We start from the raw sequence: 72089 nt of genomic DNA, 5'->3' as shown, positions 1-72089 counted from the left end.
GTAATTAACTGCACAATACCACGTTACATGAGGAATTATTGGTTATGCTGGGGAAAACAGAGATTTGTAGCAGGCCAAGGACACAAAGAGGGAACAGGCCAAGTGTTAGTGCAACCACAAGGTCTAAGTTTGGAGTAGAAAGCATTTAACTGCATGGAGATTCCTGCTGTTAGTCCCAACCATAGTTTGTTGGAACTGTTTTTATGTGATGTGGTTTTAATGCCCTTGCTAAGCAAAGAGTCAGAGTGGTGCTGATATTTGCTGGTGATACCATGGTGGAGGGAACTTGACTCTGCAGGATGGCTGGGAAGAGGCACGCAGGAAGAACTGCATGACGTCATAGGCTAGAGTAATTGAAATTCAATACTACAAAATGCAAGGTCATGCAATTACAGGCTAATAACAAAAGCCTCTGCTACAGGCAAAAGGCTCATTTGTTAGAAATGACTGAGGAAGAGAAAAACCTGGGTATATTAGCAAGTCACAGGATAACTACTAACTATCAAAGTAATGTAATTTCTAAAAAGGACATTGTTAACACGAGCAATATTTTTAGCAGGGATATGGAGAAAAAAATCATGCCACTGAACAAATGGATAGAGGGTCAGATGGAATATTAATTATGTTATGTATACAGATATGGCCATTTGTGATATGAGAGACTGGGATATGATAGCTCAGCAAGACCTTCCCAGCCTCCAGTTCCTGAGACTTTCTTTTTCTGCAGTCCTCATGGGACCCATGCTAGCTGCCTTCCCTTCCCTGCAACAGGCACACTGAGAAGTGGTGCAGGTGTAACATGATGCAGACCGCCATGGCCCTGTGCCCATGAGTCATCTATAGTATCTGCAGCCAGGAGGCTCAGTGCCATGGAGGCACAGACTCTGCACCAATGGGGAGGAAGAGGTCCTAACATAGGAGGGATCCTCTGCCTGTGTGCTGCAGGTGGGGAGAGACCCTATAACTGACAAGAAATTGTCACTTCTGCAAAGTGCTTACAGACATGAATCAGGCCTCTTCACTGGCTGCTTTGCATATATATTTAGCTTACAAGTGACTCAGAACATCAAAGCAACTATAACTGTATATTAATATGATCGTGGTCCCTGGTCACAATATTTTCAGTGGGACACTTTAATTCTTCCATACCTCCCTCATATTTACTGCCAGATTTTTTATTTTATTTCTTCTACCACAAGCAGTTCAACTGAAAATTTGTTAGTATATAAGATTGAATACATAGCTGAAGATGTTTAATTTCTTGTAAAATAATAAGCATTTATTCTAGGTTTGGCTTGAGAATGCAGACCTAGCTCACTTGAATGAGTAAGTCACCATGAGTTTTCATGGGATTAAATGCTTAAAGAAGTACTGTTCAGGGCAGGTATAGGTTTTAGGCTTGAAGTCATGATGTGAAGTTTGACAAATATTAGCAAAACAAAAGTGATTCTTCTGATACTGGATAATGGTAGATGCCAGAAACGGTGAAACAGGAATATTCTGCCAAGGCATTTGGTGTGAGGCACCGTTTATATGCTTCCAAAGGCAGTTGGTTAGGAGTGACTGGAGAATTAGTTGAAGGATATGAAATCTTTTAGCTGTAAGTCTCTGGTTCAAATCCTCTCCTGGTCAGAAGTGAATGAGGACCTAAAGCACTGGAATAGATAGAACTACTCTTAAATTTATATATGCTCTAAACAGCTTTGTTGGATGGAGGCTGGAAAGTCAGTGTTATTTGTTGGCCCACATGAAATAAGTTGATGTCCCTGATGCAATCCTACTCAGTCAGCACCAAAGGATTTAAAAGCAATGAATTGCTTTTGCACATCTGGTGCTTCTCCCACCGGAGCACGACTGAGTGACAGGCAGGGAAAAGCCTTACCTGCCTTGGGTAGAGAGGACTGCAGTCTCTACTGCTGTAAATCTGGCACCTGTCACAAACACTAAAGCTCATGTTACATTGGACAAACCTGGAGCTTTTTTTTTTTTTTGCTTTTTTTTTTTTTTTTCTCCTTTAATGTTTTCACAGCTACATCTAATCAATATAGTCTTCTCTTTGTTGTAGGGGGAAGTAGTAATTAACTGCCTGTCCAACATAAACACACTCTCATGTTGGTATAAAAGTGAAGAGGAAGAGGAAAAACAATTTTGCCTAAACTAATTAGTGTCACTAACTCATGCAATTACTGAGATTACAGAAACAAAAACAACAACACCAACAAAACAATGTACCATATCTTCACTTTATTATGAAGAAATACCTAGGCTGTTACAGAAAGTCCAAAGAGACCCTGGTCAAGCATTCATCAAGGTAACAGTTTCAGGATTACATGGGTGGAAGTATGTACTCACTGTAGAATTAAACTGGAATGTCACAGCCTTGTGATTTGCCTCTGGAGAAAGAAAGGAGATCAAGAGCTTTTATCGTGTTCAGGTGCAAGCCACAGGAAATTAGGCTTGCTTTATAGACCATGATTTCCTGACTACACAAGCATAACAATAATTAGAAATCTTGTGGAGGAGATTATACACTGCAAATGTAGTTGTTTACCCCTACAATCCTATTGTGATATGAGTTTTCCAATAACATTAGTTACCCTGTATATTTTCCCTAGCTTATACAGAGAAGAGAAAATCCACTTGTTATAAGACTTCACACTTCTAAAACTATATGGCTCATGAAACAAAATAGATGTCATAAGGTAATAAAGGAAATTAAGTTCCATAGAAGATGTGGGAAAATCAGCCTATAACCTAATGAAAGTTCAGGAAATGGTATAATTTGTATGAATATGGCATTTATATATATATCACTTGTACCTCCATACCATTTTCTGTAGCTGTTTGACTGAAAAGTTGCTGCAGATCAGAGCCACCAGATCATTCCAAATTCATGCTGTCCTTGGAAGAGAAATACAGAGGCATTTAAAACAAACAAAAAAATAAACAAACAGCATCAAAAAAACAAGCAACAACAAAAAAAGCATATGTCATGGTTTAACCTGGCCTGCAGCTAAACACCACACAGCCATTCGCTCACCCTCCTGCCTCCCTCTCTGGGATGGGGGAGAGAAATGGGAAAGTGAAGCCCAAGAATAGAGATAAAGACAGTTTATTAAGACAGGAAAATAATAATAACAATAATAATAATAACAATAATAATAATAACAATAATAATAACAATAATTATGATGATAGTACTACTAATAATAGTGTGTACAAACAAGTTATGCACAATGCTCACCAACTGCTGAACGATGCCCAGCCTAACCCCGAGCAGTCCGGCCCCTCTCCCCCAGCTAGCCACCCCTATATATTGTTTAGCATGACGTCAGACAGTATGGAATACCCCTTTGGCTAGTTTGGGTCAGCTGTCCTGGGTCTGTCCCCTCCCAGCTCTTGCTGCACCCCCAGCCTGCCCATTGGTAGGACAGAGCAAGAAGCTGAGATGTCCTTGGCTTGGTGTAAGCACTGCTCTGCAACAATTAAAACATCAGAGTGTTATCAGCACTCTTCTCATCCTAAGCCAAAACATAGCATTCTACCAGCTACTAGGAAGAAAATTAACTCTGTCCTAACTGAAACCAAGACAGCATATCATAAAAGGCAAAGAATGTAAATATATGAAACTGTACTTAGGCTATACAAAGAAAAAGATCATGTGTGTAACGGATTCTGAGGTGACGTTATCTCGTTTTGAAGGATTTGAAAATCTTTTCACTGACAACCAAAAATATTATTTAGGGTGGAAGAGATAAGCAAAGTTTTGTAGAACCAAACTTGAAGAGATCATACAAATCATTCACAGATGAATGGTAGAAATGTCAAAGGCACGTTTCCTATTTGAGTAGTAGTTACCAGAAGTTTATTGATGACAATAATACTCATGTGTTGAATCTACCATACATGGATATTTTCAGATTTTAAACCACTGTGTTTCATTGTGTTTTGAAAATATGCAAATGTGAAATATCTTTGCCGCAATACATGGTGTCCAACAAATTAAACAGCCTGTAGGATTCCCATGTGTTACTTTGCAAGCTTGCTTTAATTCAGCTGAGCCATTAGACTGTTTTAGAAACACATTGTGCATATTGTTTAGACACATGTCAGCAGCAGCAAGACATCTAAGCACAATCAGTGTCTGCCTTATCACGCAATGGCAAGGTGTGTGTCAGAGAGAGACAGTCTTCCACAAACAGAAGTGGAACAGAGTAATGATAAGATTTCCACAGAATAAGGGGTATATTGAATTAAGATTCTAACTGATTAGATTAATTAGTGAGTCTGAATTGAGAAGGTAAGTTCTATTTCTTTTTCCTTATTTTGTAAGTATCAGCTGTTTGTCATGTATCATGTATCATCAGTTATTTATCAACCCCAGGTTTGATATTTCATAATACGTATCTCATTGCTCACCACATTTTTCTTGTTTTTAATATTAACTACGAACTAATTATTATACGTATAAAAGATAGGATTCATCTCATTTTCTTTAATGATCTAGTATCTAGGCATCCACTCTTGTAACTTAAGTGTTCATTATCACTCTCCAGAGGACAATTTAGCTTATACACTTTAGATATTTTTTTTCTCGCATGAAGCAACCTGAACGATGCACACTGTTAGACCCCTAACTTTAAAATGGTTAAAGGAAGATGGATGCTACCCAAAAGAACAACCTTTTCATCCTTTGAAGTTGAAGATGAGGTGACCTCTACAAAAAGAACTCATTAGTGTGGTTTAAAGAATAAGGATGAAATAAATACTGGTACCATGCAAAGCACTGGAAGTTTTATTACCATCCTCAGTGGAGACAGGTCACCCCGAGCCCATGTATAAAGTCAATGCAGTTTTTATGTGATGTTTTGTCAATTAGATGCGCATTTGTAGAAGGCCATCTCACATTCCTCATCTAGCCCAATAGAAGCATAACACATGAAGAGGAATATGACTGGCAAATCCATTACATTATCTTGGATTCAAGTTTTTGGTCTCTTTTTGGCAACAACAGTTTGTAATGACTGTGGAAGTTGTGCTGCATGCGGGAAATGACAACAATAAGGACTGGGACCTCCTTAGCAGATTTAATGTGCCCTTTATTCTTAAGCAAAGACACACACATAAAATGAAATATACAAAGAAAATATACTAAGGAGAAATACTAAGCATTACTGGGAGAAAAATGAGAGAAAAAAACATAAAAACTTATGGTGGATGTTATTAGATGACATAAAGCTTCATGCTGGACTTGATTTGGAATTTAACGGGGGAGTGAAAAAAAAACAAAACTCAAATGATGTTTGGTGTACTGATAAGGTTTTAGGATGAATAAATATGCTGTGCACATCAGGTATGCATTTTTTTTTTTTTTCATTAGATGGCTCCCAAAGCATTTTTGTGTGCTTTACAAGTAGCAACATTATTTTCATGTTGGTCAATACCACAACCTGAGAAGCTAAAAAATGCCAACCACTGTGATCTACTTGCCTATTACTGCTGGAATTAGATCTATTTCAGTGACAAATTAAATTAATTCAACTGATTTAGGACTGAATAAAACAAGAAATACTAAAAGGTTCTATAGAAATGTTGTTGTTTGTGAGTTTGTAGTCTTCAGGTGAGGGACAGTGATGGGCAGCCAGGTCAACCTTTTCACAGTTGCAAGTGGGTACACAAAAATATCTTGTCTTTTCCCTGAATTCCCAGGGAAAATTTCCAGCTTTTGTATGAGCAGGTCCTGGAAGTATTGCACATGCAGGACCTGTTTTCTTGAGAAGTCTTGAACAGAAGATTTTAAAGCAAGACCTAAAAGATAAGCAAAACCTAAAGATAAGCAAGACCTTGGTGTGACGGTTCTGCATAGTGTTCTATGGAACACTCAGCATGTATAAAAATTTACTTAGTTCTTATTGCTACAGAAATTGCTTCTGCTTAGAAGGAAATCCATACATCAGATTTGTTTCAGTGAAAAGCTGAAAGTTAGTATTTAAAAATTGTCTCTCTTGTCTAATTGTGAAAGGGTTGGAGATATCACAGGCAGTTTTTTGTTTCAGGCAAACCAGAAAGGACAGGAGTTGATACTTACACCCTTGACCTGAGATCTGAAACATACCTATAATTACCGCAACACACTTGTTTTCTGGATATCTATTTAAATTTCTGTTAACACTTTTTATTATGGTAAATTATGTTAAATTTGGAATAGATTAAGTCTGACTTAAGACAGGAAAGAGAGATTAAAAAGGAAGGAAGGGTTTTCATATTATCAACATTAGTAGTAGTTTTAGTCACTAAGGTAAATTTGGTGCCCTAGTGTTTGCTTTGAGAAAAAAAGAGAAATTAGTGATGAAGAAAGCATTACTTACTAAAAAGAAATACATAATTCTGTTTCCTCAAACAGTACAAACAGAAGACAAAATTCATCGTTCACGGTCATTGGAATTTTTAACCTATTTCATACTAAAAATCCTCACCCTGCATCCCTTTGGGACACAGAGCAATGGCTGTTCAAATTGCCTCAAGATCTCTTCCCTGCCTCTGGCTGTGCATTTCTCCTTGCTTTTCAAAATCCAAGCATATCTATTCAGAATAAAACAGATTCTTGAGCCACCTTGCATTTGTCTGTGACTTGGACAGAGTTTTGTCTATTTCTTCAGCTTCCTTCTTCTATAACAGAGGTTAATACCTTTTAGAGTTATCTTAAATGAAAGGCAGTGGTTAAACATAATAGTTCCACTGAATTTTAATCTGGGCTATAACAGTGTTTTAAGACTTTCTGAAAGTAAGTTTAAAGTTTTACAGGGCTATTAAATGTTAACCTGGCCTTTGACAGCAATAGTGTGGTTTCATCAGCTCACACTGAAGAACTAAGAAAGCTGGAGTGCAACATGAACTTCCCTTTCACACTCGCATCCACCAATATTACATTTAGGATTTAAATACTCCTTATACATTACTGGGAGATCACTGGAAACCACAGGAAATCCTACTATCAATCCTGTTGGCCCCTTGCACCTCTTCTTTTCCAATACAATTTGGTAACAAATGTGTTTTGTTTGTTTGTTTCTGAAATCTTTGACAGATTCATTACCCTCTTTAATTTGCTAAAACTCAGAATAAAAGAAATCATATAAAATTCCTAAGCAGACCAATTCCTTTCATACTATCACGCCGTACAATGTTAATACAGACATAATATTACACAAATATGTTATTTTTTTTTTTCAACTTGAACTGTTGAAGTAAAAGCAAAGAGAGATACATTTGGTCATGGTTCATGCCAGCAGAGAATGTTCTCCTAGAATAGTTCTCTGTCAAGTCCAGCTTTTAATAGAAGTGGTTGTGGAACTCCCTTCATCTACTCGGTTGACAGGTCCAGTTTTAAGTTTCATCCTGTCATGCTTACTTATAATCCTTGTGCCAAAATAAACCATTCCTTTCAGTCATGGTATTTCCATTTTGCAAGTAATTGTGGTCTGTTACCATACCCATCTTAGTTCTCATCTGATGAATTGAAATATATCTAAATTTCTTCATTTATTTCCTTGTAAAACATTTTTTTCCAGTTTTCTCTTTCTCTCTATTGTATTTTTCTAAATTCCTTCCAATTCATCAGCATTATTCTTGTATTAAACTTGAACAAGGGTGTACATGGCTTTTATTAATGACACACCTAGTAGAGAGATACACAAATTGTATATTGAGGAGGATTGTTTGTATGTAACATATATGAGAGAGGCATGTATAATACAAATGATTATGGGAAATAATTAAATATTATCCTAAGGCACATGGAAAATAAGGACGTGATTGGTGACAGCCAACATGGCTTCACTAAGGGTAGATGGTGCCTGACAAATCTGGTGACTTTCTACAATGGGATTACAGCATTGGTGGCTAGGGGAAGATCAACTGACATGGTCTATCTGGACTTGTGCAAAGCATTTGACACAGTCCCAATGATAACCTTGTCTCTAAATTGGAAAGACATGGATCTGGTGGATGGACCACTCAGCAGGTAAGGAATTGACTGGATGGTTGCACTCAAAGAGTTGCAGTCAACAGCTCAAAATCCAAGTGGAGATCAGTAATGAGTGGTGTTCCTCAGGGGTCAGTATTGGGACCTCCAGTGTTTAATATTTTTGTCAGTGATATGGACAGTAAGATTGAGTGCCCCCTCAAAAAGTTTGCCAATAGCAACCTGTGTGATATGGTCAACATGCAAGAGGGAAGGGATGCCATCCGGAGGGACCTGGACAGGCTTGAGAGGTGGACTTGTGCAAACCTCATGAAGTTCAACAAAGCCATGTGCAAGGTCCTGCATCTGGCCTGGGGCAATTACAAGAACAAATACAAGCAAGGTGGAGAATGGATTGAAAATAATCCTGATGAGAAGGACCTGGGAGTGTATGTTGATGAGAAGCTCAACATGAGCCCGCAATATGCACTTGCAGATCAGAAAACCAACTAAATCAAGGGGTGTATCAAAAGCAGCATTGCCAATAGGTTGAGGAACATAATTCTCCCCCTCTATTCTGCTCTCATAAAACCCTACCTAGAGTGCTATGTTCAGCTCTGAAGGACAACTAGGACATGGATCTGTTGGAGTGAGTCCAGAAGGGGTCCATGAAGATAATCATAGGACTGGAACACCTCTCCTGTGAAGACAGGCTAAGAGAGTTGGAGTTGTTCATCCTGAAGCAGAGAAAGCTCCAAGAAGGCATTATAGTGGCCTTCCAATACCCAAAGAAGGGCTACAGAAAAACTGGGGAGGGACTCTTTGTCAGGGAGTGTAGTGATAGCACAAGAAGTAATGGTTTTAAACTAAAAAAGTTTTAATCTAAAAAGGTTTAGATTAGATATTTGGAAGAAATTCTTTACTGAAGAACTGAAACAGATAGAGAAATTGTGTATGTCCCACCCCTGGAAGTGTTTAAGGCCAGGCTGGATCAGCCCTTGAGCAACCTGATCTAGCAAGAGGTGTCCCTGACCATGGCAGGGAGTTGGAATTAGATGATCTTTAAGGTGCCTTCCAACCCAAACCACTCTATCATTGTAATTCAATCATTTATTCCAGAATTTGTAGATAAACTCATTGTCTTGAGTACGATAGAAGAAAATGTTTATTTCTGTCCAAGTCACGGTTTCCCATATTATTGGTCATAGCTGTAAGCAATTAGGATTAGTACATTTTGAGCCACACAGAAATGTGATAGGTGGCTGATGGTGGGGAAAAAAGAAAAAAGAAAAAAGAAAAAGAAAAAGAAAAAAAAAAAAAAAGGAATCGCTGATTTAACAGATATGTACTATGACTTGAAAAACACAATAGAGTGCTGCCATGAACAGGGAGTGTTTCTTGTGGTTTTCTGTTCCCATCCAAACACCAACCTGAGCTAGAGCACTCAGAAGCTGGTCCAGCTCCTTCCTGGTGGAAGAAGCATCCTAGCATCCTTCTGAGCACAGCAAGAACATGAGGGGTGCATCAGTCTTTTTCCATATCTCATGTGCCCACATCCATTCATTTCAGCCCTTTTTCCTCAGTGTCCTGGTTTCAGTTAGAACATTTTCTTTCCACTGAAAACGATGATACTTTGTAAGAACCACCTATTTTTTGTAAGAACCTATTTTTGGTAAGAACCTATTTTTTCTAAGAACCACCTATTTTCATTTTGTGTCCACTTTGTACTCTGTTACAACAGAGCTCTGCATCAGCCAAGGGGACGAGACTGAAAATGTGTGCCATATGGGAATGACATCAAGTTTCAGAGGACTGTTTCATCCTAGCTGTTTCTTGGTACACAGGAAAATAATCTACAAGCCATGTATCACTTTTCACATCGTCCCCTGAGTAACAGGCTCCATTAGGTATGGTAAGTTTTTGCTTGTGAAATGGTTCTTTGAGTCCTGAGAAGTAAAGGTTAAGGTGCTTTCTCTTTTATTCTTCTATGCTTATGATTCATTTTATCCCTGAAATGTGTAAAAACCTAGTTTGTTTTAACTTTCCGTAATGTACTGGAGGTTCTGAGGAAGATATCTTTCCCTAGCATTCAGTTCCTTTTTCTTCGTACAGATGTTGTAGCCATACTTGAGTTCAGATAACCGTGATATCGCTGGAGACATCACACATCCTGCAAGCACACAAACTCCTTACCTTCATCCTTCTCCTGCTGCCAGACTCTCTCCAAATTTCCTGATTCCTAAATATGCATCAGTACAGAGTCTTGCTGTCCTTTGCACTCCTCTTCCTACTATCCTTGCCTATGTCTTTGATCTTCCCAAGCAGACTCCTGCAGTCTTGACCTTGTTGTCATTCATGTATCTCATCTTGTCTTTAAAAAATGTTATTCTTCAGATTTTTTACTGTTTTTTTTTTGTTGTGTGTTTTTTTTTTTTTAATTTTCCTTCTTTACCTCCCAGTCATCTTACATGTTAGATCCATGTTTCTTTTAATCATTTTTAAGTTTCTATGCAAGTCTGCCTCAAGCATGTCCTTCTGCTTAGTTTTTCTATCTTATTCTGCCCCAAAACAAAACAGGTGCATTTTAAGTGGAGTTAGGGTCATTTAGAAAAAGATGAGAGAAATCAAATCCAGATACTATTTCTTTTCAGGAGAGATCATATCCGTGTTTCCATATGAGCATTGCTTAATACCACAGAGGCCAGTTAAAGCTTGAAAAATATTCTCATTTAAACATTTTACAGTGAACAAACTACTTGTTCTTAAAATAAAACTTCTGTGCTTTTATTATGTCCTTATTTGTCCAGATACTTAAAAAAAAAAAAAAAAAAAAAAAAAAAAAAAAAAACTTCATTGTTTTCCTCTTTTCCTTGTTTTATTTTATTTTGTTTTATATGTTTTATCTTATTCCAGGGTGAATGAATGAATGAAAGGGGTCGGGGATATTTTCTCACTTTTTCCATTTTACTTCTGACACTCTGTAACTTTTCAAAACTTCCTAAACTCTGGAAAAAGTAAAGAGGAAAAAAAAAATGAGACTCAGTAATTTTGTCACTCTATAACTTTTCAAAAAGGTGAAAAAAAAAATTAAATGTAACAGAGAGACAGAGTTATATAATTTCATTTTTCTTTTGCTTTATACTTTTCCAGAGCTAAAGAGATTTTTTGTTTGTTTGTTTTGTTTTGTTTTGTTTTTTAATTTACAGACTTGGAAAAAAAAATTGAAATGAAATACTAAGGAAGAGGGAAAATAGAGGTCACCATTTTTAATATGTGCCTTTAAAAGGAAAGCTGAGAGGTGAAAAGAAAGGGCAAAGACAGGATGAAAAGTCAGATCTGAAGCTGTATAAAGAAAATAGCAGCACAGTGCACAATCAAGTTAAAAAGTAAAATAAATAAATAAATAAATAAATAGATACATAGATAGAATGAAAATAAAAATCAATTTCCACTTATTTCATTATCCCTGTATTTACTTGATAACTTTAGCCTCCACTATAACCAGAATTTGTGGACCAACTGAAAAGCAGTCTATAAGGTCCCAATACAGAAAAGCACATATCCAAATTTATCTCTACATTTACCAGCTTGCAGCCTCTGGCACTCGGTCAGATGCTGTAAATAGCAGTGAAGGAGACAGAGCATTCTCAGAGGCCTCGTCTATGAACGCACTTCCACAAGCACTAAATTTAAACAGGAATCTCATCACCCTCCACCCTAAGAGAAAGACACATTCCTTTGATGCTGCCACGATTTATGCAAATAACTGTAAGAGAGTAAATACTGCAGCACATATTTTTGCTTCACCTGCCCCCATGGATCTCATACTCAGTGGTGATGGCCCAGTACAGGGCAGGATCTGTCCCATCCCCAAGTACAGGGGCTGTGCTTGAGAGTTGCAGCCTGAGGAAGACACAGGAGACAGATCTCCCATTCCTCAGAAAAGTGATCTTTAAAAAAAGAAATCATATGAATTGTACTAAACAGTTACTTGCTTGATTTAGCTCTTGACCCTCTGTGGTTCTCAATTAACAGAAATCCCAGACTCTTGCTAGGCTGAAGTTAAGCACATTGAACGGTCCCTTTGTGTGTGCTAGAGGAACCTCCTGTCCCAACATGGGATTTTCATCAGCTGCAATGATTAAGTACAGCCAAGTCACCTGAGTCATTCAGCTCCCTCAGCGTAGACCAAGGTGGGTATAGGTAGTCTGAATTCAGCCCTAAATCTAGCAAGTCCAAGGCATCCATATCCCAAAATGATGTTTGAGACTAGTCTTGGGAAAGTGTTCATGGCGTTCACAGGAGCCTACGGACCTGACAGTGGTGGCCTTAGAGAGGAACCACTAGAACCACTGGAGCTCAGCCACACTCATCCTCTGTGCACTACGTCCCTACTGCCTGCACTGTTATTCCACACCCTCTGGGACAGGGGGAGTATTTCTATGTTAAATTTAAAAAATAATAATAATTTTAATAAATAGATGAATAAATAAATATATTTATTCATGTATAGTTTATAAAAATGAAAAAATGAAAATTGGCAGTATACAGTTGAGTTTAGTTTCATTCTGCACAACGTTATCTGTAAATCTAAAGGAAGAAATTTTTTGTTGTTGTTTCTTCAGATGACAATATGTATTGTATTTACCTGTAAAACTGGAAAGATTTAGAAGCTGATCCAGATTACTGTGCAAATAATACATGTAAAAGTATATGACTGTCTTGTCCATTTTGCTAGTTCTCCATTTTTTTGAATGGTTTATTTATAGTATGCCTGTGAATTCAGTCTCCTCTGTGGATGATGTCATTTCACATGTATTACACATGCTTTACCCCTGGGAAAAGGCAGCAATATGTCTCACCTTCTACTATTTCTCATGCCTCTTAAGTAGCCCATATAGTTTACATAAATATTTGTTTCAGATGTTGCTGAGACATCTATTCAAAAATATATATTTATAGAAAAAGAGAGGAAAATTACAGTTGCTGGTTCCAGTTTGTTTGCTCTTATATTATTATTTCAGATAACAGACAAACTGTTCTGCTTGTGACATTCACTTATGTCTTGTTTTCAACATATTCCCATAGTACTTTGCATGTCTGATGGCTAATACTTGGCTTGGGAGAGGTTAATTCATCTAAGGCTAAATGGTAATGGCATGAAATAAAGCTAGTATCAAAAGGACTGGAGAAGGCAAACATAAAAACACATGGCTTCTTCTGCTCTCACTTTCCCAAAGTAAAAGATGGAGGGTTGTTAATATCTATCTGGTTTTCTCATTAAGAGGACAGTAGTTACATTTTTAATGTTACTTTATTTACCTTTGATTCTATTTATCATGTATGTGAAATACATAAATATTTTAATCACACTGCAGAGTTACCGGAAAGGAGGAAGAAAAAAAAATGATTAGGATGTATTTCTGGATTTTGGAGTCACAATGGGAAATCCATCCCACACGCTAACCTCCCAAATGAGCCGGTTACAAGAACCTCTTGTGAGGCTAGGAGAAATTCTAGCCCTTGCTAACTTCCATGAGATGGGAAGTGGTGCCCAGCATTTAAGAGAAGTAAAATACAACTTCTGTTGGAATATATATTTTTTGTTTAATTGCCCCCATACACACACACCTCCACACACATGCACACAAGTACTTACCAGATATTCCCTCTGTTTCAAGGCTTGGCAGAATGTTGGAGTCAAACTTTTTAAAACATTTTCTTCCTGCAATTGTAAGACACAATACATCAAATATAGATTAAATTAATTGTCTGCTTTAAACCACAGCCCATGCAAATTAAATTGAAAATATATTTAAATACATATTATATAGGTATAATAACTAATAAACTGGAAATCAATATAATACAATATATTACAAAATAATTATAAATGTATTTGTGTGTGTATGTGTACATGTATACGTATATGTATTATACTATATCATATGTTTTTATACTTTGCACCTAAAGTAGGTCTTCCGTGTCCCACAAATGACAAGATTTCTGAATTCTGTGAATCTTTTATGAAAAATCTTCCTTGACATACCACCTCCAACATCCCAGTTCTCTTACATGAAAGAATGCCAATAAAATGAATTAGACCAATTTGAAAAGACAGTCAGAATTCAGATCTATTAGAAGGTTCTTAAAAGAGAATCTGAAAGGAGGAAAAAAAAAAAAAAAAAAAAAAAAGAAACACAGGAAATGACTCTGTGAGTGTGGATTTGACAAGATAGTATCCTAATATGAGGTGCACGCTAAACAGTTTGTGATTTTTAATACAATATACAAAAGAAACAGTTGTTGGAGGAATCAGTGAATATCTCTTAAATCTTTTTTAAAAGCTATTGAATAATTTTAAAAATGAAACTATTTGAGTTAAAATTGATTACTGTTTTTCCTCTTAGATATTCATAGCTTTGTATATAGATACATACATTCCTAATTTTGTAAAATAAATATATATATGTGACAGAAAAATGCATGTATCATTACTGAGGAAAATAGCTAGCTAAGTTTCAAATAAATGTATGAGTTTCTGTCTGGGAAGCCTGAATCCATTAGTGAACTCAACAAATAGGTCAAGAAAAGTAATAGCCAAATAAATATTTTATTAGCATTTTGTGAAACTTGCTAATGGTTAAGACTACTAATCCCACAGTAGTGGGAATCTTCATTCAATATCAGGTCATTATTCAATTGTCTCCATTTCATACAAAGTAACTTTCTGGGTGTGACTGGAAAGAGGTGTTTTCACACTAATTGAATTCTTTACTCTGTGATACGATGGAAGAAATTTGCTTCTGGTCTAACTTTACTGCTGGCTAACTGATAACAAACAATCAAACAGAGCTCTATCAATCTGCATCCAAAGAAAATACATCACAAATTTTTCATCAGCTTTCATAACTAAAATCTCTCTTGAAATGTTGAATAAGGAAAATGCTGGTGTCAGGGAGGAGGAATAGCACTCTGGCTCAAAGTCTCATTCTCCAAAAGTGCAGGGTGGCATCACACAGCCCTACAAACACCTCTAGTGGTTTAGGAGAGGAGTCATCTGCAAATACCAATATGGATATTGAACTTCATATCCCCATCTTTGTCCCTCTCAGATTTATATTTTAACTTCCAGAGACTGAGGTTGCCACCTGCCCCATAGGAAGGCGGGGAAGAAAACAGTCACAGCACATCTTGCTGGCTGGTGCCCTGGGCATATCCATTTCAAAGAAACGGCACTGACTAGGACTGATCCTGATGACCTAAACAGCAGATGCAATTTTTCAGGATCCCAGCACTGAGGGCTTTTTGGGAATTATTCTAGTGTGGCAGCACTTTTATAGGCTCTTTAGCTGCTATAGAACACAGTGGGCAACTCTTTGTAGGCAAGTTGCTTGTCTTGTCTTTCTTTGCCATTTTAGCTTTGTTGTTGTTGCTGTTTGTTTGTTTTGTTTTGTTTGCCCAGTTTATGCTGCTGTTTTTCCTTCTAGCCACAGCAATCTTGTTCAGATTATCTCTGTTCAAAGTCAGATAACATTTGTTCAGTCAATAATATCAAGAAACCAAAGAAACCACTGAATATCAAAAAAGTTGTGAAATCTGGTGAACTGCAGATGTATCATTTTGTTTTGATATTGATATAACCCAAATAAGTCTGAAACTTGAATCTTCCTTTACGCTTTTTTAGATTTAATATCATCTCCAATCCTTAACATTAAAAAAAAAAAGTTTGAAGCAGGTTTTGTGTGTGTGTGTGTGTGTGTGTGTGTGTGATTGAGTAATCACTGGGGTTAGACCGTAACACTGATGTGCTGATCACAGGAACATTCCCTTTTCAGGACACTAAATCAATTTTACTAAATTATGTTCATATTTAAGTAGGAGAAATGCTTAATGATTCCCTCTTATCTAGTCCAGCTGGATTGATTTCTTTTCCTAAGAGTGCAGTTTATGAAAATATTGTCTAAACTAACTGTGAGGGTGCTAGAAGAACATACACTGTATGATTCTTATGTATAATTTAAATAGCAATTTCAAGGCTCCAGTTCTACAGCTGTTCAACATATAAAATTCTCACTCAGCTCTACAGTTGGAGGAGATTCAATAGAAGTGATTCTACAATTGATTTCAGTAGGTATTTTGACTACAAGAGTAGCTCAAAATTGGCCAACAGTATTTGTAAAGTGCTTTTGGATTCTTGGGAGTGAAGGCACTGCAGCATAAATTGTCATTTTTATTAGCTAGAGCAATTTCCTCTTCTTAAATTCCATCTGAAATTACCATGTTTAAAAAAAGTCTATGGTCACAGTCTCACTGTGCACTACTGCTCTTGAAGATGAGTCCCCATGACAATGCAACAGAAATGTACCATTTGCAGAACTGACAATACCAATACCAATACGCAGTATGTATCAGTAATAAAGTCAAATTCCTTTTTGCTTTTCCTTTAGGCTCATGACCTTTACATTCCAGCCCATAGATTAAGGCTAAGGTATTCTCCAAAATTATAGTGACTTTATGGCCAAAGTCCTACAGAATAGGGTTTATAACCTATAGCCACATCTATGCTAGTAAATTATTCCAGGGTCTGTTCCCTGTTTTTGAGGCCAGCTGGCATAATCTGGCCACATGTATGCTAGTAAACTCTCCTAGTTTCCAAAACAGAGTGGATGAATCCAAACTGCCTATTGGGAATGATATTTGGCCCATGCTAATTTTCAAATTGTTCCAGTGATTTTTTGGAAGAGCACTAGTATTCGCCAGCCAAAACCATGTCAGGGATTTTTCTAACAATTTTACGATACAGACAACTGAGTTCCAGTGCCTGGACTATGTGATGTTTAATTTCTTAGCATAGATGTGCTTTCCATCTCTTTCCAGTGCTTTCTGCTCCCTAAGTGAATGTTTTACCTACAAGATACCATATCAGTGAAAAGAGTTTGTCATCTGTCATTAGAATAAAACCATGAACTTGAGGTCTTGAGTGAACAGAGAGGGTCAGAATAAAATCCTAAATCTGGTGTCAGAGTCACCTCCTATTTTCACAGTCAAGCTGCAGACCTCTCATCACACAGCACTAAGGCTGTGCCCAGACATCTGCCATGGATGAGCAGCTGGACCCAGGTGCCTAACTTCTAGGTACAGCATTGCTTGGTATGCATGTTATCATGCCAGTATATTTGCTAACAAGGATTTGAATAAAGTTGAAAATGCAGTTTTTCCCATGTTGTTCCTTAACTTTACAAGACTGACAAAGCTGCCTTAGCAATGTCTGTTTGTGCTTGTGCATGAAAGACTGTGATGTATATCAGTATTCACACCTATCCATTTATATATAAAATATATGCTCAGAAAAAGGCTAGAGAAAAAATAGCTATATTTTGTCTGACTGACTGATATGGTGAAAAAAGTGCAAAATTGTCTGGCCATAAAACTTTTTTGGAGGGCTGAAGAAGTCTCATATTATCGTGGTTACATTAAGGTTTACATTTTAAACGTGCAGTTATTGGGGGGTGGTGGGAAGCATGGTTACTGCTGCTGTTGTTATTTCCCTTTTTACAGATGCTAAAACTTCACTGTTCATACCAACTTCCAGCAAAACCAGGATGGCTAGTTTAACTGCTTAAGTAGATAACTTAGATGGTTTTCGTAAGTGTAGATGACTCACTCTGCCTGCAGAGCTATTGGCTTTGATAACCCACAGCTGATGAATGACCACACAGAGCTGAGAATGGCAGAATTGGTTTAGGCTATGGTTGTCCACAGCCTAAAAAAGAGGCAGTAGGTGTCAGGATATAAGTGGATGTAGGGTGGGCAGCTCTCAGTGATTTTTCTACCATTTTTCTACCTTTTGAAAGAGAATGAAAGGCTATGCACAACAGTGATACTGTCAGGGGAAAAGATTGGTTCTTATCTCTAAAAAGTATGAGAGCTAAAACTCAACAAATAAAGTGAACGAAATTAGGTGAATGAAAGGCAGGATTTATAGATATTCAGGGACTATTACCCTAAAGACATGCAGGCCAACAATTTCTCATCAAGTAAAGACTAGGTGTAAGTGTAAGACCAAAAAATAGTTCTTATTGATGTAAGAACATTAAGTAAGTAAAAACATCTTTGTAACCCCTAAAATTAGTTCTTAGTTTTAGTACCAACTTGAAAATGTAATTTGAACATATATAAAAATATTGTATAGCTTTAAAATGTGATATCTTGTAGTTTACCAATCCAAAAATACTTTAAAACACAGGATAGGAAAGATTACCAATAAGTAATGTAGAAATTTTCTCTGACAACAACAGAACCAGATAACTGAAGTTCCATTTTTCAGTACAGTAGCGACACTTCTCACTGAGGAAGAGCCAAACACAAGAATTCAGCTAGAGACATTTAAAATAATAGAGAGACAGCCTTAGTCTGTTCTGATAGATTTCTGTAGCTTGTCTTTGATTATATACAATGGTATGTAAACAAACAAACTCTATGGGAACTTATACATATGTGTGTGTGTATATATATATATATAATATGTATTATATAGAAATGATGTGGTTTTAGTGCATTGTTTCAAATCCCTCTAAAGTATCTTAAAAAGTATTTTTTAAAGCCTTTTTCATAAATACAGAAAGGACAGTGGTGTGATGGCTGTAAATAAAGATTTTATTTCACTGATTTAGAATGACCAGCTTAAACTTCCTATCTTCACTATGATGCATCAAATTCAAACTTTTACGTCACGTCAGTTACACACCTCCATTCACAAGAAAGAATACTACTAGACCAGACTTTTGAAATTATATAGATTGTTTTCAATGTTCTCAGTAAATTTGGTAAATTAATTACTTGTCAACTAAGAAATCTATTTTGGAGAAAAAAGTTATTCAGGTGTTGTGATAACAACAAGGGCAGCAGGAAGAGGTGTACTTAAGATTCATACAAAATGATCTGAAACCTTTTATTTGGTGAATTGACTCTTCACAAATTTAAATGCTTGTATCAGCTAAAACTGAAGTCAATATAATTTTTACTATTATTATTATTTCCTGGATTCTAGGAGTAACGCACAACCCCTTGATGGGAAGGAAACTATATATTTTTACCCTTAGGTAAAGTTGCAGAAGTATAGATATAAAATACAATAAAATACAAGCAGGAGAAATGTGCCTTGCTTTTTTTTTTTTTTTTTTTTTTAACATGGAAATATGTCTACAGACAGGACCTGTAGAAGGCTTATTCCAGCAAAGGATGTCTTGTGATAATTGCAGATTTTTAATTTGTAACAATATAACTCCATCATTTCTATAAAACCATATTTAATATACAAACAACTTTCACCACATAAACACATTAAAAACACCTTTTTTATAGTTCCAAGAATTGATTACAGGGTTCTGATAAAAACATTTTCATAACTAGAATCTTAATACAGAATGATTTTTTCTATGCCAAAATACATTTAGATGGTAAATTGTTTGTAGAAAAAGTTACAGAGAGAAATGTGTTTTGCTGGCATGTAATCCATCTTATTTCATTCTTCTATGGTCAACTTTAAAGCAGTTTTTGAAATGTTTAGCATAAAATATTTTATTTTATCCAGAGTACTAACAAAAAAAAAAAAAAAAAAAGGAAAAAAAAGGAAGTTGGCTCATTCTCTGTTTCAGTGTCTCTCAGGCGTGCCCAGAACAGCACTTACCCTCTTCACCTTGACCATAACTATCTGTTGAGGGTTTTTTTTCAAAAGACACGTTATTCCCACTGAATTTCAGCTTTTTCAGCTTTGGGTGCCCACAGAACGAAGAATGGATTCGCTATAATAGCTGAACTGCATTTACCAAATACAACACTGGAAAAAAAAAATCCACATAAAAACACATAGGAAGATTGATCACACAATTTTATTAGAGTCTTTTGAACAATTGCATTATGTTGTTCCTTTATTTAAAAACTCTTGCAAAAAAAGACATTGGAGTGGACTGGTTTCAACCCTGAGCATTAACACTGCATATCAAGTACTGTAGTAAAGAAGCTGGTTAAGTTTGTAGCACTAGCACAAGTCACTGATATTAATCCTCTAGGTGATCAGATTTTTACAAAAAAAATACATAGTTTTCAATAAATAATGCTTAATTTTACAACTTTGATACAGCAATGTCATACACTGTTTTGACACATACTAAACTCTGCATGCTATATAGTCTACTAGAAGACAAAACTTTGCCATGCATTTTCTTTTTCTAGTGCTAGAAAACACTTTGTCCTCCAGTGCATTGCCTCAAGCAGCCTTACCGTCTTCCTTCTCTCACAGCAATAGGCCGTGCACTGGCATGCAAAAACCTCAAGAAAAGGTTTCCCCCCCACCATCACTCAGACTTCTAAACAAAAGTACTTTTCAGCTTTTCCCCCCAAGACCTGGAGTGGCTATGAAAACTAATTTCATGTGGCCTTGAAAAGTCTTTGAAATTACATATTTTAAAAGTGTCATGCTTGAAAAACTGCTCTAAAACATTCAATTTCCCCCACCTGTGGCCATCATGCAACATCATTGAAATGTTGTAACCATCAAAAGTCCCACACTGGAAAACAGGCCTCCATTTTAAAACAGCCCACCGAAAAAAATAAAATAAAAAGAAGAAAAAAAGTATCACAGCATTTATGTAAAGACTCCAAAACGCCAACATATGTACAAGAGCAAAACCAGATACAAATTGTAAATGAACTAACAATGGCATATAACTCTTCTCCCTGGTTTAGCCAGGGGTTGAGGCAAGTTGGTTTTGGAGATAAGCAGGACGATGGAAACAAAAACAAACTGTGACAATGGGAGTTCCTGGATTAATCATTATTAGTTGACCAAATTTCTTCAAGTGGTAAATCAGGGTCTTGATTTTCTTGGAAGCGGGAGTTACCAAAATCAAAATGTCCTAATTAATAACATATAATGCTAAATCAAACCTGCTTCTAAGTATTTGTAAGTCTTAGAAGTTTGGCGCCATGCACTTTTTCATCCTACAAGATTGCACACTTCACAGAAAATCCAGATGTTGCAACTAACCACAAAAGAAGAAACATGATTAATTAATAAGGATTGAAACCTCCATTCTCACACTTCCAGGTTGTTGTTCATCATTGAAAACCATTCACCCCTTCTTATCCATATTGCTGTAGGGGTTTCCTTGTATCTACAGAAGTCATTCCTTTGAAATTGCTGTCAACCACAATTTTCTAAGAGTTCTTAAAATATTCCTATCTTTGCACTGGCATAAGTATTGGGTTTTCTAAGAGAATCCCAACCCAAAGAAGGTATTACTTTTATACATGAAATATTATGAACTTTTGTTTCCCTTTTTGTAAGTCATTCTACACTTTCTGCACATTTGTGCTTTATATTGAATATAAAAATAGGTCTTTAAAACTCTATTTACTTTAAACTCACTAAAAAACTACTTGCTTGTGAAATTCTCTTACAAATTCACTGCATCCATGTAGAGAAGATAAAACTAATTAGGCAGTTAATTGGTATAGGTAGTGTGCAAAAAAATTAAGAAAAACAAAAACAATCACAGCCTTTGATGTGGGTGAGGGGAAAGGAAATAAATCAAAGGAATATAACCATATAGAAGGATAAATGTAAGGCAACTCTTTGAATTAATTTTTTGTCGTTTTGTTGTTTTTTTTTCTTTTACTTTTTTTTTTTTTTTTTCTGGCCATGCTTACAAATGAAGGTTATGAAGAACTAAGACACCTATCCTGCCAGCAGCCCTTGAGGCAAAAACTCCCATTAAGCTCAATGAGAATTTTTTTAATTTTTTCAGGTTTAAGGCCTTACTAGGCAGCAACTGTGCAGATGTAAAAAGGAACTTAATGACTGTGTTGAATATCAAACACCTAAAAAGTATATGGCCCTGACTTTGACCCCACACCAGTTGTACCTTAGCGTAACACCAGAGTTGCACCTTCCTCAAACAGGCATGAATGAAGTATCAGACTGCATGCATGCAAATCACATTCAATAGACTTGAAGAACTTTAACCCAAATGACAGCAAATGCCTAAAGAGCACGTAGCACATACAGGATGCTTGGAATGAGCCTTCCCATAACATTTGTAAACAACTGCACTAAAGGAACTAAGATATTTCTCAGGTGTACTTGTTTTTTTAAAAGAAATAAGGGGCAGAGGGGAACAACCAAAGGGGGGAAATGGTAACTTAAAAAAAAAAAAAAAATCTTACTATAAAATTAAAAAGAATCAACATATTTGATTAAGTTTTACATGGAGTTGACATCCTCAGTGCTACAAACAAAATTGTCTTTCCAAAAAAAAAAAAAAAACAAAAACAAAAAAAAAAAACTCATTTTTCTCCCTCTTATCACTAAGTCTTACTCTACTCATAAGAGTATTGTACAGAAACGAATGCAAAAAATGTGAAAAAGGCCATGGGAGATATTAAGCCTGCAACGGGACTACTCTAGCAGGTCAAAAAGGATTCTTATATACACTAAAAATAAAATTATAAAGGAGCGGAAGATAGGAATATTATTAGATACAACAAAATCAAAAAATATAAGAGTAATTTAGCAAATGCTATTTTTCCTGATTAGAAGATTGTATGTTACTTTCATTGAAATCAGCAGGAGCTTAGGCATTCAACAGCATCAAACTTCAGCCCTAACAGTGTAGTGGCGTAAAAAGAACTCTTTTTTTTTTTTTCCTTGAACAATATGCAACAATAAACTCTGAAATAAATGAAAGTCAGACTTTATGGACAAAAATTATCTCCCTGCACTATACACCTTCACTTAAAATATTCCTCTGATATAGTATTGTATCACTCCCAACTAGAAGAAAGAAAAGATATACTTCTGAGTGGGTATTATACTCTTTAACTAAAGTAGACCTGTTGCTCTTTTAAAATATGCCTGACTGCTCTATACTTGGATCCTTTAAATTAGTTATCCTTGACTAATATCTTAAACGGTAATTTTAAAAAACATCTTCCAAAAATATACGCAAGTCAAAACTCCTGGAGGCTGAGACACAGACCTTATTACAATGCAAACCAAATTCAGCCTAGATTCGACAATAATCATTCATAACTCATTGAACATCTGTAGAGCACAAATGTTTAATGACACTGCCTATTATTACTTTAGTAAACAAGGATGCATATCAGAAGAAAGGGACCAGAAGAAAAAGTTCCCATATTCTCATGATAGCGTGAAGAATTACTAAGAGAATTTTGGCTCAGTTTTAAGTCTTAGAACCTGATCAACTGACTCCATCACCCTAGCCCAAGAAGGGATTCTCAAAAGCAGGATAGTAGTGAATGGCTAGGCTAGAGCACTTCAGTGTATCTATTTTCTTTCACTCTTTTGCCTTAGAAGAGATAAATGTCATTTGTTTCAATCTGATTTCTAAGTTATTACATGGAGAACACACTAATCATTTGAGACCAAAAACTGAAAATTCAAGAAACTCTGTTTTATTGAGGACTATCCATTGCCAAGGATATCTTATATATTGTAATTAAGTTTGTTTTAAAACACAGTTTCTCATAAAGAATTATCACAATGCAAGACATAAATTTGAGTTCCCAGATATGCTATATCTCTTTTTTGATAGCAAAGATTTAGGCCAAACAACTTTTATTTAGAATCATGAGTGTTTTATTATTATTATTATTAGAAAGAGATCAGATTATATTAATCATTTTACTACCAGTTCATTTAACTAACCTAAAGTAAGATATCTCACCACTTAAATGCCTAAGAGTTGTCCTTGATTAAACATAACATGCATGCAGGTTTTAATGTTATGTTTTATTATGCCTTACAAATGTGTATGCAGGATTTTCATTTCAGCAAGTCTGAAAGCCTGTAGCAGTGGTTGCCACCAAAATACCAGCACAGTGAATTGTCCCTGTAAACAGCTGGATAATTAATTAGCGGAGAAAAAAATTACCAATGCCTATCATATAAAAAGTAAACGTCTTGAGAAACAAGCTTCCACCTTGTGAGTCTGTTTATTGCCATCAGCAGTTATTTCAGAGCTTGTAACTGAAATCTGATGGCTCCTAAGGAAAAAAATAAAAATAAAAACTGCACACTGCCAAAGTCTGCTCACCTACAGAAGAAGCTCGTACCCCTTCTTTCCTTCCCATGCCCCCCCGGAGAGGGGCTGGAGCGGCCCCGGCGGGCCGAGCACTTCCCTAAGGCGGAGATGGGGGCACAGAGCATCCCCTCGTTAAGTCTCGCCCAAGCTAGTCAGCAAAAGGGGGAGAAAAGGAGGAAGGAGGGGGAATGATAATAATAAAGGCGGGTAGAGGGGGAGCTGTCCCTGGGGCGGCAGGGGGAGAGCGGGCACTAGCCCCGCAGCCCCCCGCCCCCGGCCACGGGATGCGGGGAGGGGGGGTGGCGGGGGGTGAGGCGCGCCCTCGGGGAGCTCAAGCGTTGCTGGGCGGCCGAGGGGGATGCGGGAGAGCCGAAAAGCAGCGGGGCGAGCCCACCTGCTGCACCGCGCAGCCCCGCAGAGCCCGGTACGGTCCGGTCCGGTCCACCCCGGCCGCCCGCTGGACCGCGCCCGCCCCGAGGGGCAGAGCGGAGCAAAAAAAAGGGGGTGGAGAAAAAGGAGGGAAAAGAATACAAAAAATAAAAAAGGAAAAGGCAAGAAATCCTTATTTTCCTTCCCCCTAAGCTCTGGTCATGCAATAGACTATAGCTACCGCTCCTCCACGGGCGAGGGGTGACAACACGGCATCTCCAGCGTTACTTCTACAGACACTAATAGCGATACGAGTTTCTATCAGTTCCAGCTGATTTATTAAAATTGTCAAGATACAGACTTTCAGCATTAAAAAAAAAAAACAGGCTATGATGTTGACAGTGCACAAGTCTGCTTTTGCCATCATTTGCTACAAAATATGCAGATGGTCTGTACTTTAGATTATATTGCACAACATGAGAAACTTTAACTATGTGCCTTTTTTCTTTTTTTTTTTTTTTTTTTGCTAAAATCGAGAATCCAGTTTCATACCTTCCATCTGGGGCCCCATCCACATATCACAGCGTATGAGATACATAAAGTCCTACTATAGTACAGTACATATACAATCTTTTAAACTAAGATAACAGCTCTGAGGTCTATATCACCATTTTCAATAAATCTTTACCTACAAATATTGAACAAATCTGAACTATAGCTGTACAAAAAAAGTGTTTGTTTCTTTTTTTTTTTTTTTAAAACCACAAGGCCTTTAGATGCAAGGATTATTTTTTTTTAAAATGTTAATCCTTTTAAAACCAGGACGTAACGTACCAACAAACTTGCATGCTAAAAACAGAGAAAAAAAAGAAAATAAAAGGGAAGAAGTGCCTGAAAAGTCTTACTGAAAAAACACAGCAAGAATGTTCCCTTTTCACTGTACAAAAATACGCCTGAAAATATATTAATTTTTAAAAAAGACTGAGGTCTGTTATGTATCAAAAATGTTTCAATACCTTTTTGTACTGAGGTCTAGGCTGTCTGGTATTCAATCAAGGAGGTATAAGGGAACAAGTTACAAAAAAAAAAAAAGTTGGCAAGTAGAAATCACATTTGTAAAACCATAAACAATTTGATCTGAAAAGTAAACTCTGATCTTAAGTCAGTTCAGTTATTTGTAAGCGTTTGTACAGTCTGCATTTTTTCAAGCTCCCTGCAGCTTTGTTAAGAATCGGATGCATAGAAGACATCAGTTTTCTCCCTCCAAAAAAAGTTGCAATGGTCCCTTTCGGAAAAATAAAAATAAAAAAAAAAATCAGAACAGTTCTTTAAGATCTCTCACGGGAAAAAAAAAATAAAAAAAAATCCACAAACCCCCTTGAGTAACAGTTGTGCTGCCAAAAGACTTCTTTGCAGACCATCTTCCAGACTTCAATCAGAGACCGACAAGCTTCAAACAGCGCCTTCTGTATCATTTTTCCCCCAGTCCCATTTGCCTTTGCTGTTGTTGTTGTGATCACCAAATGCGATAAAAAAAATAAAAATAAAAAACACAAAAATTAAAAAAAAAAATCACAACTCCCGGGCTCGGAACTAACTTCGAGATTTTTTTTTTTTTTTTTTTTAAAAAAAAAGAAAACAAGACCTTTTTTTTTTTTTTTTTTTTTTTTAAATCATCATCATCACCGGCGTCGCTCCAGCTCCGCCGCCTCGCCACCGGCGCCCGCGCTCTCTCCACCGCCGCCCCCGCTCAGTACGTGAACACCAGGTCGGAAAAATTCGCCTCCAGCCAGTCGCCCGCGATCATCTCGCTCAGCTCCGGGGTGCAGTAGTCGGGGAACTCGAAGTGGGAGCCGAGGCTGCCCTCGCTGAAGGAGTCCAGGTCCTTGTCTACCAGAGAGAGGGAGAGGTTGCCGGCGGCGGCGCCCGCCCCCAGCTCGGCGGCGGCGTGGCCGTGCTGCGAGAAGTTGAGGCTGAGGTCGAAGAGGAGGTCGTCCGCCTCCTCGCTGCCGGCCGACGAGGTGGAGATGGAGCGGGACGAGGCGGGGGAGAGGCCGGCCGGAGGCTGGGGCGGCGGCGGGCCCTGCTTGGTGATGTTCTTGAAGCTGTAGTAGAGTCTGCTGCCTCCGCCCGCCGCCGCGGCGCCGCCCCGCACCTCCTCGTAGAGGCTCGCCCCCTCGGTGGACTCCGCCGAGGAGCTCAAGGTGGGACTCGCCGGCACTTTGGCCACGTTGTACCGCCGCAGCTGCTGCGGCCCCGGCTCCTCATCTTCCTCCTCCTCGTCCGCCTCCTGCTTGATCCGCAGCTGCAGCTCGTCCTCGTCCTCCTCATCCTCCTCGTCCTCGTCCATGAAGACACACTTGACCGTCTTGCTGCTCACTTTCAGGGTGCCGAAGACGTACTCGTCCCCCGCGTAGTCCCCGTGGTGAGCGGCTTTGGCTCCCGTCTTGGGGGGCGAGGAGGCGGAGGAGGATTTCAGCTTGCTACATTTCTTGCTGGAGCTCTTGGCGCTTTTGCTGCCGCTGCTGCTGGTGGGTGCGTTTTTCTCCGGACTTTGGCTGGCGTTGGGCTTGGCCGACGGATCCATTTTGGGCTTTTTCCTGGGCCTGTATTTGTAGTCGGGGTAATCGGCCATGTGCTTAAGCCGCAGCCTCTCCGCCTCCCGGATGAACGGGATCTTCTCGCTGTCCTTCAGCATTTTCCACCGCTTGCCCAGGCGCTTAGAGATCTCCGCGTTGTGCATGTCCGGGGACTGCTCCATGATTTTTCTCCTCTCGATCTTAGACCACACCATGAACGCGTTCATCGGTCTCTTTATGTGCCCCGACGCCGTTTTGCACCAGTCCGGATCGCTCTCGTCCAAAGCCACTGGGCTGCAAGCCATGAACTCGCCCTCTTCGGTGTCCATCGCCTCCCGGGGCAGGTTGCTCTCGCTTTCCGCGCTTTCTGCTTGCTGCACCATGGTGGGCTTCTCCCCGCCGCTCCCCTCCGAGCCAACAAAGCCGCTCCCACCGGCGGCGCACCTTGCCCCACCGAGCCGAGCTGGGCGCCGCGTTGCTGTGAGGTGGAGCCGGCGGGGGGCGAGCCTTGGAGGACGGCCGCCGCTGCTGCCTTCTTTCTCACCACCTCGGCCTACTGCGGCAGGGCCGGGCTGGGTGCGCTGGGGGCTCCGCCGCGCTGTGCCCCGGCCTCGCCGCCCGGCCTGCCCCCGCCGCGCTCGCTGCCCCCTTCTGCAAAACTCGCGGCTCCTCGCCCGACTCGTTATCAGCCCCTCATATGGGTGACATCACTCCCCCCGGCAGCCAATGGCGACGCTCGGGCACGCCCCCCGGGCACGCCCCCCGTGCTTTATCAGCTCCCCTTCCCCTCCCCCACGCTGACACACCCCCCTGTGCAGGGGGGCGGCGGGGGAGGGGGTCTGGCTCCTGCCCCCCACCCACCCCCTTCATCCTCTTCCCCCCTGCTATTCTACCCCTGAGGGTCTTCGCCTGCCGCCCCCGGCTGCGGAGCGAGGTGGGGAGAGGGGCGGCGGCCGCGACCCCCCGCCGCCGTGTCCCGCTCCCCTAGGGAGGCCACCGAGCCCCTCGCAGCGGGCGGCAGGGGGCGCTGGAGCTCCGCCGCCCGCCCGTCCATCCCTCCGTCCGTGTGTCCGTCCCCACCGGGACAGTGCCCGCAGCCCCGCTCCCCGGGTCGGGGCTGGGAGCCCGGTGGCCACCCCCCGTCTCCTGGGGAGGCCGCGACGCGCTGGTGGTGAGGGACACGGGGGTCCACAGCGCCCCGAGCCCCCGGTGCCCTCGCGGAGGGTGGAGGTGGCTTTTCCCCAAAGCCAGGTGTGTGGCAGCTCCCGGGGGGCTGAGCCCACCCTTCCTTTTTGTTGGCTGGCTTTTCGGAAAGCACCCGGGTGCGCAGCGATGTCGCGATTATCGCAGAGCCCCCGCGCTAGATACAGCTGTTCCGTTGGTTTCCGTCGGGGAGCTCTGGAAATCCGATGGTGCCTCGTCCCTGGACGTTTTACTTTGTGAAACCCGTGGTGAAAATAAGCTTGTGCACTGCTCTATGGGTCCCTCCACATTTTCATAGCTACCCTTTATGGATATGAGCAAGAGAAAAGTTTAATAAGTTTGGTGATGGTTATTGGCTGGAGGAGATGCGATGGTGGTGAGATGGACGAGCCCTGGCGTGGCCTCTCCTCTGTCAGATCTGCTGCTAATGGGGCAGCAGGTCCCCTGGTAAATCAGCCTCTAATTAGCACAGTGGTTCGTTTTCCTCAGGCCACAGCAAAATTACTGTGCTGGGATGATATGACTATGATATCATAGGGCTGTGGTGTGACGAGTGCTGTTACAGGAACAAAACAAAAACACAGATCCCTTACCTCTTTCAGCTTTACAGATGCAGTAGGGCTACCAGGTCTCACTTGTCAGAGGTCAGGAGCAGTTTGGAGGAGCAGGCAAGAGGCCAGCATGTGGTGTCGTGTCGCTTTCTCTGCCTGACCCTGGAGAGGGCTACAAAGTAAGGAGAAAGGAAAGGGCATAGCTCAAAATGGTTCAGCCGCTCCCTTCTGAAGATGGATTTAGAAAAATGCTGCTTTGCCTCACCACGAGGAACCCTAGGAAAGTTTTATCTTCAGAGGCTTGCTCTCTCTCCCCTTGCAACTGCATTTGGTGGTACGATTTAGCCCTATAATCATGCTGATCCTTAGGGAGACAAGAGGTAAAATGGAAAATGTGCCTGGTAGGGTTCTCAGCCTGTTATCAAATGTTATGATTTAGAGAAACCACGAGAGGAGAGGGCGCAGCACCTTCAAGAGTGCCTGAGTTCATGCTGCAGCTGTGGTCTGTCTGGGGAGGGCTGCTGGCAGAGCAGGGCATTCCTTCTGAGAGGGGCAAGTGCTGGCTCAAATCAGGCACACTGGAGAGCCATCTGTGGGATGGGGAGTTCAGAAAGAGTGAGAACATGCTCCTCATAATGATGGAGCGGACAGGAGTCTCAGGAGATACATAGCTGGCTGGCTGCCTCCAGGGAAGAGAGTTTTACTGCTGCTGGGGCTCTGTTACTAAAATTATACCAGGGTACCAAGACTCTCAGATAATCTTTATTATTGTTGTTATTTTTCTGTAAATGTCAGTATTCAGATTAAAAAAAAAAAAATCTGTCAGTGGGAATTTGAGATTTTCATTGTGCCTTTTAAATCCACATGGAAATAAGAGGAGCCTTTGGTGTAGTTTTGCAAAATGAAACACACCAACAGGTTTTAATTTGTTGTTGGTTGTCCTAACATTTAGGGGAGATGTCACTATGTCATATAATTGCATAAAATTCAAGCTGATGAAATTGGAACATTTCCTTAATTTCCTATTAAAAGAATTAAACCTATGTATTTTCATAAAATAGTGTTATTTTGTCACATCAGCACTTTCCAAGAGTTGTGAACTATTTTAGAAAAATTTCAGTCAATTCCTATGGAAACCATGTAGTCAATATTGATAACACATTTTGATGCCTAGGTCTCCATCACCCAAGAGTGACAGAATCTGACATTTAACTCATTGAGATCATGAGAGATCATTTTTAATAAAGCTTCAGAGCAGATTGAAGCCAAGGCAGCCCCATCTCCTTTACGATATCATTACAGCAGACTTTATGTTTCTTCTCATTCACTTGTGTCCCTGTAAAGAAGAATATTAATACTATGGGCATCACTTAACTTCCATAAATGCCATTTTTCTGTTTTTTTTTGTTTGTTTGTTTGTTTGTTTGTTTGTTTTTACTATATCTCATTTTCTGAAGTGTCTTGGCAGCATTTCATTTTTTTTTCTCAAAGGGATCTTTTAAATATAAACAACACTACTCTTTTCTCCTGCTTGTTAATGTTATATTCTGATTGTTGCTTTTTTTTTTTTTTTTTTTTTTTTCTTTATTTTGAAGGATAGTACCAGGAAGATAATGAAGCTGAAAACAGGCTGATAAATAATAGCCATACTCAAGGAAAAAAAAATCATCTTGAGGATTTTAGAAATCTGATTAAAACATGTACATGAATAAGTAGATATTATGGTTAAAACGAAATAATTTACTGTTCTAAAAGCAGTTCAATAATTGTATGCATGTTTGTGTATATTCCTATCAGAGTGGAGCAGTCAGAGCTAACAGCCCACTATTCATTCTTTTGAAATTCAAATGAATAATCATCTTTCCATTATCTAGGTCAATAGAAGGCTGGGCTACCCCAGAAAGTGGGAGAAAACAGGTAAAACAGGATGCTTTGCAGGGCTCAATGCCTGCCCCTTGGATGGAGGCTGTTCTTAAAAATCTGTGTCTACACTGGACTCCTTAATGCCCTATTTCGTGGAGATGTGTTATCCCAAGCGCAGACCAGCGTGAGTATATAATGCTGGTAAAAGCACTGAGGTCTCTGAGTATAGAAGTTGGCAAGATGCCTCTGAAGACATGAAGATAGCTGGAAGAAAATGCATCACACAGGAGTGTAGGCCCTCTGAATGTGGCCGTATGTGCTTACATCTGACCATGTTGGTGCTTGAAAAAGTGATCCATGCTTCTAAGACACGGGTGACGGACTTCATGCAAGATTTTGGCTACCAAAACAAGAATAGCAAATGGAAAAGCCAAGATTTTTACTGTGCTACATCTGAAGACAAATGGTACCGTGACTGCAATTTACTTTCTGTTATTTATTTCATGCCTGTTTTCAATTGTGCTGCAGACTTCTTGTCTGGAGATCCCAGGATGACTTTGTATGGGGTACATGTGAAAATGTGGAGTTACACGCCTTCTGCAAGGTGTGGGAAGTGGAGGGAATCACATGCTGTGGGAGGAAGAATTAAAGTGTTAAGAATTTTGCATTAATGGGAAGCATATGATGTATTCTGACTGGAGGAGTCACACCTGAGGTTAGATCACACATTTATTTCTTAGAGATCTTTTCTAGAATAAATGTAAGTTTCTTGGGTCTTGTATTCATAAGGAGAAAATAAAAATAAGCTGTGTTCTTACTTCACATTAGGTAAAATAGTGAAAAGATGCACCAGCTGTGCTTTTTACAAATTGGTGAATCTTACCTTCCCTAGAGCTTTTATCCTAAGCTCCTAATTCAGTGTCCTTGTCATCACTAGAAAGATGGCTTCCTCTTCTGTCCTATCAGCTACTGTATGCTAGCCACCTCTGTGTTCTTAGAGTAGAAACTGATAGGATTGTGATTTCCACAAAGCCTTTTCTTTGGAAATGAAGGTATCTGGCACCCAGAACCACCAAATTACAGAATGAGAGGTGAAGTATACTTGTTTAATTGAAATGGAGTAAACATCTGAGATTACTAAACTAGTCTTATCAAAATCCAGATAAATCAAATAAAGAGTAAAGTATCCAGATATACTTAACTTTGATTTTGTGTGCAGAAATCTTTATTTTGCCAAAAATACTTGTTTCAGAGATCTGTGGTGAATATGGTACTGGATCTCTGGCAGGCCACAGGATGTGGGGACTTTCCAGGCAGGGTGGCCTTCTGCTGCTGGATGGGGTTGCCTCAGGAGTCCAGCAGAGGCACAGTGAAGTTGTCAGTGTGAGCAGGATCAGCTCCTCCTTCTTTACTTCCTTCTGGAGATGAGGGTTCAGAAGCTCCAGAACCTTCTGGACTCACCAGCTGACATGCAAGTCTGTGCCTGATCTGACCAGAGACCTGTTTTTGAACTGCTTGCTGCTTGTAGGTAGCTCCAACAACATCCTTTGACCGATGTTTTTAAAACCTGATCAGCAAAGACAAACCGTAGGCATTGTTCATAAACTGAAACAACCCAGGAGTTCAAAATTGAGCAGTTAGTAAGCATATTAGTTAGTAATCTGGTGTGTTGTGTGAAAGGCGGAGGGCTGGAATTGACTTAGTGGGACAGAAACTAGCACCCTAAAGTGTGTTGTTGCTCTCCTATACCCCCCTAAAATATTATTGCAAAACAGCATTGTTTCTCTGGGGCTTTATGGACAGGTCATTTCTTCACAGACCTTTGATTTTAGACGAGGAGATATTTTAAGATACCAAGATAACATTTTTCATGATGTCATTCTGATAACAAAGTGATAGCTCTTTAATAAAAATTAAAAAAAAAAAATACCAAAAATAAACAAACAAACAAAGAAAAAAGCTCCATATGTGTTCCTTGGGCATTATATATGCTTTAAGAAATGGCATAAAAATAATGTTGGGATGTGCCACATTCACTGCAACTTTTTTAGAATTTTTGTTTGCAAGACAAAATAATTATTTTGTTCCTAGTTGTGAGACTAAACCCTTTCCGAGGTTCTGTAAGTCAGGCTGGGTTCCTTCCATCCCACAGATCATTGCAGTACTAGCAGTTCTGTTTGACAGATCATTTCCTCAGCCACTTGTGTGTAACCCTATTGATTTGAACGTCTGCCCCCAGCAACACCTGTGCAAATTCATGGATGGCACTGGGACTGCACAGATGCCATGGAGGGCATATTCTGGCATACAGGATATTTATTACTGGTGGTGATGCATGAGATGGAAGGGATCCAGGACTCAGGCTGAGTTTGTGCAGCTGGCAGTTAGAAATTTACTTGCAAACTGAGCTCATTGGGTAGGAAAATCAGTGTGATAATGAATCTGGAGCCCCTAGTGCCATTTTCACCAAATCACTTTCAGGGCAGGAGAACAATTTAGAAGAGATGTCTCTTATTAAAAGTGTCTGAAAATTGTACTTGAAAAAAAAATAAATAAAAATTAAGAGAATCCCATTAGAGATTAGATTGAAGCTATTTGGTATCACAAATTACTGTTACTAAGTTTGCTTAAACAACAGAGCTGCTTACATGTGTCTACCAAAAACCTGAAATATGTGTGAATTAAAAAAAAAAAAAAAAAAAAAGCTTAATTTTAATGAAGCTTTCAACAGAGAGTTACATGAAATTAAAAAGAAAGCAATTATTTTTAAAGTTCTTTTTGTTGTTTGTTTGCTTAAAAGGAAATCTTTCAAAGTATTCAAAATGATTCAAAGTGACAGAATTTATTAATAATGCTATAAATGTATATTGTTGGCCTATAGACATTGAAATCCATAGTGTTTTAGCAGGACTCTTGGGAAAAAATGTTGTACCTTGCACCAATTATAGACCATCTCTGGTTAAATAGCAGAGCCAGTTTGCTTAATATGGGTAATTTGATGTTGTAAAGTATTTGTCAGTACCCTAGGGTAGTCTCCTAGGGCACACAGGTTTCACTGTATAATATTTCACACTCATACATGTATGTGCACAAGTTAACCTGCTTATGAGTCACATGGGATTTGTTATATTACATACTTAATTTATACTATATGCTTAAAGCTTCTCTTTATCAACTGTTGAATAATAATAATGGTTATTGCATTATTTTTGCTTATTATTTTTAGTGAGAAAAAATATATATTCAATCCAGCAGGCTTCTTAGAAGGTGAAAATTTAGCAAGGGCTCAACAAAAATGTGTAACAGTGGTATAGCTGTGTACATCGCACCATTATGCCTGTTAGATATAAAGCATGTTCACAGTTGAAAAGACACACACACACACAGATTTATCATTTACCTCTTCCTCCCTACTAAGGAAAAGTGGAGCAGCTGTACTGTCCTCACCATCACTTACAACCAAATAACATTTGAACCTATCAAATAGAAACAAGTTAATTTCTTTGGCTTCAATGCCTTGAAGGAGAAAACAACGTAAACTCGTAAACTGCAGAGAAGACACTTACCCAGTCTCATGTCCCACTTGCGTGCCTGACCAGGATCTGCAGATTGGTTGCCCTTTGCATATACTGTTATTGAGCAACAGAGAAGCCACTCTGCAACATTTTCATGAAAGAATTTTCATTTGCAGGGCTCGTGCAGAGAACAGGATTCTGCAAAATTCTGTAGCAGTTTTGTTAAGAAGGGCCTCGCTCTTAAATGATACCTTGTCCCATGTCATTCCCTAGTCACATAATTGAAGATAAATGATGCGGCCATAACGTGACCTCTCCTATCAGATTGGACAGGAGTCTTCCTCATCAGGGAACAAGTCCAAGGTTTGCTTTGCAGTCCTTTTAATCTGGGAACTGTGAGAGCACTGGGGGGTGATGTGTGGATGCATCCACCAGGTGCCCTGGCTGTGTGCCCATATGAGCTACTTCTGCCTGCTCTTGGCAGAGCTCTGCTTGGAAAAGCTCGGGATTTGGGCTTCTTGGGCTGCCTGGACTTCTCCCTTCAGGCAGACTTTTCCTGCTGGCAACCCTGAGCCTGGGCTTGCACTAGCAAAATCTTAGTGAAAGCACGGCAACAGCTGTACAGTGGAAAGAGAAATTAGAGCTTCATTGCTAAACAAAGAAGCAAACCACATAATATTCCTATTGCTGGTATATATTTAGAGAGAGAAAACAAAAAAAAAAAAAAGAAAGAAAGGTTATATGAAGCTCTTTATAAAGCTCTTTATGTCCTTGTTTTGTTATGCCTATGTAAATCTTTCTATTACCATTGTTTCAAAAAGAAATAAATTTAACAAATGTTTCATTGCTTATTTTTTTCCAAATGGAAAACAAACAAACAGGCCTCCTAGTAATAAATAATATCAGCAGTCACTAGAAATTCTACAGTAGCTAACAATGAAGGCACATAGAAATGTTGTTTGTTTTATTCCTACACAAAGCCCTGCTGAATTCACAGGAATGAATTAAATATGCTGAGTGTGACTGGGACTCTGGGAAAGAAACACTTCAGTTGATACTGGCTTTAATTTTCCATTTCTATTAATTTGTTGTGAAATTGGATAATAGCCTTAAAATAAAAGCCACTACATAACTGCAAATGTGCATGCATATAAAAGTGTATTGCTAATTCTTATGAAAATTACCTCATGTTCTTTTGGGTTCTAAAAGAATGTCCAATAAAATCACTAAATATTCACCAAAAAGTAGGTAACTAACTAACTAACTAACTAACTAAAGGATACAATTCCTTCTAATAACCTTTGATTTGTAGTGAAATGGGAAACATTTCCTTATTCTATCTGCTTTGTCTTACTTTTGAAATATGCCAGGAAGTCCCAGGTGTATGCAAAACCTTGTCTGTACCAATTGTTTTATGATGGTGATGAACATATTAACTTGGAAAAGACTGTTCACCTTAAATCAAAAATCAAACTGTTTGTCCTTCTCCTTCCCCTAGCCTTCTTTTACATTGCAAACTGCACACTGTATTAACACCACCAACATATTCAATAACATTAGAGGCTTGACGGTTTCCTGATGCTTTATTACACAATGATGAAAATATCATAATGCCTCTAACTTCATCAAATCGGGCATTTCATTACAGCATCCTGCAAGTATAGAAAACTGATTGTCTTGTGTCAGCATGGCCCGAATCCAGTTCTTGCATACAAGACATGGTTACTAATGATCTTTGTAAGTCAGCTGAGACTTGATCTTATTTTTCAGTTTTGCCGCACTAGGAATTGTAAGTCAGAGCAGCAAATAGAAAGTGTTTATTACAGTTTATCATATGGTTTGTTTGACAAAATGCTCAATCAATAATAAACCATAAATTAATAATTAATTTCACTTGCAATTTGCACAGCAGTTTATATCTCACATCAAGCTGGCATCTGAGGTAAGGAATTATTATCAGCAAGTTAGAGAAGGGAACTGTAGTTTTGGGGTTCTCCCTGCACCATTGGTACCGGTTAGAAAGGGATGGTACAGGGATCTAGAAACAACTTTCCCATCTCTGTTTTGTGCATTAGCTGCGAGGACCTGATTTACCCACTGTCTGTGTTACCTACAGGAATATATGTGCTGCTGGTTAATGAGTGTATGGAGGAAGCCTTTTTTTTTTTTATCATAGGCTTGACCCAAATCCTTGGCTTCTGCCCAAAGCCTCCATTCAGGTACATAGTACAGCATGTTCCTCACCTTGTGGGGTAGATTTACTACAAGGAATCATCTCTCGTGTGAATCAGATTAGTAGAATTGTGCTCAGCCCCTTCGCACATCTTCATATCTCCTTTCTTCTTTGTTTCCCAAACTGCAAGAGAAGAAAGGGTATAGCTGAGCTGCTATACACAAATTCAGACGTCTCTCTAAGTTATTATTTTGGCAATTTAGGCATAAAGGAACAAAAGATGGAGTGGAAGATGTGACCCAATGGCAAGATAATTTACCTAAGACTACACAGTGAGCCTGTCAGAACAGGAATAGTCCTGCTGATTACAGTCCTATGTATTCTTCACCACACAGACTTGAGTCTGAATATGTACACAGAGAAGTCGTGTTTGAAAAGATAGTTTTTACAATGTAATTGTTCCCATTTTGAGCCAGGGTAAAGATCAACCCAACTAGTGAAATAGATTAAATGGAAGCACGCTTATTTATTTATTTATGTTAAGGTAAACAGTTTTCTCTTGAAACAGGATTATTATCTGGGAGAACCATCTACTTCTATCCTCAAGCAGAAAAAGAAAATATTGTCATGTTCCATTTCTGTGTTATTCTGGTAATGTATTTTACTGGCTGTATGCATTTCTGATTATTCAGAATCACTTCACAGAGTGATTGAATTTACATTTTATCTAGACACAAGTCTTACCCAGAAAGATCTTTTCCATTTCAGTGCTAGTTTGAAAATCCATTATTTGGTGTTCATCGGATACAGGTTTTCATTTGCAGCAAGATTCCTCTAGCAGAAGAAATATAGACAGACTCAATGGCTTCACTAAGTATGAGTTTTCTTGTAATACAGAAAAAGCCTTTCTAGTTTTCCTGAGCACTGAGCTTGGAAAATGTGGGCCCAATCCTAAGAAATATTGTTTGTCTTTAGAGAGCAGTTTAGCATCCTCTCATTATGCCTCTCTCTTACATGCCCCCTGCCCTGGCTTTCAGGATGGCTAATTATTTGTTGTCCTAGGAAAACATTTTTGTTTTTTTGTTTGTTTGTTTGTTTTTGTATTTGGAATTGGGCTTGCAAATTAGCAGGAAGTCCTGTAGCCCTTACTCTGTATAATCTCAGTGGTCACAGCTGATTTGCCAGCATTGATCCCCATCAGGTCCTCAGACTAATACTCAAAGGTTAAGGTTGTTTCAAATATGAAATTTTCTTCCTATAAGAAAGTTTAGTATAAGTCACTTCCAGCAGCCATGCAGCAAAAACTTATACTGTTTTTGTACTGTTAAACCACTTAGCCTAATTCTGGTAAAGTCACTCTTCTGTGTGAAGGCCTGTGGTCCTTCATTGTTCCTAGGGTGCAGATACTTGTAGTCAGCGTGAATTTTGAAAGAGTACCCAGATAAAATGGAATTGAAGGATGACCTGCTGTTCAGGAAAAGCACTATGAGAAGGTTTGATTTAAACATGTCAATGTAAGAGCACAGATATTTAAATTTGAATATAAATGATATATATATATATTTCTATTTTAAGTACACTTCTAAATTAATTCAACAAGAAATAGGAATTTAATGTTTATTCCGATTTTTTTTATTTTTTTTTTTATCAAGATTGTTCTGTTTGTAACAGTAATTTCTCACTTTTGTTTGAAAGTCTTTTTTTGTTTTTTTGTTTGCTTGTTTGTTTTCCAGTAACATCATGATTTTGACCAAATCACATGTTTCTGGATTTTGCTTTCGAAGAAAATGTCAATCATTTGTATTACGGAAAAATATTAATTGGTAACCAATTGTTCAGCACTCCATCTCTTTTCAGAGACCACACTAGTATTGCTATTAGGAGTTTCAGTGGTTAACTAAGGAGAAAGGGGAGGAGAATTGGGTGTTGATGTAAATGTGAAAGAGGATAAGGAGAAAAGGTACAACATATAGAGAAGCGAAATGTAGAGGTTGAAGTGTACAGAAATAGGAGTTAATTAATAATACAGATTTTTTACATCAAGGCACTAAGCAAAGAAATCACATTAATAACACTTACTCTATATAGATTTTTATTTCCAATCACTCAGCCAGCTTCCTGCTAGTATCAGCAAGATGACTTATGTGGACTTCAGGGAATATGAGAAGCATACAAATGGCTGGGCTATAGGCTGGAATTCCTGATGGGATGCAGTTCTTGCTTCAGATTGGGATTGGCATTTACAGGGTAGAAACTAGAGAAGGAAAAAATATTAAAGCACAGCAATAAAGGCAAGCTGCCATAAATTGATCCCATCTGACCTCTGCTCATAATACAAAAGGTTTCTTAATTATAATGAAAACAAAAATTTATATATATAAAACAAAATTTATATATATATATATATATATATAAAACAGTTTAAAGTGCGCAAAATACAGAAAGGGTCTAAGCCACAGATACTTGCCCCTTTTGTAAGGCATAGGCATGAAGCAGTGCTTCACAGCATTTTACTACAATGTTCTCTTCAGGTTTCATCTGTTAGTGAAATGCTTAAGCAAATAGTTACAAGAAAATGAGTTCTTAGGGCAGCTCCAATGTCAGCCACATGTGCAAGATAAGGATAGGTACTTACATTTAGATGATGTAGTGTTTTGAAATGCATGCCTTTTTCTTTCCTTCTTCCTTCCACAAAAGAAAAAAAAAAAGTGCCTTTTATACTTCTAGTCATCCTGCTTTTCCTGGTCATGGGCACTTGCAGACAAGGAATGAAAACTATTGCTATCTCTTTCGAGAATAGTACCCCCCTTCTCTTCACTCTTGACAACAACAGCGCAGAGGAGTGCAGCCTTAAAACAAAATTTTCTACAGTGTGTCATGTTGCTGTTGAAATTTAATGATATTCAGGGCTAGGAGAAAAGAGCAGCTGCCCTCCAGGTGGTGTTCCATAAATGCTCCCCAGAACTCAGCAGGAAGCTGTATAAGTTCAATTCAGTGAAGCGAATTCAATCATTTGCCCCTTTGTAAATGGAGCATAAGCAAAAAGAAAAAAAAAATCTTTGAAAGATCCTAACACAACAACAACGTGTACCCAAAAACTCACAAACATTTTATTTTATTTTATTTTATTTTATTTTATTTTATTTTATTTTATTTTATTTTATTTTATTTTATTTTTGGCCAACACATATTTCAGACAAGCTTAATTGGATCTTACAATAGCAATTTCACATTAGAGCATTAAGGAAGAAGTACAAGAAAATCTTATAAATATCCAATATTTGTTTTTCATAGAACTCAGCAATTAGTGGTGACTAGAATTCTACAAGGTTAAGAAGTTTTCTTAGTAATGTCTGTTCATAAACAACAAACTGCTTTTCCAAAGCATTAGGTTCTGTGACAACCCTAATTAGTACAACATTATGTAAGTATGAACACAGGTGTGGATTTTCATTTCAGGTTATTATTATTTTGTTATGGACTCTACCTACAAATTGGAAATACAGTGGTAAATATTTTGAGCTGCAGCTCCTTTTAATGTTAATTATTGTGGTAGTGTATAAGTTTCTTGGCTCTCCTTCACAGACACCACCACTATTTACAGCTGGATTTATTAATATGTTATTCAAAACAATATGCACCCATCTCATTGCAGAAGTCTGCTTGGAGCATTTCCTACATATAGATGAATGGCAGTATTTTTATCTTAAAATATTTTCATAGGTTTAAAGTTCACCTTGTAAACAACAACAAAACCAATGTTTTTCCCCTAATTTGCTGAACATTTGGCCCTATCTGCTTTTTATGTTATACAGGTATGAAATGTATTAAAAGGTGATAAAAGACATTCTCTGCCCTCATGCAACTAAATAACTAAAACCATAAAAAGCTTTGATTTGAAAATAGGAATTTGGCAAGAGATTAATACATTATCTCTCATGGTACTTTGAGGAGGAAAAATTGCATGGCTGAAATTGATTGTATTGGAAACTTTCATTGTGCGTTTTCTATTAGGGATGTTTTATAAAGGCTTTCAAATTCACTGAATGTATATATGGAGAGGAAGCAGTTGGATTAACCTGGTATCAAATTAGCAATCCACTTTTAATATGTACTTTCAGGAAGGAAGAAGAAGGACTGGTTTCTGATTTCATATCATGAAAGTCCATTCAAGGTCTCAAAACCTGGATCTGGTATTTTTGAGTGGCACTGCATTAAGATGGAAAATCACCAAATCTCTTGAAGCTTTTTTTTTTTTTTTTTTTTTTTTTTTTTTAATGGACTATTACACTGTCAAATCTATACTTTTATGAGGTGTCCAAGAATTAATTTATATAATGATAAAATTTCTGAAGAAACCATAAATGTCTAACCAATAAATAATGATTGTTATCCCAAAAGTATGCATACCAGAGTATGTATCTAACCAACACATTCATTTTCCTTTACCAAATCAATGTCATACATTTTCATAGCCTCCCCACCCCCTCGCCCTCTTTTTTTCCCCCCTTTCTTTCACAGTGCAATTAATATCTTTAGTAGATTAACAACCAAGCACCAAATTCAGACTATTGTAGAGTCTGTGCAGACTGCTAACTTATTTGATGAGCATGCCCAGGCTGCTGGCATGCTCATCAAATAAGCATTTCTCCCAGTGGAAGAGCAACCCCTGCAAAGCAGGTGGATGGAGTGATTGGTTCAGCTTCTCATTGTCACCATCTCAAGCCAAGTGGATTAGTAATTTGTGTCCCCTTTCACTTGGGTTCAGAAAGATGGTACAGTGTTAGGCTCATGGCTTAGGCTAGAGCATGCCCGTATGGCAAGGAGCAATTGCATAAAGACAGGGATACTGCAGTAAAGAGAGATGACAGAGGCAGGGACACTTTCATTAGCTCTCTGGCAACAATATTCACCTGAGGATGCAGCAGCTTTAATCCACTTGATGGAGAAGGACCTTCAACTCTTACTCTGAATTTCCTTCCTTTTCCTTTTTTTTTTTTTTTTTTTTTTCCCCAGCTTATTTCCTAATCATGTGTTGTGTAGCTACTTCTGTAGTTGTTGAACCATATGGTTTTCCTTACCTGTGATGTTGGGAAAACAGCCTTGTTTCTTCTTCATAATAATAATAATATCAATAATATCAATAATAACAATAACAACAACAACAATAATAATAATAATAAATATTTGTGATAGAAATCACAAGTTTTCTAAATTAGATGAAAAATATTTCGTCAATTGTTTAGTTAAGGAAAAGTACTTCAAGAACAACTGTTTGAGCGTTAAAACTACAAACCAAGAACTCTAATACAAAATTCATGATCATCAGACCAAATACTCTTCTCTAACGGGTTGGTTTCTTAGAAGAGGAGCAACACATAACAAAGAGCAAGAATAAATATTTGACAGGCTCTGCATCTCTTTGCTTATGAAATTGAGAAGCCATCATAACCCCAATGAAAAAAGTCTGCAGTTCATTAGCCCCCCCCCTAATTTTTCCATCTTGTATAAAAACATACACATTTGTAGAGATCTCTCCAGTATGAGCCTTCCCCTGTCAGAAAGAAGGAGAAGGTAGGACAGTTTAATTAAGAAGCAATGTAGTCTGAATACAGTAGATGTGAACTGTGGCTCAGCGTCTGTATAGCTCTATTAATTATATATATATATATTTATTTTTTTCAAGAAAATAGAATGCTTTTGAGTGAAATATTGTTTTGTTTTTGTTTTTGCTTTGTTTCTGTATGTATAATGTAGGACACCATAAGCTCACAATAGGGGTAGAATTTGTTAGAGATAAAGGAAAATAAGTGTCTTGAAAAATTCTTCAAAACTTTGGAAAATAACCATGAGAAGTAGAATTTGTCAAGCAATATTGAAAGGAAAAATGTAAATTTTTGAGGAATTTGTGATTCAGCCCCTAGACACTCCCCTTTTCTGCTATGTTTTCAGTATTTCATGTATTTTTTTTGCCAATACATCATTCTTGACTGAATAGTGTTCTGCTCAGAGACTCCATGATGCAACTGATCATTTTTTATGCTCCTTGACTGTATGACTAAAACTGAAGTTAAACATCTGTGGATAAAAGACACACACACACATATATATATGTATATATAACCAATGATTTTGGGAAACATTTTCTGAAGCAACTCCACATTGTTTAATAACTTTTAGTAGAAAATGTTTCACTCCCTGTATTTTCCTCCCACACAAAATCCCTCATTCTGGTACCCCCAAAACTAGTGCAGAATGGGCACAGGATATGGATCCAGTGCATGTGAAAAGCAAGGGACTATTTATATCAACACCTTGACAAGCAGCTCTTTAAAGCAGTGTGCAGGGCTAAGCACGCCACTCTCTTTTGACCTTATGCACTGTGCGCTGGCTGGCTCAGCCTTATCTGCAATCAGAGCGCCTGACCCTCCACATCCTGCTAGGTCACAGGTATTTCCTTCCACATGGAACCTGATGCATACTTCTGATTCTAGTAGCTAAACGGTCTTTTTTTTTTTTTTTTCCTCCATTGTGGACTGCTACTCTGGGTTGTCCTTTTTTTTTTTTTTTTTTTTTTTTTTTACTGCAACAGTTTTCCTCTTTTTTATGCTATTTATTAAAAGGTTGCATGAAGTCAGATATATTTTACACTAAATAATAGTTCTGAATAATTGATTTGTTAGAAGCATGTCACATAAAATACTCACAAAAATCCAAACAGAGAAATGTCATATAATTTGTCTGAAACAAGCCAATTTTGATGTGATTGTTGTTGTTGCTTTTTTTTGTGTGTGTGTGTGTGTTTGTTTTTTGTGTGTGTGTCTGTTAATTTCAGAAATGATGCTCATATCTGCCTTTGCAGTTACTCTGGTCCTGAGGGTCAGGTCAATCAGCCTACAGATACATGTTCCACATGATTTTGATTTCCATTGTATTCTTTGTTTCATTTAGCAAATAAAAGTGTCATTAAATGACATTTTAATATGTCTTTTTCTTTTTTCCCCCATTATATGAAATACCATTTACTGAACAAGTGCAGATAGTAGGTTAAGATACCAGAAGTAAAAAGGGATGCAAAAAATCAATGGCAAAAGATATTTTCCTTAAGCAGGAGTTTAAGGAGGAACAAGAGAATAAAAGAAAACGGAGGCCAGACTGTAGCAAGAATGGTAGCTACCATCTCTGGAGATCTCCACTGATGTGTGCTGTCCTCATGAGATCTTAATGCAATGCACATAATGAGTAAGGTTTTTTTGATCTGAAATCTGAGCAGATATTAGTAGTCCTGATCCAATCATGTCCTACAAATACCTGCCATGGCTGTTAGTGTGATGGAGGGTCCAGCCCAGACACTGTCCATGGCTCCCAGGCCTCATCTTTCTGTGCAGTCAATGAAGATATAAAGCTGTTGTGTCCCTTATGATAGATGTTTAGACTAATTTAGAAGAGCACATAAAGGTTCACAAATGCAGAGATTCAAATACATCCCTTTTAATGGCAGGTCTCTTTTAATAGCTTTTTTTTTTTTTTTTTTTAATAAATACATAAATTGTAACACCAAGTTTCTAAATGTAGAGAACAGTTGTGCTCCTGTGCCTCACTTGCCAGGAAGATAACACCCAATTGCATGCTGTGCAGATCAATTCCAACATTAACACTGAAACAGCATGGACAAGCTCATTTTCACTTGTGACAAGGAAAGTAATTCCTAGTTTTCAGACATGATAAACTGTTTTGTTTGTTTGTTTAATATGACAAAATTGCTTTATGTATAAACAAAAAAAAATCCATTACTGAATTTTCCTATTAAAAATGTTGCTTAGAAAATCAAGACACTTTTCTCTAATTTTAGAAAAAGTTTCTGAAGACAGTAAGGCCCATATTTGTTGATAGATAGATAAACAGATGTGTACATATGCATTTACAAATAAAGATTTTAAACATATATCTGTGTGTATTCTCATTAAAGGCATTTAAATTCAAGTTTAGTAGTTTTCTAAATGTCTGATGAAAGGGATTTTTTTTACACCCAAATTATATTCCTGAAATTAGAGGTTCAGAATAAGGAATTGTTTAGAAACATTTATTTATAGCAGCAGCAGCAGATGCTGCAATAATGCACACTAGGTTTAAAACTATTCTCATGCTGGTATGCCAATCATTCATACCAATTTTTATTATAAGCCCCTAATGTAATGTAATGTACAGAGTCTCCAGCACACAATTAACACACAGGTTTTTCATGCATATATGTCTTGTGAGTAGAGCCCTGTAATTGAAAGCATTTTATCAGCTCTGGAGTAAAAGACATCGGGGAGGGAGGGAAGGGATTTAGGTACACAGCTCTTGTTGATAATGAGAGCTTCACTGTTACTAAATGTTTACTAAAGATAAGAAAAAAATATATTTGTGGCATGAACTTCAGATAATATTTTACCTGTTCTTTGAGCAGGTAAGCAGAACAAACACTTCACTCTATCAATTTCAGTAGTGAACTCAGCAATAATTTGCAGAGAGAGAGAGAGAGAGAGAGAGAGAGAGAGAGAGAGAGAAAAGAGCAACCTTGACTCTGCTTATCCTATGTTAAATGGTGCTATTTAGACAGGGGCTAAGAGCAGGGGCAGGGCAGAGCCATACTTCCTCTGGGAATATTTGGAAAAGGACTGCACAAAGTGCCTGTGATGACAGAGATTGCTCCTTTGTGTATTTTTAATGTGCATTGGGGTGGGTGGGGAAGGAGGCCAGTACTCCCTGTCTCCATCCTTTTCCTTGCTCATCCTCATTCTGAGTGTGTTTCCTTGGATTCCTTCTAAATCCTGACTCCCCTCTTTGCTCAGCTGGGGCCCCAAGAGCTTTCTGTATTCTGTGCATCCATGATAAACACTCACCATCTACATGCGAGTATTTTTTAGCTCCCCAGTTTGGACACTATCATTGACAGTTATTCTCCAAATACTCCTGCTTCCAGTCAAAGTGTTTCCAGGGAGTCCCCTGAGAGCTGTTAAGCTCTTGTTTCTGAGGTAGTCTCACCAGTGTATGACTATCAGGTGAGGAGATAACCTCTTCTTATGAAAAGAGAAGGTATAATTTATCTTTACTCTGATGCCAGCTATGCCAGCACAGGGTACTCATAGACCAGGCTTAAGGGCAACCCAGTGCATCCTTTGGCAAAGACCCTTCATCTAAGGTCTGTCAGAAGGGAGGTATAGTCGGAGTCCATCTTCTTGTATTGGCCTCATGGTGACCTCTGAAGTCAGTCTGCCTGCCCCAGCTAGCCAAAGGGATAGCATTGCTTTGGTTTCCTTGAATTTCAGGGGGGAAATGGCACTTATTTTGTCCTGTGACAGCATCTGACTTACAGATAACTGTGATCTGTAAAGTTCAATTTCAAAATTTAGTTTATTTATCACACTAGCCCTTTGGAAATGTGGTAAAACCACCAGTGATGAACTCTGCCACTTTAATTCTCCAGAGGGCCTTCCCTCCACGTTAGCTGTAGAGGGTCTTCATCTGCATCTGGCTGAGATAGCTGCCAGGGCCAGCCACTGGGCAGACTTGTTTACTCAAGCATTTACCTGATTACTCACATGACAGTGATAAGGAGTGTATTTGTTGGCAAACAGGTGTAACTCATCAATTATAGTAGCAGGAGGTCATTCAATGACATACTTGGACACACTGTGTGTTTGTTTTAAAAGTGCTTTTAAAGTGGTTTTAAAAGTGCTCATCTGTCAGAGGAAGGGCAGCAAAAGAAGCAATCTGCATCAATCAGAGGAAAGCCACTTCAGAACACCCCAAAACCTGCTGGATGCTTTTCTATTCTTATACTGTCCATAACAGTCACCTTCCAAATAATCAGCTATGTTCAGTTGGATCTGGAAACAGACATGAGTGGGCAGCATGGGGTGCACCTTCAGTTGGCAGAGCCAGCAGAAGCAAAGATCAACACCATGGTCCTTTGGAGGTAGCCAGCACCGTGGAGCACTCACACTGAGCTGTGTTCATCTCTGTGTTTTTTCACTGTCTTTCTATGGGCAGAGAGGTTAGTCTGTGTCTCTCAGTAGGGTATTAAAACAACAAATTCATTATCCATTCAGTTATTCCAGAACCATGGCTCTGCAATGGCATGTGTTGTATCTATGACGCTTTGACAATCTCTAGATTTTTATGTGCCTTCCAGACAAGTTATATTTGGTGTCCTTCCCAAATGCTGGTATGATTGTAATGAAGAAGGGAAATCTTACTCCATAGGGCTGATAGAAGGTACTCGGTTTTTCTTTATTGGAGCACAAAGTCCCACTCATTTTCATTCTGTGGCCAAAAGGAGTTGTGGCTTTGGCCATGTATGAAATTTTTCTCATGCATACTGACAGTCAAGTCCCACCCTGATTCTGAAGGCAGCTGCATATTTAAGATGCTCTTTCTGTTAAATGCCATTGCACATCCCTTCTTCCACATCAGGTTTACAAAAAACCTATATGATCCTGGAATATCCTTTTTTTTTTTTTTACTTTTTTTTTTTTTTTTTTTTTAATTACTAAGCCCAATGCTGGCATTTACAGATATAAAGAGCCTATCACAATGGTCATACGTGTTTTAATCATGTTTTTTTTTTCTTTTTTCCTTTTTTTTCCTTTTTTTTTTTTTTTTTAACAAGTAAATGAACCCCTCAGACTGAGTACTATAGGATTATTATTTTTTTTTTTTTATCACTGAAATATTTTCTTTCTGTATGAATATTTATTATTGTAGGGATGTGATGAAGATAATGAGATACAAGAACTGTTTTATTTTCAAAATATACATGTATGTGGTTTTTGTATATGTGTATATGTAAAGCAAGGCTAAGAAAACACTTTTATATCAGTGCTGTTTAAAAACAACAATGAAATAAGCAAAAATAAATTGGAAAGTGTATGTGTTAGCAAGAAAATAAAGAAAAAAAAAAACACACCAGGTATATTTTTGGCTAGTAGCTATTTTTAGCATTTCCCACTATGGTTTGTTATGTCAATTGTTCTACAGGGGATAAAAAAGGTCTTATCTTACTGCATGATTGTCTTAGAAGAGTGGATGTAACTCATTTAAGTGGACTCCTCATTTAAGGATGAGGAGTCTGGATCAAGATAGAGTCTAGATCAAGATAAATTAATGCTTAGTATTTGATTTTAAAGGACACATTTTAGTACTTCTTCCTCTCCAAAATTTTCCTGTCTCTCCCGTCTGCCTTCTGCAGTTCTAGATAAATGTAATCCTAATATACCTAAACATAATATATCTTCAAAGAAGAGTCTATTTTAGAGAGTTTGAGAAATTATTTAGTAGGTATAAATTGAAATTGGTTATAATTAAAATATACAATTACAAAACCTTAAAGAAAATACTTAAATGTTTGTGCTGCCTTCCCTAAAAGGAAGACATCCTTTCCTTTAAAAAATTGGTTTTTAAAATTCATTTTTTGAAAGGAGCTGTCAAGGTCCTCATCAAAGTTATAATTCTTGAAGAAAAAGTTTTGACTGATTTTCATTTATGTCTTTCAAGCTTTTAACTCTGTGTTTAAGAAACCTTCTTCAGGGCATGCAATTATTTATATATAAACACACCCATATGTACATACGAAGTGGGGGGGATGGGGTGGAAGGAGACGGAGACAGAATCAGTAACTGATCTTACTCAGATTTGTCTATCAATAAAATTATATACATATATATATATTTGTTAAGTCTATAAATGTGAGCAGAATAATTAACAGAGCTGAAGTAAGGAATTAAGGAATTCACCATTTATTCAAACCACGGTAGTCAGTGACTCTTTTTTTCCCATTAGAGAGAGGTGACAAACTCATTGCCATTTGTTCACTAAGGGTGGGGGGAAACCCAGCCCCAGATTTGCTGGCACTGATATGTATGTGTGACATAGATGTTTTAGCTGAATGGGACCAGCAGCCAGGAAAAGGAAAAGACTGTGAGGCCCGAACAAAATTGGTGTGTTCAAGTGTTTAATCTTTTCTCCATGTGGATTTTGCCATCAAATTTTATAATTTATATTTTCCTAAGCTTGTGGCCATGAAGGGGTTGCCTTCCTTCATCTTGTTTTGAAAAATACTCAATAAAAATAAAAATAAAATCAACATATTACCTTGCCAGATGTTTTCTTTATTATTTTTTTTTTTCTCACAATCCTACTGATTACCTGAATTTAAATGATTGGCACTATGCTTTTAATGTGAAAGCAGATAGTGCATACATTAAGTAGAGCAATTAGCATACTTCTGACAACCACTTGCCTCTTTCTTGCTCAGTCCTTGCATATGTATGTTTGTGCACCTTGCAGGAACAGAAGGTTTGTCAGAAAGAGTCATGATGAAGCCAGGAAATTAAAAGCAGTGATGAAAAATTGAGGGGTAAAAAAGAGGAACAAGAAAACTACAAACAAACAAACAAACAAAAGAAACAAAAAAAAAGTAAACAGGATTGCAATGTGGATATTCAGGGGTAATCACATCTGAACTGCTACAAGTAAACTGCCTGGATTTGTTGTAATTTTCTCATCCTTTTGCTTGGAGAAAACTCAACGTAAAAGTAGCAGGTTTCATATCACGTTGTTCTGAATTACAGTTCAAATTTCTTAGATTCTCTGTCTGCTCTTGAACTGTAAGGAGAAAATAACCCGGGTTAGTGGAGATATCCTTATTGCTTTCTGCACAGTTAATTCTGCAAATGCAAACTCTTTTTTTTTTTTTTTTTTTGGTGGGGGTGGGGGAGAGGTGGCAGGTTAGGGAGAGGATGCTGTAATTGCCTCCAGCCCTAAACGAACCTCAGGGATACTACTGCCAAGTTCATGAAGCTCAACAGTACCAGAGTTAAGGAGAAAACCTTATCACTCATCAGATGTGCAGCCCCAAAGCATTTGCTCTCAAGAATCAGTCATGATGTCTCTCAGTCAGCTGTGTATGAAGTGCATGCTATCATTCTCTTTGTTTAGCAAATAAAATGGATGGAATATAGACTTCTGTATTTACAATGTGCAGGGATTACATTTTTCTTCCTCCTGAGACCTAATTTAAAGGTCTGTTTTTCCCTTAGTTCTCTATTTACTTGTGTTTTGAACAGCAAATTGAAGAACCATTACGTTAATGCATGGAAATCCTAATCTTGAATTAAAATCCTCTCCTTGTTGCAGTTTTGCTCGTGTACTAACCAAGAGGAGACTAAAGGCAGGGAATGATTTCAGAGTTTCTGTTCTGCTGTTGCTGGAATGGAAAACACCGCAGAGGTAATTTGCTCAGTTCCACCTTGCTAAGGCAACACTCACTAGCAGCTGATCACTCCCTGAGGACACTGTTTACTTGCCCTTGGATAGAATAGACAAGAGATAAAAACAAGAGAAAACACAAGTTACAATTGTAATTTCCCTGATAAATTCCTCCTTCCCCCACAAAAGTCATTATTTGCTAACTGGAACTTATTTTTGCTAATGGATTTTGTGTTTGAGGAAGATGCCATCTTGACAGATTTGGTGACTGACACCTTCTTTTCAGAAGAGATACAGTGCTGATCACCAGAGTGCACATTTCCTCCCTCTCTGGCTAGCTTGTGTTAACTATGCTCTGCAAAGACTCTCTAAGGAGTCATTTAGTCTCTCTCCTGGTTAAAGATAAATGTCATTGTTGTGCAAAGAAGGCCCATGCATCAAAAAAGAAGTAAATGACAACTAAATATCTATTATTCTACAAGAGATAAAATTTCACCTTTCATTCTAATATTCCATTGAGGTGATTATCAGAGATAATGTATTGTGTAACTGCTAGTTTTTTGAGAAGTAAGTTTAAACCCAGAAACCATGTTCCAAAGTTCTTTTGCAGCTACTACATTGATCAATAACAATTATTATTATTATTAATTAATAATAATAATAATAATAACAATAATAAAGATTATTAAATAGATTTAGAAAACTAATTTGGAAGCTGCTAGACTAATTTGAAATTATCTATTGACGAAACTCTTGTCCAGCTCTGCAGAAAAGACATTGTGATTTGCAAAGGCTCAAGCCAGTCCATTTCTTCTTTCTCAGTTGAAACAGAAATATCATACAATCATACAATCATAGAATGTCTTGTGTTGGAAGGTACCTTAAAGATCATCTAGCTCCAACCCCCCCGGCATAGACAGGGATTCCACCCACTAGATCAGTGTCGTCAAGGCCCCATCCAGGCTGGCACTTCCAGGAATGGGGCATCCAGAACTTCTCTGGACAACCTTTGTCAGTGCCTCACTACCCTTACAGTGAAGAGTTTCCTCCTAATGTCTAGTCTAAATCTATCCTCTTTTAGTTTAAGACCATTCCTCCCTGTCCTATCATTATCTACCTGAGTAGAGTCCTTCTCCATCCTTTTTATAATACCCCTTTAAGTATTAAAAGGCTTCAATGAGATCTCTTTGGAGCCTTCTCTTCTCTAGGCTGAACAGCCCCAGATATCTCAGCCTTTCTTCATAGGAGAAGTTCTCCAACTCTCTGATCATCTTTGTAACCCTTCTTTAGACTCGCTCTAACAAGTTCACATCTTTTTTTGTGCTGGGGGTCCCAGACTAGATGAAATACTCCAGGTGTGGCCTCACAAGGGCAGAGCAGAGGGGGACAATACCCTCCCTCAACCTGCTAGGATGCCTCTGTTGATGCAGCCCAGAATGTGGTTGGCCTTCTGGGCTGCAAGTGCACACTACTGGCTCATGTTGAGCCTTTTGTCCACCAGAAGCCCTAAGTCCTTCTTTGCAGGGCTGCTCTCAATGAGTTCTTCTCCCAGTCTGTACTCATGGCTGGGATTGCCCCAACCCAGGTGCAGTACCTTGCACTTGGACTTACTGAACCTCATGCAGTTCACATGGGCCCACTTCTCCAGCGTGTCCAGGTCCCTTTGAATGGCATCTCTTCCTTCTTTGGTATCAACTGCATCACTCAGTTTGGTGTCATCTGCAAACTTGCTGAGGGTGCACTCAATCCCATCATCTATGTCATTGATGAAGATATTGAAAATTGCTGGTCCCAAGACAGACCCCTGAGGGACACTGCTCATTACCAACCTCCACCTGGACATACAGCCATTGATCATTACTCTCTGTGTGTGGCCATAGAGCTAATTCATCACTGGATGGTCCACCCTTCAAATCCATATCTTTCCAATTTTGAGATTAGCAGGTCATGTGAGACCATGTCAAAAGCCTTACAGAAGTCCAAGTGGATGACATCAGGCAGTCTTCCCTTGTCAACTGATGCAGTCACTCCATCATAGAATGCCACCAGATTGATCAGGCATGATTTGCCCTTCCTGATGCCCAACTTCATGTTGGCTGTCCCAGATCACCGTCTTGTCCTGTATGTGCCTTAATTTTGCTTCCAGGGGGATTTATTCCATGATCTTGCCACACACACAGAAGCAAGGCTCACCAGTGTGTAGTTCCCTGGATTTTCCTTGCTACTTCTTTTTATTTTTTTAAATTGGATTGATGTTTTGCTTTTTCTAGTCACCGGGGATTTCACCTGACTGACATAAGTTTTCAAATATGATGTAGAGTGGTTTGATGACTAAATCAGCCAACTCCCTCAGGACTCTGGGATTCATGTCATCAGGGCCCATAGACTTGTATTTATTAAGTTGCGGCAGGAGGTCCTGAACTTGCTTTTTGTTTACAGTGGGAGGGACTCTGCTCCCCAGGCCCCTGCCTAGAATTTCAGGAACTCAGAAGACGTGGGATGTCTGACCACTAGTGAAGACTGAGGCAAAGAGGTTGTTAAGTACCTCTGCTTTTTCCACTTGTGATATTACCATGTATGATAAAAGAATCTAACTTTTCAGTTTTGAACATTCCTATATCCATGGGGAAGATTCTCTTTTCCTGTAGATGTTAGTCCAGAAATCCTCAAGAAACAGTAAAAGAGTCAGCCACAATGCAATCTACAATCACCAGCATGACTGATAGCAGTTCTGATTCTACATTAAAATGTTTCTGCTAGAAAAGCTGTTAATTCTGATTGATATTGGTCATTTTCTCTTCCATTCCTATTGCTGTCACATTTTTTTGGAATATTTTAGGCAAGAGATATACTTTGTGTTATATAAAGTAAGAAAGAGATATACTTCATCAAGAAAGAAATATATTTTTATAGCCTGTGATTAACTAGAAAAAGTGTGGTGGAGAACAATGCAGTAACTGATAATATTTTGAACTACAATTGCATCTTTCATCTGGTGACTTTAAAGTGGCATTCTAATAGTTAATCTCTACATTACTCTTTTGAGACAGGTTGTATTTATTAAAACCACCACCCCCACTAGTATCCAGGACAAATAACATTAGCTGTATTACAATATGTAGAAGCAAAGCCCAGTATTTTGAAGTAATGAAGAAAAATGGATGGCATAAAATTGAAACTTCAGAAGCAGAATATAATTACATGGATTGGAATTTGGCCAAAACATTGGCTTTAACACTAACTCTTGTGAAATGTCATGAAATATTTAATAACAAGTTGTTAGCCCAAAGGAAGAAATCCCAGGACAAGTACCTAGTCTTATGTTTCATTTATAAGTAAATGTAAAAAATATAAAGACAGAAATGCTATAAAATGTATTCAACATATTTTGGTACAATGTTTGGAACTCATTGCTGCTGTCTCTGAATTTGTCAAGAAAACGTATTAGGAGATGCACTGGGTGGACGAGGGAAAGGCTTTGGATGTGGTCTACCTTGACTTCAGCAAGGCTTTTGACACCGTCTCCCACAGCATTCTCCTCAAGAAACTGGCTGCTCTTGACTTGGACTGGCACATGCTTCGTTGGGTTAGAAACTGGCTGGATAGCCGGGCCCAAAGAGTCGTGGTGAATGGAGTCAAGTCCAGTTGGAGGCCAGTCACTAGTGGCGTCCCCCAGGGCTCGATGCTGGGGCTGGTCCTCTTTAATATCTTCATCGATGATCTGGACGAGGGCATTGAGTGCACCCTCAGTAAGTTTGCAGATGACACCAAGTTAGGTGTGTGTGTCGATCTGCTTGAGGGTAGGAAAGCTCTGCAGGAGGATCTGGATAGGCTGGACCGATGGGCTGAGGTCAACTGCATGAAGTTTAACAAGGCCAAGTGCCAGGTCCTGCACCTGGGGCACAATAACCCCAAGCAGAGCTACAGGCTGGGAGATGAGTGGTTGGAGAGCTGCCAGGCAGAGAAGGACCTGGGAGTGATGGTGGATAGTCGGCTGAATATGAGCCAGCAGTGTGCTCTAACAGGTGGCCAAGAAGGCCAACAGCATCCTGGCTTGCATAAGAAACAGTGTGACCAGCAGGGCTAGGGAGGTGATCGTCCCCCTGTACTCAGCTCTGGTGAGGCCGCACCTCGAGTACTGTGTTCAGTTTTGGGCGCCTCGCTACAAGAAGGACATCAAGGTGCTTGAGCAGGTCCAGAGAAGGGCGACGAAGCTGGTGAGGGGCCTGGAGAACAAGTCCTACGAGGAGCGGCTGAGGGAGCTGGGTTTGTTCAGCCTGAAGAAAAGGAGGCTCAGGGGTGACCTTATTGCTCTTTATTAGTACCTTAAAGGAGGCTGTAGCGAGGTGGGGGTTGGTCTATTCTCCCACGTGCCTGGTGACAGGACGAGGGGGAATGGGCTTAAGTTGCGCCAGGGGAGTTTTAGACTGGATGTTAGGAAGAACTTATTTACCGAAAGGGTTGTTAGACACTGGAACAGGCTGCCCAGGGAAGTGGTGGAGTCACCATCCCTGGAGGTCTTTAAAAGACGTTTAGATGTAGAGCTTAGGGATATGGTTTAGTGGGGACTGTTAGCGTTAGGTCAGAGGTTGGACTCGATGATCTTGAGGTCTCTTCCAACCTAGAAATTCTGTGATTCTGTGATAATTCTAAATGAATGAATTAGTCTTCAGGAGTTACTTTGGACTACCTTTTTTTTTTTTTTCATGGTCATTGTATTTTAGAATAGAAGTTACTTTATTCTGAAATAATTGTCAATTTCACAGAATTCAGCTAGTGATTAAAAAATTACAAACAAACAGACACACATACAGAAACCCACCTATAAACTGAAATAGATTGTACACAGAGGAAATTGCAACAAACTATTTCAAACAGACATTGTAGTATAATGTATAATGCACTATGGTTATTCTGGCCAGTGCCATTATTGGAAAGAGATCCCCAAAATATGCTGTAAAACAGGCAGTGCAGATGCTGCAGCCAATGTAGATGTGTAAATTACACGGACTATCAGGAGTTAATTAAATGTTCACATTATCACTTTTCAGAGTTGTGCCAGGACATCTTAGTATTAGCTGGTCTAACACAAGATATTACATTGGTATACGACACTTACACTACCCCTAGTCTTAAGCCATTACAGCTACAGCAAATTACTACTGAAGGGTTAAATACAGAGGGACTTAACTCACCACTCACAATTATCATGTACTTGACAGTCCTTCAGAATACGTTATAATCCTAAACCCAAAATAATGATTCACTGTAAGAGCAATAATTCCTAGTCTACGAATTTTTTTTTTCCTCAAAAAAGTGATGACTTCAGCAAATAAAAAGAGTTGAGATTCATAAATATATTGACTCCACTATTTAAGTATTAAGTATTAAGTATTTAGATATATACCTTTTTTTTTTTTTAAAAAAAAAAAAAAAAGCTACCATAAAATCATGCTTTTCCACTGAAGAAACCACCCCTTGTGTGCAGCTTAAACAGCACTATATGCAATAACAGAAGGTGGCAGAAGGTTGTTTGAACAGTGTGTGTATTGGTTGCAGAAAGACAAATGTACAAATAACTGTTAGCATTCCAAGAAACAATTTACCTACATTTACCACACTTTAATCTTCTTCCTGCTGCTGTTAAGATACAAGACCTCTTCAAGAATGGCAGAAGTCATGTTCCTTATTTTCCTTACTGTGATAATCACTTTAGATATTTCATATATATACTGTACCAGAATAGTATTGTTTTACTTGGGCATAACAAAAAACTGCTGTTATCATTTTCACTTTTGGAAAACAGGCACAGGAGTCTTCAATAGCCAGAAGAAACCAGGATCTCGGCTTTATGTCTCATCTAATTGGCAGATCCAGCAACACATTGACTCTTGCCACAGACTCAGTTGACTCAAAAATCTGGACTTGCTTTTCTGAAGTCCTGACACATCATTCTCATATTCTGAAGATGTTTTAAATAGTTGTTTTAATACAGTTTTTAATTACAATGACAAAAATGGAAAAGCTGTCTGACTACTTTCTTTTAGTATTCTGGGTCTCTTGTTCCACAAAGACCTGGAAGCTCTAAACACTTTCAAAGACGGAACCATGTAAACTAGATCAAGAGAATCAGGAGTGTGGAAAACAAGCAGTGAATATTTTATTTAGTTTAGGTTTTACAAGGAAAATCTTAACTTGAACCAATCTGAGTATGAAATAGTGTCTTAATGGGATTGATTAAACTTCTATCATCTCATCTATAATTAAGCTTCACAAAACATCTTAGAATATACTATCAAGAATAGTCCTTCACTGAAAATGGATGAATTAGGTAAGGAAATGAAATAATGTTTCAATAGAAAGTGCTTGATTTCTGAGAATTCTTTATGTTTATTTTATTTTATTTTATTTTTAGAAATTCACTGTCTTTCCCTGGGTAGTCACTTAGAGGTTTTAGTAGTCAGTAAAAAGAAGATATATTGTGGGATATATTTGTCTTACACTAAAGTTCGTGTGCTAAATATGTAAAATACATATGTGTGTATAAAATACATATGTGTGTAAATAGGTAAAATATATTGGATGACTTGTTTCTAGTAAGTCTGTCTTGAGTATAAAAGTTGTTTAGGATACTCCCCTAAACATCATCACTAAGATATCATCAGTAAAGGGTGAAATTCACTTTAAACGGTAAAGTCAGTAAAGACAAGTCTTGCTTGCTGTGCCTACCTACCTATAAAAGGTGGAAACCTCTACCCTTTGAAAGTAACCTCTATTACCTTCAAAGCAGACAAGCAAATCTAGAATTCAGATATTATAGGAACTCTTTTCATCTGAATGAGAATGGACATGACCCATCTTGTCCAGAGAAGCTGCCAGAGCTCATAGCTGCACACTGCAGAAGGAACACTGTCATTTGTTCAACCTACACATAGACAAGTTTTGGGATGAACTCATCATATTATCCCTAAAAAGAGGATAGCTTTTAAAACTTAGTTCATCTCTTTGCATGGTATGTGTACAGACAAAACAAAAGTGCATAATTAACAAGAGATTATTTACATGTCCACAGCTATGTTTTTGTGTCTTCTATTTATCTATTTACCTGTAATAAAGTAACTGTTTTTGCCTCATGACTACTAGGTCATTTTTAATTCTGTTTCCAGTGACATAGAACAGAAATTATTCACTGTTGTTCATTTTCAATAATTTGAACACTGACATGTAAATAATTTTATGAAAAAAAAATCAAAGCACTTCTTCATTTCTTAAAACATTTTTGGAGAAATGTTCTTAAAGTACTTTATTTCCTTTTCATATTGACTCTATTCATATGAAACATGGCTGCCATTTTTGAGAGGTTATTTTATCATTTGTATTGTTTGGTTTTGTTCTTTTTTTTTTTTTTTTTTTTTTTCTTTGTGTGTGTGTGTGTATGTGTGCTTTGTTTTGTTTTGTTTTTGTAGTGTTGAATTTTTCTCTCAAAAACACACACACACACAAAAACAAAACAAAACAAAACAGAGAGAGGATATGGAATGAAGAAAGAAATAAGACCGTAACTGATGATATCTAACTTTTCAGAATTCCATCACGTTTTGGAAAGGAAAATTACAATTTACAGTGTATTTTTTCCCATTATTTTTGAAAGCAAAGGAAGGATGTGAAGACATAGAAGTGTTCAAAAGAAATAAAAATGATAAATGTGGTGGGAGAACATAACTACAACTTAACACAACATAGCTGAATACAGATCTTCAATGGCAAAATAAGAGTAATTAATAATAAAAAAATAAAAAAATAAAAAAAAATAATAAAATAATAATAAAAAAAGTGCATGATAATGTAAATCTTTTCTAATTTAAAATCAAGATGTGAAAAGAACGAACTTCACCAGGAATGTACTGGTTCACAATAGTCAGTGATTCATGACTATTTTGCAAAAAAGATTGGTACATTGATGGAAGAACAAGTTTGGTAGTTAGTGGCAAAATTTTGACACCAATCAATTCAGTATTTCACTGACAAGACAGGGTTTAAATTTAATTTAAAGGTCTCCACGAGGATTATGAGGAGGATTATTGGCATTGTCTCAGTCAGTACTGGTCATTTTGTACAACCACTTGATCTCTATTGTGAAGAGTGAATGCCTGTTCACAGGTAGTTCTTGTCTGGCTTCTGGGAAGAGGCCATGCTCCAACAAGCAAGCCAACGCTATCTTCTTTGCTTTGGGGAGGTGTCTGGAAAATCTGTTTTCTTCACCGACTTCATACTTCTGTGGGATGGTATTGCATTACTGGAGAAATGCTTGGGAGATGCTCACACAGGAGTGATCATCTATAGGATGGAAAATTTCTGAGAGATCTATCTAAAAACAACAAAAATTTGTATGTTTTAAGTTAATTATTTGCTTAATACCCATTTTATTCTGGTTATTAGGGGCATTCAGAACATAATTACAATCTTGATTGATTCACTATTTTCCTGTTTGCAGGTCACAGTAAGCACCAACACATTTTTATAATAATCATTTACAGATAATGGAGTGAATGGGGTTTTGAGTGTGACTTCTCCATTTGTCTGTTATAGTCGTGTATTTTCATATATCTATTCATAGAATTTTGCTACTGGAAAAAGCAAGAAAATATAATTAGTGCTATTTTCACTGATGGAAATAAGAAATGGCCTTGTTACTAAAAGGCCAAGTATACTTATCATCCAGGTGGAAAACATTCCATATTTTAAAGGGTAGATTGTTATAAGCACAGGGTTTCTCACTGTTTTTTCATGTTGTGTCTGTATGTGTGTGAGTATGTTATTTTGTGACATTTTAAATTTTAAATTTTTATATAGCTACCTCACAAAATTTGTTGCTTGCCTTAGACATTCCTTGTGTCAAAAACATTGTTTGTTTGTTTATTTCTTTTTTTTTTTTTTTTGTAATGCATTTGAAAACAAGTGCTGCAGGAAAGAGATGTAAAAACTCTAGCAGCTAATTTTCTTTTGGAAGGCCATTTCTAAAGGAAAAACAAATTTGTGTTGGGTGTAGCTTGCCATTCAGCTCTGACTCCACATTGCTAAAAAGTCATGTCAAACACTGCCTCCCTAGGAGGCCATTAGCAAGGACTGTGCATTGTGAAGTGTCTGGAGTTATGGAGTACAACATACCCTGCCTTAGTCACTTGGAAATAATTCTATACCAGTGGTGCTCAGGGCAGAGGCTGTGGTAAGACACAGATTCAGCACCTCCAACTGTACCAATGTCATTCCTGTCCTGCCCGTGTGATGACAAGTCTTGTTGTCTCCACACTGGCATAAGGCTTCCGCTGGAGGATATAATTTTCCACTTTTAGCCAGATGCCTAAGCACTGCTCCAAGTTGTATTTGAATAGCCTGAAGGGAGAAGGGAGGGATTGGCTGAGGGCTTTAGGAGGCTGTTTGCTCAAGGGAAAAGCAGGGAAAGACAAAGACCCCAAAGCCCTGCTCTTGAAAAGTGATGAACGCTTCCAACAACTCATTGAATACCTCTAATTTACAAGTCTGTATTTCTCATTTGCAAATAGGAAACTGAGGCCCTGTAAGAATAAAGACTGGTTGTATATACAATAACACATGTCTAAACACTACACCTCCGTGCACCTTTTGGTGTTTAATAAGTCTGTCCCAAAATAACTTGCTCACATTTTCTAAAGGATACAATGTTCTCTTGTAAGGCTGATGTACACCAGGGTCTCCTGTGAGACCTAGTGCAACCTTGTTTTTATGGTCCTCAGATACATCTTTTCTATTACTTTAATATACAGCCATTGAATTTGAAGAATGAAATATGATTGAAAAGAATGATTTTGACCTACATATGTTCAGGATTTGCCAATACATAAAGCATATGGAGAATCAGTTGGAACAAGGCCATAAAATCACGGTTCATGAAAAGACAGGAAGGTACCTAACTACAAAGACAAAAAGTTTTCAGTTTTTCTTCTTCCTTTTTATTTGTTCATGTATTTATTTATCTATCTATCTATCTATTTATTTATTTTTCCTGGCTTAGATTTTTTTTCCATATAATGTTATCAGGATTGTAACCTGCATGGAAATGTCAAATAGCTTTTATTGCAAGCTTCTTTTATATAAAGCTGTTATATTTTCCACTAATTATAAGAAATTCCACCTCTGCAAACATGAGGATATGATTAGCTGACATGAAAGATACAATACAAGCAGACAAACACATTAATAAATCCCTCAAATGAGGTTTAGCATCAGCCTTACTTAATGCTGTCCATGTACAAATCAGCTTTCTTTTGCCTTTTTCTCACATTTGCACATTTTCTTATTTTAAGATGAATTTATATGTTTCAACATTTCATCTTTCATTACCTCTATGCTCTTTAAAGCTTTTCTGAAGTTGCAGCTGGACAAACACCTCACATTTCATCTTTCACTGTGTAGTGGTGGCACAGGGTGATGGAGAGGAGCTGTGGTTGGGCTCTGTCTCAGAAGTGGCTGTTAACAGCATGAACCCCTTACAGGGAAACTTCTAGAAAAAAAAAATAAGCTGTATATCCACGTCCAGAGCTAAGACTTGAAATCTCTGCTATTATTAGCTTTACACCTCCCTGCTAACTAAATCAATATTATAGGATCCCAGGAGATTGCAGAAGTGGTCATTACTCACTATTAAATTCAATAGATAATTCATATTACTTAGTACAAAGTGGAATGCAACTCATCAAATAATCATACAGAATCCTTATACACTCAGTTTTGATCCAACAATGTGAAGTCAACAAGTTTCGTGGCTGATTTTAGTGTGTCCTTGGATGAAGATTTTTTTCTTATGAATGTTTGTTGTCTAAGTATAAAGACATGAGCCACACAGAATGTGGTGGTTTTACTCAGGTGGGCAGCCGAGCTCCACCACAACCGCTCTCTCACTCCCCCTCTCCTCAAAGAGGAAGGGGGAGAAAATACAACACAGAGAACTCGAGGTTTGAGATAAGAAAGGTTTAATTAAAGGGAAAGGGAATGGGAGGAAAAAACAGAGACAAAAGAAGCAATCAGTCCGCGCGGAAGCACAGAGAGAGGAAAAATTATTCTCTACTTCCCATCAGCGAGCGGTGTTCGGCCACGTCCTGGGAAGCAGGGCCCCAAACGCGTAGTGGTTGTTCAGGAGGAACAGCCCCCTCCCCCACGAGAGCCCCCCCCTTTTATTGCTGAGTGTGACATCAGGTGTTATGGAATATCCCTTTGGTTGGTTTAGGTCAGCTGCCCCAGCAATGTCCCCTCCCCATCACTTGCCCACCCCCAGCCTGCTGGCTCTTGGGGGCTTGGAAGGAGTCCTGATGCTGTGCCAGCACTATGCAGCAATAGACACAACACTGGAGTGATATCAGTGCTGTTCCAGCTACGAGTGCAGAGTACAGCACTGTGTAGGCTGCTGTAGGGAAAAGGTGACTCCAGCTCAGACAGACCCAACACAACTTCCACCCCTTATTCCATAACATTTGTGTCACAATCAGGTACAGTTTAGTATATAGATGTTCTCATCACCATTGTTTTCTGTTCATTGAAGCATTTTTATGTCTGTACTTCTCTTTATTCTATAGGTCTTTTCCCAAAATGCTCATAAGAACTGTTGATGGTTTCGCCTTCATCTGTCAAAGTGGTCACTCAGGGCAGGCGAAGTTGGTTTTCTTGACACCAGCACCAGCTTAGCTCACATCAGTGTTGCACTTGCCCGGTTCCTTGCAAAGTTGACCTGTCATTGGTTCTGCAGTGTCCTCCTACAACACATAACTTGGATGACAGATTAATTTTCTCCCAGTGTTAAATCTCCTTGAGGCACACACTTGATATCCCCATCTTTCTGCATTACCCACCAGGTATACCCTGGTCCTTGGGCAAAGACAATCCCACGAGTGGGTTTGCCTTTTCCCGAGGCAGGGGCAACCCACACCGCCTTCCCCATCCACTTCCCCACACGCACTACAGGGACTTTAGCTTCTCCCACAGTGTGTAGGGGTTTTGTTTCAGCAGGACCAGGACGGCTTTCAGACCCCCTGTTGTTAACTAGCCAAGTGGCCTCTGGTAGATTTATATCCCAATGTTTCCATGTCCCAGCACCCAATGCTCGCAGCATAGTTTTTAACAGTCCATTGTACCTCTCAACCTTCCCAGAGGCTTGTGGGTGATAAGGGATGTGATACACCCATTCAATGCCATGTCTCTTGGCCCAGGAAGTGATCAAATTGTTTCGGAAGTGACTCCCATTGTCAGACTCTATTCTCTCCGGTGTACCATGTCGCCACAGCACTTGCCTTTCCAGGCCCAAGATAGTGTTTCGGGCTGTGGCATGGTTTACAGGGTATGTTTCCAGCCACCCAGTAGTTGCTTCTACCATGGTGAGTATGTACCGTTTGCCTTGGCGGGTTTGTGGAAGTGGTCCGATGTAGTCAATCTGCCAGGCCTCACCATATCGAAATCCAAGCCATCTCCCCCTGTTCCAGGGAGACTTTACCCTCATGGCTCGTTTAATTGCAGCACAGGTCTCACACTGATGGGTAACCTGTGTGATGGCCTCAATGGTCAGGTCCACCCCTCGATCACGAGCCCATCTATATGTGGCGTCCCTCCCCAGATGTCCTGATGTTTCATGAGCCCATCGAGCTACAAACAGTTCACCCTTACGTCCCCAGTCCAGGTCCACCTGAGCTATTTCAATTTTTGAAGCTCGATCTACTTCTTCGTTGTTCTGATGTTCTTCGGTAGCACGATTCTTAGGCATATGGGCATCTACATGACGTACCTTTACAGCCAGGTTTTCTACCCGGGCAGCAATATCTTGCCACAGGGTAGCAGCCCAGATAGGTTTACCTCTGCGCTGCCAGTTGTTCTGTTTCCATTGTCGCAGCCACCCCCATAGCGCATTTGCCACCATCCATGAGTCAGTGTAGAGATACAGTACCGGCCACTTTTCTCTTTCAGCAATTTCTAGGGCCAGTTGTATAGCTTTCACTTCTGCATACTGACTTGACTCACCTTCCCCTTCCATGGCCTCCACAACTTGTCGTGTGGGACTCCACACAGCAGCTTTCCACTTCCGATGGCTCCCTACCACACGGCAGGATCCATCAGTGAACAACACATATTGCTTTCTGTCTTCTGGCAACTCATTGTATGGTGGTGCCTCTTCAGCACGCGTTACTTCTTCTGTCGGTGCTCCGAAATCCCTGCCCTCTGGCCAGTCCATAATCTCTTCCAGGATTCCCGGGCGATTGGGTTTCCCCATTCGAGCCCGCTGTGTAATTAACGCTACCCATTTACTCCACGTAGCATCGGTTGCATGATGTGTAGTGGGGATTTTCTCTTTGAACATCCAATGTAACACAGGTAGCCGTGGGGCCAAGAGAAGTTGTGCTTCTGTACCAACAACTTCTGAAGCTGCTCTAATCCCCTCATATGCTGTTAATATTTCCTTTTCAGTTGGGGTGTAATTGGCTTCTGATCCTCGATAGGCCCGGCTCCAGAACCCCAAAGGTCGGCCTCGAGTTTCTCCTGGGGTCTTCTGCCAGAGGCTCCAGGTGAGCCCATGCTCCCCAGCTGCAGTGTACAGTATGTTTTGCACAGCTGGTCCAGTACGGACAGGCCCAAGGGCTACTGCACGAGCTATTTCTTGTTTGAGTTGTTCAAAGGCCTGTTGTTGCTCGGGGCCCCACTCGAAAGAGTTCCTCTTTCGAGTCACTCGATATAGAGGACTCACAAGCTGACTATAGCCTGGCACATGCATTCTCCAAAATCCCACAAGACCTAGGAAAGCTTGTGTTTCTTTTTTGCTAGTTGGCGGAGACATAACTGTTATTTTGTTGATCACATCCGTCGGAATGTGGCGACGTCCATCCTGCCATTTTACCCCCAAGAACTGGATTTCCTGTGCAGGTCCCTTGACTTTATTCTGTTTAATGGCAAATCCAGCTTTCAGAAGAATTTGAATTATTTTCTTCCCTTTCCCAAAAACTTCTTCTGCTGTGTTACCCCATACGATGATATCATCGATATACTGCAGGTGTTCAGGAGCGTTCCCCTGTTCCAGTGTCGTCTGGATCAGTCCATGGCAGATGGTAGGGCTATGTTTCCACCCCTGGGGCAGTCGATTCCAAGTATACTGAATGCCCCTCCAAGTGAAAGCGAATTGTGGCCTGCATGCTGCTGCTAGAGGGATAGAGAAAAATGCATTAGCAATATCAATTGTAGCATACCACTTGGCTGCCTTTGACTCTAGTTCGTACTGGAGTTCCAGCATGTCTGGCACTGCTGCACTTAGTGGTGGTGTGACTTCATTCAGGCCCCGATAGTCCACTGTTAGCCTCCACTCGCCATTGGACTTCCGCACTGGCCATATAGGACTGTTAAAAGGTGAATGAGTCTTGCTGATCACTCCTTGGCTCTCCAGATGGTGAACTAACTCATGGATAGGAATCAGGGAGTCTCGGTTGGTGCGATATTGCCGCCGGTGCACAGTTGTAGTTGCAATTGGCACTTGCTGTTCTTCAATCCTCAGCAATCCTACAGCAGAAGGGTCTTGTGAGAGACCAGGCAGGGTAGACAGCTGCTTAATCTTCTCTGTGCTCAAGGCAGCTATGCCAAAAGCCCACCGGTACCCTTTTGGATCCTTGAAGTACCCTTTCCTGAGGTAGTCTATGCCAAGGATGCACGGAGCCTCTGGGCCAGTCACGATGGGGTGCTTTTGCCACTCATTCCCAGTTAGACTCACTTCAGCTTCCAATATGGTTAGCTCTTGGGATCCCCCCGTCACTCCGGAGATAGAGATGGGTTCTGCCCCTTGGTGGCCTGACGGCATTAGGGTACACTGTGCACCTGTGTCCACTAAAGCTTTATATTTTTGCGGTTCCGGTGTGCCAGGCCATCGAATCCACACAGTCCAGTAAATCCGGTTGTCCCTCTCCTCTACCTGGCCAGAGGCAGGGCCCCACTAATCCTGGTCGGAGTATCTATCAATTATTTCTTCCAAACGTGAAGCAGAAATCTCTTCATCAGGGTCAGGAGTAATACTATTCCTTCTACTACCTCTGGGGGACTGTTCAACAGAAACTGGGGCAGCAATCTTCCTAGGGGCCCTCTTTGTTGCTGTTGTATCTTTCCGTAGCTCACGTACCCGAGCAGCTAGGGCCGAGGTCGGTTCACCATCCCACTTCCTCATATCTTCCCCGTGGTCACGTAAATAAAACCACAAGGTACCTCGCGGTGTGCGTCCCGGATTCTCCCTTGTTTGAGCCGGGGACTGCTGGCGCTTGATGGCCGAAAGATTTTTCCGTTTAGGTGAGGACGAAGCTATGTGTTCATCTAACCGTTGGGACAGTTTCTCCACAGCTGAAATGCAGCCCCGTACTGGGGGAGAGAGATTTTCTTCATATTTATGAAGCTGGTTGGACACGGTATCCACAGTTGGCCCCATCCCCTCGTCCCAACCCATGACTGCCAGTGTGCTGGCATGTGTTGGGGGTGCAGCTCGTACAAACTTCCGCCACATGGACGCTGTGCATTGCACTTCATCGGGGTCTTTAGGTGCCTGGGCGTTGTTTAAATCACTATAAAGCATCTCCAGCACAGCTAATTCCCGCAGCTGCTGGAGGCCCTTATCCATAGTGGTCCATTTGTTTACTTGGTAGACAATATCCTCTTTGTGGGGATACCTTTCTTTCACTGCTGTTAGGATTCGCCTCCAGAAGCTGATAACTTGTGCCTCTCTTCCAATTACTCTATCAATGAGTCTTTCTCTAGAAAGGGATCCCAGCTGCTTGGCTTCGTTGCCTTCTAGCTGTTGGGTATTGGCCCCACTATCCCAGCATCGAAGCAGCCAAGTGAGGATGTGCTCACCTGGATGGCGACTGAAGTCTTTCCGTATTTCTCGCAGCTCACTCAGAGATAGAGACCGAGTAGTTTCTGATTCATCTATGATTTCAGTCTCTTCTTCGCGATGTTGCCGTGATAACGCTGCTTTAGAGCCACTTGCCTTTTCCTCTTCTCCCTCATCCGTAGAAGGAGCTTCTTCCCTTACTAAACGACCTGATCTCCGTTTCCACTGTTTCGTCTTCACTACAGGGGCGACTGATACCATAGATGGTCGGTCCTCTAGGGTGGTCACAGTGTGTGCTGTCTCATTATCAAATTCAGGAACCTCCCTATCCCCTTGAGGGTGCTGGGCAATGTTAATTGACATCTGATAGGCGTAAGCCAGACCCCAGCAGAGTGCAGCCAGCTGGTGGAGTTCTCTAGTATTGCCAGGGTCAGGGCATACGTCTTTCAAACATTCCACCAGTTTTCTTGGATTTTGTACTTGTTCAGGGGTGAAATTTAGAACCATTGGAGGAGAAAACCGTGATAGGTACCTGCCCAAATCCCCCCACACACCTTGCCACCCACAACTTTGTCTGGGGACAGGTCCTTGAATAATATTCTTAATAAATTGCTTTACTTTGGGGAAGATGACAAACACTAGACCTAGTGATAGGAGGATAATATCTGACCAGGGGTATCCAAGATACTGAAAGGCTGCTGTAATTAGCCCACAGGGAGAAAAGTAGAAGGCACTGTAATTCCTAATATTTTCAATAAGATAATCTCCAGGAGACCAGGAGGATAACAATGCCGGGTCTGAATACCAAACAAAACTGAAGGCCAGTATGTTACAGCACAACATGATAAAAAAAACAAGCACAGACTTCAACACTTTCTCCGATCGGATGTAAAGGAAAAAAGAAAACAGAGAGTGGGCTATATACAACATATCCACACAGAAAAGTATTACCAGAAAACCGAGCATTATGACTACCAATATGTTAGTTGTAAATACTTCAATCAATGCTATTATTATCTCAACCCTCGAGCCCCACGTTGGGCGCCAAAAAGGACTGTGGTGGTTTTACTCAGGTGGGCAGCCGAGCTCCACCACAACCGCTCTCTCACTCCCCCTCTCCTCAAAGAGGAAGGGGGAGAAAATACAACACAGAGAACTCGAGGTTTGAGATAAGAAAGGTTTAATTAAAGGGAAAGGGAATGGGAGGAAAAAACAGAGACAAAAGAAGCAATCAGTCCGCGCGGAAGCACAGAGAGAGGAAAAATTATTCTCTACTTCCCATCAGCGAGCGGTGTTCGGCCACGTCCTGGGAAGCAGGGCCCCAAACGCGTAGTGGTTGTTCAGGAGGAACAGCCCCCTCCCCCACGAGAGCCCCCCCCTTTTATTGCTGAGTGTGACATCAGGTGTTATGGAATATCCCTTTGGTTGGTTTAGGTCAGCTGCCCCAGCAATGTCCCCTCCCCATCACTTGCCCACCCCCAGCCTGCTGGCTCTTGGGGGCTTGGAAGGAGTCCTGATGCTGTGCCAGCACTATGCAGCAATAGACACAACACTGGAGTGATATCAGTGCTGTTCCAGCTACGAGTGCAGAGTACAGCACTGTGTAGGCTGCTGTAGGGAAAAGGTGACTCCAGCTCAGACAGACCCAACACATTGCAATATTAAACTTTCCAGAAAAATGTTAATTCTTTGACAAAACACATGAAGTATTTCACATCTAAGATTTATTAGTAGGTGTGGAGCTTCCTCCCCCACTCTTTTTTTTTTTCCCCCCAAATAATATCATTCTTGTTAAATTAAATATATATATATATATATATTGAAGAGACATGTTAGATCAATTTGATTTGCTTATACGTCTATTTAAAGTCTTTATTCCCTCTTAGCAATTCTATATAGTAGGCATATAGTCTTTTATTTTGTTTTCAAATAACAAGACTTCCAACAGTCCTTCTGAAGAACTTGAATAATGCTGCCATTCAGTAATTGCATACTTGCCACATTTAACTTTGTCTTCTGCTAAATTACACTGCTAGCCTATAGACCATTACCCTCGTAAACAGAGTTAAGGCCCCTGTTGCTGTATTTCCCACTGAAATTATGAAAAAAGTGGATCTTCGTGTGGTTGCATTGCCAGCAAAGAGGAACACTGTTATAGATATCTGGAGAATGAGGAGGTGAATTAACAGGAAATGGCAGGGTTTGCTGCTGGGTTAGGCTGTCACTAGGACAATTAGCAGTATCATTATCAGGTCCCCAGCCCTACAAATAGAGCAATGAAGAAAAGCTCTGTTAGTACCACATTAGTACCAAAAGACTCTAGCCAGGTATAAAATTCCAGCCATAAGAAAGTTAGTGTGACTGTATGACTTGTATTTACATTTTACATTAGCAGAGAATCTCCACAGCCTATAATCAGTGATGTTTTAAAATAAATAAATACTAAAAAGCCCGTTTATTTATTATTGAAAAATTCAAGAAGAAGAAGAAAAAATAAATGAAAAATCTTCAAAGCAGTTTACTCATTTTTGTGCAATTAAAATGAGTTCTTTACAGGCAAGTGAGCAGTTTCTAGTATACATGAGGAGGTCACCACACAGCATTTCTGGTACTAACAGATGACAGACATGATAATGTCTGATGACAGACATTTTAATAATTAGCTTTTTCTGTGTCTTTGCAAAACCATGTTTGTAGATGCATAGCATCTTTTCCTTGCTCTTCTCCTTTTTCCCTCATTAACATTTCAATCAACTGTACTTTTCATTGGAAACCAAACTGAGAATGTGGGGAATTAATATTTTTAATGTGTTTTTAATAGGAAAAAAAAAAAAAAAAAGTATTCTGGATGTCTGTGAGCTGTCTATTGCTTTTTGTTGTTATTCCTATAATTGAAGTTGCACAGTGTGGTACAGAGATGTATGATTTTCTTCCTCTGAAAGGACTGTAATTTTGCATTGAGCCTAAGGTAATCTTTAAAAGATCAACACTAAACAGCATTGAGAATTCAAGTAGAACAAATGTGCAAACTTGTCTGTAGAAAGAGTAACAGATTATGAAGCTAATGGTCAGAAATCTGAGGTTTTCCTTGCATCATATGGGTGTATTTAAAGAGAGAAATTGCTTTTCAGTCAAGATTGTTTAGAACTTTTTTTTTTTTTTTTTTTTTTTTTTTCACATAGATCTGTTCCAGGACTGAGCTCTGGCAAAGCACTTCTCAAACACTAATATTTTGGGATATGTTGGAGATTTTGGGATGTGATGGTGAGGAGACTCTTGACCTCCTCTTGGTGCCCTCAGATGCCATACATCCTTCTGACCTTTCTACTGCCCCTGCCACTTTCCACTATTCAAGCCGGCTTGTTGGTGATTATGGCTACATGGTCTGGTGATTGTCCTCATGCCAAGGTGGACATTTCTGGCACCTCTCACCAGAGGGTTACAGCTCCAGTTGTCTCCTAAGCTTTTTGTATTTATTTATTTTTTATTCTTTTCCTGCTCAAAAGGAGTTGTGTTAAAGTCAGGGAGATGAAGAAGAGCCCAGACTTGATGGGAATAAGTATAAATAAATAAATAAACAAGTGTAAATGCATATTGTCAACTTGTAAGGTATGCTTTTTTTATTATTTTTTTCTTTTTTTTTTTTTCCTGTAAACTCAAGCTGTTAAAGTAATTTATGCAAATTGTCTCAGCAGGGGTCTTGGCAACATAGGTCAGGGTGGATTTCCTGGTAGAAAAAAAGAACTGTTCTGAAATTCTTGGTGGAACAAATCCCCCAGAAAAAAAAAATAATTATAAAAAAAAAAAAAAAAAAAAAACAATTACAGTGCTTTCGTATTTACATTAGACTACTGAAATACAATGGAAAAGGTACTAAACCACCTTTATTAGAGATTGGTGGGCCATATATTAATTTAACTCCCTACCAATTCAAATACATCATTCTCAAAATAAAAACTTGGATTATTTAAAAATAAGTCAGTAATTTAAATCTGTTAATAAAGTAAAATGAAAAATCATGATTTAATCAGTGAATGCCACTAGCATAACTACATAAACATATTTGATGTAAAATGAAAAGTATGAGAGGGGCTGTAGAAAATATTTTGTTAATTAAATTATTTTAGGGCTATTGGTTAATTTTAAAATAGTATTAGGAATGGCTTGATATAATTCCTTATCTTTGATAAAAGGTAGTTAGTTACTGGCTACCTTAGCTAGTTAAGAATATGGAAGTTACATTAAAATGTGAAAATAAATGAGTGTCTCTCCCCTTGTTCGGCTGTTCCAGAACAACTACACAAAGAATACGATGGCTGATAAATAAAACAAAGTACAGGGTCCTTAAGGAGCATGTGGAATTCATTGCCATGGGAGGCAGTAAAGTGGTTGTAAGGTGGTTGTATTTAAAAGAGGATTATTTTACAAGCAATAACACTGAGCTAAATTGTATGGAGCAATGGAGCAACATTCTTCACAAGACCCCTGAGGCCAGCTCAGCATTTTCAGCTATGGCAGCAGAGCATTTTGTGCCAGTAGAGAGGAGCCAAAGTGTACAGAAAGATGACACAACTAAAAGCTAACCAAATGGCAAGGAAAAGCCAAGATAAGTGGAGAAGTTGGAAGACTGTAATAAAACTACAGTTTTTCCAAGTTCAGCCAGGCTTCCATCCGTGTGCAGCTCTTCTCCCTGTGTTTTCTTGTTAACTGACTCAGAGCTGCAAAGGCACTTGGCCAAGGTGAAATTAAGCCCAGGAGCCAAAGTGGAAGCCAGACTGGCTGCATCTGGCCATAGTGAGTCAGCTTTCGTCTGGGAATATTTTACTGATACATTGCAATATTTTATAAATATATATATATATATATATTAGCATAAACAGTCTTTGCTGAAAATAATAATAATAATAAAGAAAAAGAAGTGAATGTGACCACTTGGGGAGCAGGGTGTAAAAAGGCATCTTGGAGAAGGCATGTACACAGGAGGAGGAAGTAATACAGACAGTAACAGTGCATCTAGGGCAGTAAAGCCCACTGCTAGAAGCCTCTTTCAGAAAACAGCTTCCTCTCACTGCTACCCACTTCCCTGGGAAATATTTGCCTGCACTTTTCTCAGCAGGTTGCTGTTCCTTTTTGTCTTCAACCTCCTCCATCTCTTTTGGGCTTGGGGGACTTAAATATCTCTTTTGGCCCTTCCTTCAAGTCTTATCCCCATAGTGTCTTCATAATAACCTCTCCAGTCACCCAGCTGGTTTCACAGACCAAGAACATTTATATAGGTGAGCTGAGAAGCAAAATTTTTATGGGGAAGAACTGAACAAAATGTTAAATAGAAAACTGAAGTTTGAATTCAGTAGGCAGGAAAACAGAGAATCGGATAAATGATTTTAAGTTTAAGATGGTATGGGTGAGGAAAGTGCTATTAAATGATAGCATTTATGTGTATTATTACCAAAACAAAGTGATTGTGACTATAAGCAAGTGCGCTTATCCAAGCAAACTAAGTTAGGAATTGCTGGCTAAAAGTATTTTCCATGGGGTGTATTTTAGCACAAAGATAAGGGGCAAATTCTAATAACCAAATGTACTAGCTAGGAATATGTTAATTTGATTTCATTATGAAAAACAAAACAAAACAAAACAAACAAACAAACAAAAAACAGCATTGCAAATCCCTACCTTACTTTACTGGATATGTCTATATAGGGAAATAAAATTTCAAAAAGAAGATGATGGGATCAGACTAAAATTCTGTTTGAAACAAGAGTATGTTTTAGATCCTTACATAGCTTATAAGGAACTTGGGAGACAACAAGTTAAAAATTCTTATGGAGAAAATTGCATATGCCTTAGTCCTACATTAAGAAATAATAATAAAAATAAGAGCTATTTTAAGGTTTTGGCATATGGAGTTATTGTAGCTCACTGAACCCAATACCTCTCCCTCCTTGCCACCCCCCCCCCCCCACCTCCAACACACACTTACCAGTGTGTTGATACCTGATCTCTCTTCCTATTATGTAATGCAGGGAAATATACATATAAATATATAGTTATTTTATACACAAAGTTTTGCAATAATTATTGTAGCTTATAGGGAAATTCAGAGTTTGGGGAGTTATATATATTTCAAAGTTCTGTGTCTGATGGAAAGCTTAGTTTACTGTGAGCATATTTGCAACTGGGGGGATCTGCAGGAACTGGAAGAGACAGAAAGCAGTGAAAATGCAGACTCACAATGTAAAAAAATAGGAAAACTCTTTGTGATCTTCCATGGCACTGATGTATAAGGCTAATAACAGTGGTTTCCCTCCACTCTTTTCCTGTCCTTAACTAAGAACAGATCCAGATGTTGTGAGAACGTCACCAGAGGGAAACAGGAAAAGGAAGGGTGAGTATTGTTGAAGAAAGTGTTTGGGATGAGATCTTGCTGGGTCAAACTGCCAAGCTATATGGAGGAGCCGGTGAGCTGAGCTCAAGTGGATCAGTGAAGCTTTGCTCTTGGACTTCTACCATTTCAACGTGTTTTCTTGAAACAGGCAATCTGCCTCTTAACGTGAAATTTAGCAGGGAGGATTGCTGAAGTCCCGAGTCAGCCTCCATTTAAGCAAGCTATAGAGGACTTCCAGTGCTAAATAA

General features: G+C 39.1%; 1 protein-coding gene across 1 annotated transcript; it reads right to left on the bottom strand.

The window, feature by feature from the left end:
* Positions 1-23556: 23556 nt before the first annotated feature.
* On the bottom strand, positions 23557-27607 carry SOX11 (SRY-box transcription factor 11). Its single transcript, XM_082758100.1, has one exon. The coding sequence runs from the start codon at positions 27398-27400 to the stop codon at positions 26189-26191; it is 1212 nt and encodes a 403-aa protein (XP_082614226.1). The 5' UTR covers positions 27401-27607; the 3' UTR covers positions 23557-26188.
* Between the last annotated feature and the right edge of the window lie 44482 nt (positions 27608-72089).

The sequence above is a fragment of the Aythya marila genome, assembly GCF_965140915.1.
Source record: "Aythya marila genome assembly, chromosome: 3".
NCBI classification, from domain to species: Eukaryota; Metazoa; Chordata; class Aves; order Anseriformes; family Anatidae; genus Aythya; species Aythya marila.
Note: the sequence above shows the minus strand (reverse complement) of the source record. Positions and strands in the feature narration are given on the sequence as shown.

Excerpts from the sequence above, each read along its gene's own strand:
- SOX11 (XM_082758100.1), bottom strand. The coding sequence starts at position 27,400 with ATGGTGCAGCAAGCAGAAAGCGCGGAAAGCGAGAGCAACCTGCCCCGG.